This window comes from Balaenoptera musculus, chromosome 2, assembly GCF_009873245.2.
Source record: "Balaenoptera musculus isolate JJ_BM4_2016_0621 chromosome 2, mBalMus1.pri.v3, whole genome shotgun sequence".
Lineage (NCBI taxonomy): Eukaryota > Metazoa > Chordata > Mammalia > Artiodactyla > Balaenopteridae > Balaenoptera > Balaenoptera musculus.
This window is the reverse complement of record NC_045786.1, coordinates 128,750,470-128,822,558: the sequence shown is the minus strand read 5'-3', so window position 1 is coordinate 128,822,558 and position 72,089 is coordinate 128,750,470.

Sequence of the window (72,089 nt, the reverse complement as noted above, 5' to 3'; positions counted from 1 at the left end):
AACAAACTTCGTGCCTCAGAGCAAAAGTTTATACTTCTCATGTGTGAGGAAGCCATTTGTCCTTGGCCCCAACTCAGCGCTCCCTTTAAGCACCCATATTCAGCCTTACCCAACCATTTAGATTCACTAGGGAACTATGGTCGCTTTCCTTCCAAGGCACAGCTATTGGTGACCTCTGGAGGTAAATACCAAATATGACAGAGCAGTGATCTGACCCAGCATGTTCTGCTTGAGCGGTTGGGCAAAAGTTGTAACTGCAGTGGTCTCAGCCATCCTGCACCACCTTAATTAACACACCGGCTCTGGAGATCCTGAGGAAATGATGCTCTCATCACTCCATTATTAATGTACATCTTGCCAAAAGGAATTTGCCAAGCTATTAAAGGGACGTGATTCGTAGCTCCTTGTCACTATGCAATTCCTTTGGGACTAACAATTGAGTGAATCAGAGGATTATCACACCTGGCATTACTAAGATATGTCAGGGTATAAAAATTCAACTCCCCACTGACTTCTGTCACGGAGAAAACGAAAAATCAATGTTGAAGTGTTTGTTTTCTAGCCCATAACCCCATCGTCTTTCCTACAGTTCAGTTCACTTAGCTAGTTTCAGCAACACCATTGCAGTGGATGACGTCACTGTACACTTACACTTAGAGTATTTCCCAATTGCTTTTATTTTTTCTTAATGCTCAGATTCCTAGGGTACTGTTTATCCCAGTGAGCCATGCTACCTTGTCCTATAACTTTCAAGAACTATCTTCAAAAAAAAAGAAAACAACTAAATTTATTTTAGTAACATTCTGATGATAATCTTCAGAGCATTATAATGAGTGAGGACTTCTCATTTATTTTTTTTCCACTGCGAGTGCTGACTAGCTTCCTAAACCACCCCCAGATTGATAAATATCATGTCCTTTTTAGTTAGAAAAGGAAAGCAGTGAGAATACAGCCTCCCACAAATCATTCATCTTTTAACCAATGATTCTCCAGTTCTTTGAAGGGTAAATGACCTTTGTTTCCTTCTGAATGGCATTTGTAAAATGAGGGAAACATCCAATTGCCTAATCACTCTTTACAGCTTTTTCAGCTTCTATGAGCCTTTTTAATGGGTCTCCATCCATTTCCTCTTTGCCCCGGGCTGTAAGGACTCTTTTCTGTAGATTCCTTCCTTCCTCTCTCACCATTTCTTTCCCGAACCTCCTGCGAGTCCCTTTCCCCCTCTTTTCCTTCTTTCCTTCAGCGAGGCTCAGGTTGGGGCCGTGGGCTTTCTTCCTGCCCAGCACACTCCTCTTGGAAGTTCCCGTCAGATGGCTTTAATTACCACCTGAATGCAGATGACTCCCAAATCTCCAGCCCCAGCCTTGACCTCTCACCCTTTCTTCAGTGCCATATTTCTTTCTGTCTGCAGAATATCTCTACTTGGGTGTCCCACCACCTCCTAAAACTAAACATGTCAGAAACGGAACTCATTATCTCTCCACAGCCCACTTCGTTCTCTCCCTGCTCCTCCAGGGCTGTCAATAGCACCCTCCCCTCAGGCTCCAACCCCTGGGGATCCCAGATGGGCACAGGGCAGTCCGTCACCCCCATGCTTCAGAAAGGCAGATCTCAGCCCCTACATTCCAGCACAGCTAAACACCGTGCTCTCCAGCTTGGCTTAGAATCTCAGGAAGGGACTTTGAAAGAACACTGTGATCTCAATTGATTTTGCTTCAGTTTTTCTTTTTTAAATTCTACTTTCTTATTAACCCAACTGTTGACAAATATTTAAGATCCCTGCCGCATTCCATTCCTTAATACATCTTGAAATCCTGGGACCCTCTGAAATGAGCAGCAACTCAGGTACCTCCTTCTGATTCATGACTCTAAATTATAGAATATATGAGACTGCATATTTTAAAACCTTTTTATTTCCTAACATACTTAACAGCTGTAGTCACCAATTAAATAGTAAACTAATTAGTAATTAGCCTGGGAGATTGACGAAATGGACGTTTTAAGTGATTGTTTCTATTCTAAATTCCTATTCTCTGTACCAAAAAATCACCACCACACTGTCCCTGGGGCTTGGTTACATATCATTATCTGTAGCACTCCCACCTCCCCCCAACCATGAGACAATAATTGTACTGCCATAATAGATGCTGCCTTAGAAATCACCAGGCACTCGGACTTCACTGGTGACGCAGTGGTTAAGAATCCGCCTGCCAATGCAGGGGACATGGGTTCGAGCCCTGGTCCGGAAAGATCCCACATGCCATGGAGCAACTAAGCCCATGCACCACAACTACTGAGCCTGCACTCTAGAGAGCCCGCGAGCCACAATTACTGAGACCGTGAGCCACAACTACTGAAGCCCACGTGCCACAACTACTGAAGCCCCCGCACCTAGAGCCCATGCTCCACCACAAGAGAAGCCACCACAATGAGAAGCCCATGCACCTCAACGGAGAGTAGCTTGCCACTACTAGAGAAAGCCTACACGCAGCAACGAAGACCCAACGCAGCCAAAAATAATAAATAAATAAAATAAAATAAATTTTAAAAAAAAGAAATCACAAGGCACTCTGCTAAGATATTTATTCACATGCAACCACTCTAGAAGTAAGCATATAAATTGGTTTATGTGGGAAATAACTCAACTCAAACTGGCTTAACAAATAAGGAAGACTTATTGCTCATATAACTGAAAATTCCAGTGGTAGTATGGTCTTCAGGCAATTCCAGTGGTAGTATGGGCTTCAGGCATGGCTTGATCAGTGCTCTGGATCCATTTCTCTGCAGTTCCCTCATCTCTGTCCTCCTCCACATGTTGGATCTGTCATCAGGTTCATTCCCTTCACAATCACAAAAAATTGTCAGCAATAATCAGGCCTCCATGCTTTCTCATTCACATTCAAGGGGGTGGGCATTATCCCAGAACCAATGAACAAAAGCAGCTCTTTATACAGAGCTTCATACTGAGGCCTGACTTACTTGTACTACATCCCTGACACCATCATTGGGACAAGGAGTAGGAATACAATAATAGTCTAATATTAAGGTCCACTCCTGAAGTAGGGAGAGGGAGGGTCAGTTTCACTAAAAGCACACCTTACACAAAGGAGGAACAACTAAAAAGTCATGGTCTCTATTGTTTACATGAGAAAACTGACCATCACAAAGCCAAGGAGTGATAAAACCTGGGTTAAAATTTGGGTCTCTCTGACTTCCGAGTTTGCTTTTAACCCCTAAGCAGTAGTTCCTCCCTATAAACGGCTAGGTTCTTCAAAAATAGGAGGTGAGAATTCAGAATGTATATCTCTTAGTTCTTTGCAGCTAACACGAGAAGGTCATCATTTGCTCCCATTCATTCATTTTTTTACACCTAACATTTGCACCACACTCAGTTTATCTTGTTCTTTTACAAGGACTTGTCTTTCAAGGGGAAAATGGTGTCACTAATATTTCAACCAAACATTTTCTATTTGGAGTAATTATGCTTAACCACATGAGATTATAAAGTCCTCAAGACTTGACCAATGGCTGATATATATTCCAGGTCACTATACCCTTGACAAGTCACTGGTACATAATGTCAGTGACAATGTCTTTCTCCTGTGGCACTAAATGGTATCTGCCTTATGTAGGACAATCATTATTGCTCACTGACAAGTTTCCATTACAGAGCCATTCGGAACATAAAGACTTCTGGACACAAGTGATAGCAATTTTGAGAGGTGGAAAAGCTTGCCTTTCATGCCTCCCATTTCCATGCCCTTTTCTCCTTTGAATATTGCTATCCAGCACCCAATATGGCGTAAAAGAAAGAACTTGGACTTTGGAGAGAAGTGGGGTGAATACTGGCTCTTTCTCTTCCCCAAGCAAGTTATTTAACTTCTAGGAGCACTGCTTTCCTCTTGGCAGTGTAGTGGTGGTGGTGGGGGGGGCTACTTCATAGAACTTAATTTGTATTTTTAACAAACGCTTATATAGAGAGCTTGCCTTTTGCCAGCCACCATTCTTAGCACTTTTCAAACATTAACTCCTCCTCCCAACCCTCTGAGGTAGATACTATCACTATCTTCATTTCATGGCTGAGGAAACTGAGACACAGAGGAATTAAGGAATTGCCCAAGGTCACAGAAGTGCTAAATGGGAGAACCAGGATTCAAACCCAGCCAGTCTGGCTCCAGAGTCCATGTTTTTAACTACTCAAGTGTCTTGAGTTATTATGAGGGTTGAACCAAACAGCTTACATGGAAGCATATTGGTATATTACAGACACCCAGAATGCATGACAGCATCTCCCTTTCTTGTCCTTTAATGGTCCTTCCAAGCTATCAAAACACAAATGACCAGATTTGTAATTTGATGAAAACAGGGTTTATGAGTTTAGTGGATTTTTTAAGACTTTCTTAGTTGCACACAATTTTATGTGCCATTGAAGGAATTTCAAGTGTCCTTGAATAGGTAAAACAGAGATTTCAGTGAACCTGGATCATCACACTATTCCTACCAGTACAGATGCTACTTAAGAATCACCAGTAGGGGGTGACACACCCACAGCCAACATTGTTCTCAATGGTGAAAAACTGAAACCATTTCCACTAAGATCAGGAACAAGACAATGTTGCCCACTCTCACCACTATTATTCAACATTGTTTTGGAAGTTTTAGCCACAGCAATCAGAGAAGAAAAAGAAATAAAAGGAATCCAAATCGAAAAAGAAGAAGTAAAGCTGTCACTGTTTGCAGATGACATGATACTATACATAGAGAATCCCAAAGATGCTACCAGAAAACTACTAGAGCTAATCAATGAATTTGATAAAGTAGCAGGATACAAAATTAATGCAGAGAAATCTCTTGCATTCCTATACACTAATGATGAAAAATCTGAAAGAGGAATTAAGGAAACACTCCCATTTACCACTGCAACAAAAAGAATAAAATACCTAGGAATAAACCTACCTAAGGAGACAAAAGACCTGTATGCAGAAAACTATAAGACACTGATGAAAGAAATTAAAGATGATACAAACAGATGGAGAGATATATCATGTTCTTGGATTGGAAGAATCAACATTGTGAAAATGACTATACTACCCAAAGCAATCTACAGATTCATTGCAATCCCTATCAAGCTAACACTGGCATTTTTCACAGAACCAGAACAAAAAATTTCACAATTTGTATGGAAACACAAAAGACCCCGAATAGCCAAAGCAATCTTGAGAAAGAAAAATGGAGCTGGAGGAATCAGGCTCCCTGACTTCAGACTATACTACAAAGCTACAGTAATCAAGACAGTCTTGTACTGGCACAAAAACAGAAATATAGATCAATGGAACAGGATAGAAAGCCCAGAGATAAACCCATGCACATATGGTCACCTTATTTTTGATAAAGGAGGCAAGAATACACAATGGAGAAAAGACAGCCTCTTGAATAAGTGGTTCTGGGAAAACTGGACAGCTACATGTAAAAGAATGAAATTAGAACACTCCCTAACACCATACACAAAAATAAACTCCAAATGGATTAAAGACCTAAATGTAAGGCCAGACACTATCAAACTCTTAGAGGAAAACATAGGCAGAACACTCTATGACATAAATCACAGCAAGATCCTTTTTGACCCACCTCCTAGAGAACTGGAAATAAAAACAAAAATAAACAAATGGGACCTAATGAAACTTAAAAGCTTTTGCACAGCAAAGGAAACCATAAACAAGATGAAAAGACAATCTTCACAATGGGAGAAAATATTTACAAATGAAGCAACTGACAAAGGATTAATCTCCAAAATTTACAAGTAGCTCATGCAGCTCAGTATCAAAAAAACAAATAACACGATCCAAGAATGGGCAGAAGACCTAAATAGAAATTTCTCCAAAGAAGATATACAGATTGCCAACAAACACATGAAAGAATGCCCAACATCATTAATCATTAGAGAAATGCAAATCAAAACTACAATGAGGTATCACCTCACACCAGTCAGAATGGCCATCATCAAAAAATCTGCAAACAATAAATGCTGGAGAGGGTGTGGAGAAGAGGGAATCCTCTTGCACTGTTGGTGGGAATGTAAATTGATAAAACCACAATGGAGAACAGTATGGAGGTTCCTTAAAAAACTAAAAATAGAACCACCATACGACCCAGGAATCCCACTATGGGCATATACCCTGAGAAAACCATAATTCAAAAAGAGTCATGTACCACAATGTTCATTGCAGCTCTATTTACAATAGCCAGGACATGGAAGCAACCTAAGTGTCCATTGACAGATGAATGGATAAAGAAGATGTGGCACATATATACAATGGAATATTACTCAGCCATAAAAGAAATGAAATTGAGTTATTTGTAGTGAGGTAGATGGACCTAGAGTCTGTCATACAGAGTGAAGTAAATCAGAAAGAGAAAAACAAATACTGTATGCTAACACATATACATGGAATCTAAAAAAAAAAAAAAAAACAGGTCATGAAGAACCTAGGGGCAGGACGGGAATAAAGACGCAGACCTACTAGAGAATGGACTTGAGGACATGGGGAGGGGGAAGGGTAAGCTGGGATGAAGTGAGAGAGTGGCATGGACATATATACACTACCAAATGTAAAATAGATAGCTAGTGGGAAGCAGCCGCATAGCACAGGGAGATCAGCTCGGTGCTTTGTGACCACCTGGAGGGGTGGGATGGGGAGGGTAGGAGGGAGGGAGACGCAAGAGGGAAGAGATATGGGGGTATATGTATATGTATAGCTGATTCACTTTGTTATAAAGCAGAAACTAACACACCACTGTAAAACAATTATACTCCAATAAAGACGTTAAAAAAAACAAAAAAGAATCACCAGTAACCCATTACGCAGCACCTCGGTGTTGTAGGCAGGGTGTTTCTAGTTCTCCTCTTTCTGGTTTTTCTACCACCTGGAAGAAAGGCAAGGTGTGTCATTACTTTGGCCACTGGCATGTGAATGAAGTGACTTCTGTGATTTCTGGGCAGAACCAGTGTGCTCTACCTTTCCCTTCCCTTCTTCTTTGCTTAGAAATCATGGATGCCCCCTGATAGTAGAGGGTCTTTCAGCTTGCACGCCAAGTGAAGATGACACAGGGGAAAGTGCCCAGCCAGCCCACGAGGGACATGCAGAATAGGACAGAAATAAATCTCTGCAGTGTTACACCACTGAGACACCTAAAGGTTGCTTTTTACAGCAACAGCTCTTAATCTGTCCTAAATGATTCACTAGGGGTCAAAATAAGGGGGCAGCATTCTTCAGTCTCTCTCCTAAATATGTTTTCTGTCTTACTCAAGAGAACAGGTGAGGGACTACACCAGCTTCTGTTACTTGAGGCCCATTCCCTAGAGTTGCTGGATGAGGAATCTCTCTCTGACTGGAAACCATCCCAGTCAAGCCTGCCCCCTTCCCTAGCAAGATCCTTCCTCCTCTTTTCCCAACCAGAACCTAGGTTCTCCTCCTGACTTTACCTCCCCTTTCCTAAGAGTTCCAGTTTCTATAGAGAAAAAGCCCTCCCCACTCTGTGTTTCTGCTCCCTGGGCCATCCCTTCCACCATGTGTCTATTATTCCCAGGAGCAAGGTAGCCTCAGGACCATGAACCAGAGTCCCCTGGTGTCCAGACCTTTACCATCCCCAAACTTAGAATTGGAAATGCTGGTGGAAAACCCCTCAGTGGCCAACAGAGGGCAGGAAAAAAGGCAGGCACCAGGGGAGTGAGGCTGTCCATTGGAGAAGGAAAGGTTCTTTGAGGAAGTTATATTTTTAAGCAGCGAGACCACAGAGTATGGGATGCAGGACCGTTAGGCAGGAACATGTATCCGTCACTCTATAGCATCTGTATGATTCAGAGTAAATTGTACACAAACTTCTCAACTTTAAGGCCAAGACTGTTCATACTTCTACCCCCAGGAGGCCATCACAATACCTGGAACATAATAAAAACTCAATAAATGTTGATAAATGGATTTTAATTGATGGTACATTATATCGATGAAAACTGCTGGCAGATCCATTTTAGATAAAGAAGTAAGAAAGCAAAAAGAGAAAAACATTGATTTGACTTCCATACGAATTACAGTATTTTACAAGAACTGCTTACCACCTGTGCCTAATTACAATGTAGCACAATAATGACTGTGAATGTTATTAACTATGTGTCAGATTACCTTTGCTGTGTGCTTTACTTGATGACAACGGGCTTCATGGTTTGCTGCTCATGTAAAGTGGCTGTTTCTGTAGCTTGCTCATCTGCTTCTACCTTAAAAAATTAAAGACAACATTTTTCACTGATGTTCTACTGGATTGACTTACTCAACCAGAGCTGAAGTTTGCTTATTTGAACAATAACAGAATCTCAAATCATCACTAATACCTTCTTCTGGTTACAGTAGTGGACCTATAGTTTTTAGCCTGCACAGGGTATTAAAAAAGAGGCCATCCCTATCTGTTAGTGTCCATGCCATGCTAGACTTTGCCTTAAGCCTCTTTTTACCAGTTACCTGGCAACTCCTGTTCCTCCATCCTGCCCTACATTCTCAGGGAATTCAGCCACAGTCTCACTCTAGTTCTCCCTTGAATTTTAGCTCCATTTTATCAGATGCCTTTAAGATATCTCTAATTTCATGTCCCCACACCTGCACTCATTCTTTTCCCAACTTTCTCAGTTTTCCATGGCATCACCATTCTCTCCACCACCGGGGTAGAAACCTTGTCTATTCTACTCTCTCTGTCCTCACTCTCTGTTTCCAATCATCAATCCTGTTGCTTCCTTCCCACTTACAGTTTGTCAAATGTACCTCTTCCCCTCTATTCTCTCCATCCCCACATAATGCAGGCTAACACTGGTCCTGAATGATACAGGAACTCATGAGCTTTCCTATTTACTCCACCTGGGGAAAGCCTGTGTCAGTCAGGGTCCAGTAAAGAGACAGAAATAATATAGTATAAAGAACTGATAACTAGATACTGAAGAACAGGGCAGCAACTTTAACGTGTCACAGACGTTAACAATTACAGGTAGCAGTGACCACTCCTAGGGCTGTAAGAACAAACAGAAGAGGCTGGAATTCTTAAAACTTAGAAAGAGGGCCTGCACAGAGCTGAAAAACTCAGACCTCTGAGGAGGGGTGCTGTTCGGCTGGGGCTGGCGTCCCTGAGCTGAAGAAGGGCCCTGCGAGATTGACACCCCAGACCTCCGATCAGACGGTGCTTCTTAGCTGCAGCTGGTGTTGTAGCGGGTGGGGTGTGAGAGAGGTTCTGTGAATGTTGGGAAAACTGCTCTTTAGTTTCAACGGCTACTCCTGGAACAACTGCGGCAGCCAGGTTTCGTAAAGAACTGAGGCTGGCGTGATGTTCCCAGGGACAGAAAGCAAACAAGAAGCCCACAGGAAAGAGGAAGGAGCAAGTCTCTCATTCTTCATCAGCATCCCCGAATGGCCAGCCTCACAGGGAGGCAACTGGCAAAGCCGAGTCCTTCGTGGAGTTCCTGCCCGGGCATCACTGAAGGAAGATAGGAGGGTAGGCTTGAAGCCGAAAGACAAGAAATGGCACACGTAACGAGTGAGGGTCACTTCATTTCATCACGACTCTCATCTTCTTAATTTCTTCTGGCTCAGGTCCAAGTGCCAAACCCTAGAACTAACTGTATTTTCTGTTCCTTCTTCATGTTTCCAACCTTATACTCAACACCACACATATTCTGCTTGAATCAATTTTCTTGACTTTCTATCTGACCCACCAGCCCTCAACTTTTCACCAGTGCCATTTTCAGCTGCTTCTATTATCTTGCCAACTAGCCTACAGTCAAGTTCCCCCAGCAGTCAAAACTCTATCAAAGTGTGTATTTCTGAGTAGCTATTTTCATATCCATTCATAAAGTTCAAGCGTGGGCCTACTCTGGGATTTCCTCTGCCATACTGAGGGAAATCCATCTCTTCCCTTAGGAAGGAGCTCCTTTAGAGGAAGAGCCGTACTCACTGGAGCAGGGTGTAGAAGCACACTGAAGGGGAATCCATCAATATATAGAACTGAATACAGTCCTACTGAGAGCCCAGTGGAGAAACATCCATCAAGTCAGCCAGAAAGATGGCCGGAGCTTTCCTCTATCACAGCCACAAATGAGTTGGACCAAGAAACCAGGGACGCCAGTTTCTATGACTTTGCTCAAATTCCAGAAACTCCCCTACTTGGAATTTCCATTTTTTTCCCTTCTATCCACAAAAGTAAGCCCTAAATTTCCTTCAAAGTTAACTTTCAGACTTACTTCTTCATGGTACCATGTTTACCAAGAAAGCAAGCCTCTCAACTTTTGGTAGTGTGAACAAGGAAGGATTAAATTTGAAGAAAATGGTTTAAATGCACCTGGTCCTCACCCAGAGCAAATCCTATACCCAGAGATACCAACATTCACTCCTTAGTCTGGCAAAATTTTTAAAAATTGGTAAAACATTATGCTACTTTAAGGAAAAGATAGTGGCATAAAAATGTTTATGTTATAACATTTATATTTATGCACAAAGTCATGTATTTTACAAAAGATCTGGAAGGATATACATCAAACTCTTAAAGGGGTTTCTCTGGGGAGGGGAGTTTGGGGGAAAGAGAGTATAGGAGGACTTGCACTTTTCATTCTATACCTTTCTGTACTGTGTGCATTTTTTATAATGCTGATGTACATATTCATAATTTAAAAAAATTTTAATGACAGGCCCCAAGTTAAAAGTAATCCACTTGTGGGGGTCAGGATAGACATCAGAAACAGTCTAGTGAAAATACCGGAAACTTGATAAGCTCTGTTCAGAAGTATACTGTATTTAACTACTTGTTTACAAAAAAGCGAAAAATTAAGTTCAATAGATCAGTTTGTACAAGCAGCCAGCTGCCCTTTATCTACTGACATATATCAAAGTGTGTATTTCTGAGTAAATTTCCAAGGAGAACTGCCATCCTTAAAATGTTATTTTTGAGCTTTTCTGCAGCTAAAAATCGTGGGAGTCTGTACAAGGCAGTCTGCAGTGTACACTCTGGCACACACGGTTGAACATTTGAACAGAGCAAAGATCAATGTGAAGCCCGTTATCCTTGGGTTTGGCAAAGTGTTTAAACCTGTTTGGGTTTAAGTATTCGGAATGATGAAATGTTAGGCCATCTGAGACTACTTCAGCCTTTTTTCAGGTGCAATCTCGACAGCTGTGTAAAGGATTTATGCAACTTTGGATGAATTCAAACACAGGTGTAAAAGATAAAAGGCAGTGGAACAAATGCTCTACCTATGATCATTTTTCCATGTTTGGCCGTCTTATTTGTGCCTGTTGATTCCAGTACCCTTTCATGCAACATCTATCTTATGAGTCATCAAAAAACACCATCTTATTTTAATTTATTGCTAATAAAGAATGAAATTTTGAACAAAATTATGCCCAGTTCTTCTCTCTAAACTCAACTCTCTTATTCCCTGTGTTTCTTGCATCTTTTCTCCACAGCCTTCAAACCGATCACTCTGCCCCCCCTCAATCTCTCTGACCTATAGATGGACTTAGCAGATCTTAAAGCATGTCTTGAAATGATACAGCAAAATATTTCATTTAATCACTGAGCTATATTCTAATTGAAAGGCTTAATATTTTGTGTCCCCAGTAGAACGTAAGGTCTGGGGAGTGGCACAGAGTCTTAAGTTCTTTGTTGCTTATCACACCAAACTTAGTGCTTACCGACTGATGTCAGGCCAAAGATAATCATACCCTTAAAATCAGATTTTTAAAATGTTATACTCCATGAAAAATATGTTGTTAAAAGAATTTTTGTCTCAGGGATATGTTAAAATGAATTCAGAATGAGATGTACCATTCTTGCCCAGAGTTTGTCTGAAATAAGGGGAACCCTACCAACACAACTAAGATCTCACCATAGCAATAGATAAGAGTGGCCCAACGAAAGGGACAGCCATGCCTGACAGAGAAGCGGGACATAAAGGAGCAGGGTCAGAGCAGCAGAATAAAACTGGTAGATTCACTTTAGCTCCCAGACTTGTTTGTAAGCTCCTGTGCTACACAACAGTTTCAAAGTCTTCTAGAAATTCTTGGAAGCACTCTGGGGTCCTGCATTAAGCAAACAAACAAACACCAGAGAAACACAGAAGAGAAACTCAGGTTATATGTTGCACCCATTTTGGGGTGCTCGAAGCACTAGACAGGATGCAGGATCCTGGATTCTAACTTAAATTACTAGCTATGTAACTCCAGGAAAATCCTAACTCCTGCACCTCTTTTTCTTCATATGAAGTGGGAATAATAAATTCCAAATAAATAATAAATTCCGAAGCAGTTATGAGGCTCAGATGGAATAAGAAACATGAAACTGTTTTTGCAAAGTATTGAGCACAATAGAAGGTAATACTGTTAGTGTCATTTTATTAGCTTATAGACAAAAAATAATAATAATAATGCATAATTTCATTTGCTCATAAAATTGTGTTTAGGATATTATTGTTGAAGAAAATTCTTAATACCTTAATAATTAAGGAAGAGTTTGGGCTATTACAGCATAAATTATTCCTTCCGAATTTATTTACTCAACTTACTTTTAACAGTCTAATTTTTGTTGCAAGTGGAATTCTTAGCTGCAAGACTTGGACCTTTCACATCTACTCATTTCTGGCAATTTGTGAAAGCAGGGAAAACTCAGACGTAACAAAACCACAAATATTATAGTAGTAATTTTTATTTACTTTCCTAATATTTTGAAAACTCTCTACTGCAGATTTTTTTTAACTCCCATATTCTAAAAAAAAAAAAAAGCAAAAAGGAATTATAAAGACTCATTATAAAAATACTCATTGTATGCAACTTTTGCACCCAGCTATCTGCATGATTATCTCAAATTTTTGAGCTACTGATATGCAAACTTTTCAAATTTGTTGCTGGTTTCTTTTATCATCTTTGTAGATTTCCAAACAACAAGGGTTTACAATAATTGAATCCTGCTTCTATATTGTTCCTAGAGTGGAGCTGAAAAGGACCTCACCAATACCTCCTTTTTTTTTATGGGAAGGAAAGAGGTGCAGAGACTGTATGGCTAAACTGGTAAGGTACTGGAAGAACCAGGACCAACCAGGTCTCCTGACATGGTCCTGGATCTTTCCAGAACACCAGCCAGCTATTCTAATTTGATGGTTCCAAACAAAATCCACTTTCCTTTATGTGCAGTAAATGATGGAGACTCTAAATTAGAGAAGTTACAATTGGTACCACATTGTAGGGAAATGCTGGGGTGCCAAGTTGCATCCCAACCCTAAGTCTTATACTTTGCTCCCAACAAGGGCCTGACCTGCTTAAAGCCACCTCCTGGAGAGGGCTTGCTAGCCATCTAAACTAAATCACCACCAATGCTCTATCGCCATCCCCTCATCTTTGTTCCCTGTGTTCACAATTGCTTTTCTGCGTATGCCTGTCGTCCCCCACCAAAATGTAACCTCGACGCGAGCAGGGACCTTGTCTGTGTTGCTCGTCAACCGTTTCCTGACACATAAAATACACTCAGTAAATATTTGCTGAATGAATGAATAAATTAATGAATATGCTTCTTACTTTGTATCATCACTTGCATTTCTGCCTTAGGAATTTTGTTCTAGCAGATTTTCAGCAGCATGAGTTCACCAAAAATAAGAATCTTCCTATTTGCTTTCCTATTGCCTGGGTCGGTAATATAAATAAAATATTTCATTTGGCTTTCTTCTGTATTTATATGAGAAAATACACTTCTGCTCATGGGGAAGGACAGATTATCTTTGCCCTTTAATTGGACAAGTGTACTAATTGAATCAGTATTTCCAATTTGGGGAAAACTAAAATTTGTCTAGTTCTCAAGGAGAGATTTTTTTCCCCTTCCTTCCCAGCCTTAATGTATCCAGACACTCTGTTGTTCTTTGCCCAGAAGTCCCTTCTCAAAATGTTCCTCTTTAAAAGCTTTCAAGAACATACCAGTGCACTTTAGTGTAAAGGCTATTTTTAAAAGAGTTGGGGGGGGGGCGGTGGTGAGGAGGAGGAAGTTAAACAAAACAAAAGGAAAAGATGGAAACTTCTTGCCTATTTGACTTGTCCATTTGGTGCTGTTAAAACACAATGGCTTTGTCTACCCCACTTATCATGGGATAGACACATTAAATGGCCCCTACTCTTCAGTTTCCTGCAACAATACCCTCACCTACTTAATCGAGGGTATTAAGTACCCTTTGAAATCTATGAAAATCTGTGCAGAGCAGAGACCGCTGAAACAAATCGGCTAGATGTTACTTGTTGAATAAATTAATATATGGTGCTAGGATGCTGATTCCTAACTTTGCATGATAGTAAAACCTGAGCCAACTAAGGCAAGGAGGACAGGATGAAGTTCCACCGGCACCTTTTCTTTTGAAGCGACCCCAAACCTTCAAGCCTGCATTTCATTTGGGAAAAGCTTTTGCTAAAACCACTTCCCATATGTAACCCATCTGGAGGACTATAATCTAGTCTTGCCTGCAGCAAACCCACAATAATGATGCTTGCCTTTCATCACAGATTCCCAAGCACTAGACAAACATTAATTAATGCCCCCCATGCACCTGTGAGGTAGGAAAGTATTATTATCCCTGGCTCACAGTTGAGGAAATCCAGACACCAAGAGGTTAAATGGCTTGCCTGAGGCCACAGAGTGAGCTAAGAACAACGGCAAAACTTTCCACTAACCGTCCTCCACCCTACTTACAAAACTTTGCCATCAGCCCCCTCAGCAAAACCATTTCTAGAGGAGGTAGGCTAGAGCCGACGTTATTTATCTTTTTCCCAGTAAGTTTAGACCCCATTCCAGATCATAAACGAACTCTGTACCCAAGAGTCTTACAACGTAGAAACAGTAAGAGAATCTGGATTGTTTATATCTTTCAGTGCCCTTCTTAAATATCTTCTAATCATCGTGTCTGACAGAAAACAATCAATTTGCTGCAACCAAACTGCAGGTAGCATCTATTGAGTGCCTACTATGTGCCAGGCACTGTGACTTCAGTGCTGGCTCCCAGCTCCTTTCCAGAGAATGCAAGTGTGACTCTAGGAAAATATTTTGGGTCAAGTGGAAATTAGAAACTAAGGTTGACTTCTCTCCCACCCAGAGTTTGGCAAGAGGGATATGAAAATCACCAAGAGAATCCCAAAAGTGAATGACATGATTGTTATACACCAGGACAGCCCTCCTGCAGCCCACCCAACTTTTAAACAGCCTATGAAAATTTCTCCCAACATGTACCATCCTAATTCTATGAATAACAAAAAATGACTATTCGTCACTAATTGAATTTTGCTATGTTCCAGGCTTTACATAAAATATCACATTTAATTTTTGCCATAACTTTCAAAGAGGTTAGTATTCGTCTCTCATTTTACGAGTAAGGAAATACTAAGGCTCAGCGTGTTAGACAACTTACTAGTAAGTGCTAGAAGCAGCATTTAAAACCAGGTCTGGCCACCAAGTCCATACTCTCAACCATAGTATTTTACTACTTCTTTACTGAGGATAAATGAAGGATTCTCTTAATTGACCATCTCTTCTTTTACTCTTTCTTTATTCTCTTACACCTTCTATTGGGTTGGCCAAAAGGTTCGTTCGGTTTTTTCCGTAAGATGGCTCTAGTAGCAGTTAGTTGTCTTTAACTTCATTCAAAACAATTTTGTTAGATTGTATCTGACAGCTGTCATATCAGCGTGCATTTTAAAAAAAGACTTATCAAAATGGGTGAATTTTTGTGTAGCCATTTTAATATTGAAGATGGAAGAAAAAAAAGCAACATTTTTGGCATCTTATGCTTTATTATTTCAAGAAAGGTAAAAACGCAACCGAAATGCAAAAAAAAAGATTTGTGCAGTATATGGAGAAGGTGCTGTGATTGATGGAACGTGTCAAAAGTGGTTTGTGAAGTTTCGTGATGGAGATCTCTCGCTGGACGATGTTCCACGGTCGGCTACCCCAATCAAATCGAGACATTAATTGAGAACAATCAACGTTACACCATGTGGAAGATAGCTGACATACTCAAAATATCCAAATCAAGCACTGAAAATCATTTGCACCAGCTTGGTTATGTTAATCACTTTGATGTTTGGGTTCCACATAAGTTAAGCAAAAAAACCTTCTTGACCATATTTCCGCCTGCTATTCTCTACTTAAACGTAATGAAAACGTTCCATTTTTAAAACAAATTGCGACGGGTGATGAAAAGTGGATACTGTTCAATAATGTGAAATGGGAAGAGATCGTGGGGCAAGTGAAATGAACCACCACCAACCACACCAAAGGCAGGTCTTCATCCAAAGAAGGTGATGTTGTGTATATGGTGGGATTGGAAGGGAGTCCTCTACTATGAGCTCCTTCCGGAAAACCAAAAGATTAATTCCAACAAGTACTGCTCCCAATTAGACGAAGTGAAAGCAGCACTCGACAAAAAGTGTCCGGAATTAGTCAACAGAAAACGCATAATCTTCCATCAAGATAACACAAGACTGCACGTTTCTTTGATGACCAGGCAAAACTGTTACAGCCTGGCTGGGAAGTTCTGATTCATCCACCGTATTCATCAGACATTGCACCTTCGGATTTCCACTTATTTCAGTCTTTACAAAATTCTCTTAATGGAAAAAATTCCAATTCCCTGGAAGACTGTAAAAGGCACCAGGAACAGTTCTTTGCTCAAAAAGATAAAAAGTTTTGGGAAGATGGAATTATGAAGTTGCCTGAAAAATGGCAGAAGGTAGTGGAACAAAAGGGTGAATACGTTGTTCAATAAAGTTCTTGGTGAAAATGACTTTTATTTTTACTTAAAAGCCAAAGACACTTTTTGGCCAACCCAGTATGAAGGCTTTCGAGTAGCAGCCAGGTATCCACAGCATGAGAATGAACCTAAATGCCAGACTTTCCTGTGAAAATCTCTGCTCTTCACTGGCCCACTGTTAGTTTGCTACACAGCCACACTTTGAGCTTTCAGACTTTTGCTAACCAAACCCTGGGAAGACTATCTTTTGATTCTGCTACATAAAAGATTCCTGTTTGAAGTAGAGCTTCTTATTCAAGGAGCACTGGAACCATTTTCATACTCTGGACCTCATATCTGGTTTGAGTCCCTGATATCAACCTCAAGCTTCTGCGTAATAACTGGTTCATTTCTTCAGCCATTCATGTATCAGTTTAGGCTGCAAGTATCAGATTAACCAAGCCAAACTGCCAAACAATAAAAAGAATGGATTGGTTGACTAAGTGAAAGGCCAGCCGTAATGTGGGCTTCAGGTACGGTATGATCAGGACTCTGCTCTAAGATTTTTTTCTCCTCTGTTGTCAGATTGTAGATTCCTTTATCTTCAGTTCCTTTTACTCATTCTACATCAGACTGACATTCAACCTTCTCTAACACTTTGTGCAGATTCTTTTCCACTGTTCTCTGGGTCCCAGTTAAGAGTTCTGCCTCCACTGTCCCCCACTCTCCAGGGCCCAGTGTGACAGGAACTCCTCTTCTGGGCAGGTTTTTCTCTCACCCAACTTAGGTGGATGAATTCAGATTTTTGCATGTCCTTATTTAGTTAAGCTCGATTTTCTTTAATAATCCAGGAGAGAGTGAATTATTGTGTATCCCTAGTACTTAACAATGCGTATGACCTGGTTTGTCTTCCTTCAAAACAGCAAATTCCCCTTTGCCCCTTCAGCCTCGACTTTCTTCTGTGAAATGATTTTCTAACTGAGCACCCTCCATTTCCTACTTCAGTCAAAATCTGATTTGAATTATAACACAACATAGCTCATATATTTTTTAAATACCTTTATGGGTCTATGTCAGTAACTACGTAGGCTTGGAACAAAAATGTGTGCAAGTGGGCACTTCAATGCTTTTTAATAAAAAGCATGATGATGTATTTATTTGCTAATTTGAAACAGTACAATAAGGATACCTATGCCATTTATTGAACACTTACTATGCTGCAGGAACCATACTAAGCACATTGAATTCTATCATCACACTTAAATCACATAATGACCCTATGAAGCAGGAGCTATCATTACTCTCATTTTCTAGATGAATAAACCAAGAACTTAAGTGATTGTCAAAGATCACACAGCTAGTAAGTGGTGGAGTCAGGATTTGACCCTAAGTCTGGATGGTACCAAAACTCTGAGCACACATAAGGAACAGAAATTTTTCTAGGTGGTGGTACCTTACCTGTCGTCACAAAGGTAAGCTACCCGGAGCTAAACAGTCAATCTCGGATTGGATGGGAAAAGATATTCGTTAAAAGGAAAAAACAGTCAATGCAGAACTTCATTTTTTCACCTTTGGGAAATAATCAGAGCCACTCATACACTTCCCTATTACCTGTCAAGTATTAATCTCTAGAACCCAAGCAGAGAGTCAGGGAGACCCTTTCACTAAAAAACTCATGAACCAGAAATTCCACTTGCTCAGAAAATTACAGCTTCCAGTGTAACACAGTATGTGTGTGTGTATATATATATGGAATAGGTGTGGTCTCTTAACAAAGATCTTGGGCTTTTTTGGAATTCTAGCATTCTTTTCTAAACCTGAAAGCAGTCTTTAAAGGCAGGTTCCCTGATACACATATAAAAAGCCAAGATACCTGGTTTCCCCTCACCAGTAGTTGCCCCTGCTTGTAGTGCAGAGTTAGAAAATAAGCTAATAGCCCCAGCTCTGAGGGCTGTTGATAAAGCACGTGACAGCGAAGCCACCAGCAAAGGGTGTTTGTTTTAGTCACTTACAGTTGTACAGTCGAATGCAAGGAGACTGGGAGAGGACTCCAGAATCCACAGTCATGCTCACACTGCGCCACCTGTAGGCAGAACCCGGTAATCTCCGGGAACACCTGAGATACAGGAAAGAGCGCTCGTTATTCACCAGAAACGAGGGAATAAGCCTGGAAATGAGGGGGGCCACTGAGACAATAGCACAAGGTCAAGGGTCACCCTTGTGGGGGATGGAGGAGGAATAAATCTACCGCACACCACCTATGGCTTCTGAGCGCTGCTGCCAAAAGAAACAAACCTGCATCTCCACCTTCTATGCTTTAAGATCCTAAAATATTCTAGTGTGATACATTTAGGGTAAATATATTGGGGCATATTATTATTGCGGGGACGAGGGGGGATGTTTTAACCTTCCTTCAGTTCTCACTCTACATGGGAGGTAGCTTCAGTTAGCTATAACTGGCTTCACCATCCCAGTGATCATTTTCAGCATTCGATTTCTTTGCTTAAAATGTAGCTCAGATCCAGAAATATTGTAGATTCATTATCTGAGTATGTGTCAAACTCTGAGTCAGAGCTGTCCAATTCAGTAGCCACAAGCCACGTGTAGCTACTCAAGTTTAAATTAAATAGAAACAAGTATAATTGAAAATTAAGCTTTGCAGTCACAGAAGTCCCATTTCAAGTGCTCAATAGCCATGTGTGACTAGTGGCTTCCGCAGAGATAACCCAGATATGGAACATTCCATCATCACGGAAAGTGATGTTGAGCAGTGCCGGTCTCTAGTCTAGATCACCAGGGTAAGAGATTCCCCGGCTAAGAGGTTAAGGCTGTGAATTACAGCTATTAACTGCAAAATATACCACCTAATTGTCTGAGTTACTTTGAGTTGTACTTTCACAGATTCACAATGATCCATGAGCTGGTCCTTTAGTTCAAGTATAACTTTCTACAAGCTACATGTCGCCAGAATTAAGTTCAGCCGCGTGTGACAAAAACACAAAGCAACAGTAGCTTAAACACATAAAGTTCTCTATTATGTCAAAGTTCCAGAAATCAGCAGTCCAAAGCTGATACGGTAATTCAATTAATTGACCAGGGACCCCCAACTCCTTCCCACTTCCTGTTGTATCTCCCGTAGGGAATGGACTTCAATGGCCTGATCTAAGTGGCATCTAGAGCTTTAGTCTTTATATCTGCCTTCCAGCCAACTGGAAGGAGAAAAGGGAAGGAGATGGGTAGGTCCTCTCTTTTAAGGATATCTCCTCAAGTCAAAAACAACATTTTTGCTTGCATCCTATTGTCCAAAGTGTAAACACATGGCCATGCCTGGCTGCAGGTGAAGCTGGGGGATGTGGTCTTTATTCTGGTGGCCATAAAATTAGGGATGTTATTATTATGGAAGGAAAAGAGAATGACTATTGGAAAGTAACCGGGAGCTTCTGTCACACTAATAGTGTTGAAAAATGGTAAAATGGAGAAATAAAAAGAGATTCAAGAGAATTAATTTTCCTAATTGCAAGCAGTATTGGTAAAATGTGGAAAAAATGTTTTAAAGTATTGAATAAATAAAAATCTCTGAGTTTTTGGTGATTTTTCAAAGATCTATTTTCTATCTATTTTCTTGGTGGCCACCTAAGTGCTGTGATTTAAGGAAGACCTCTCCTCTCCTCAGCTCTCCTCCACATTGCTCAGAATTCTTCATTTAACTTTCTCACATGGTTCAAGATGCCATCAACTACAGATTTATTACTGTTAACAAGGTCTTTACAAAATGGAAACGTTCCTGGGAAGGTAGAATATCGACTCATTCTCAATTTATTATGAATTTGTCAAATCCAACTTTTGATTTCCAAAGATAGAGGAATTTGGAATTGGAACTTGGAATTCTGTGGGGAGTGGGGAGAACGAGGAAGAAGAAATGTTGTGACTTTTGGCTTGGGAAAACGTGAGGAAAAAAGTGTTCTGGGTGTTTCATAGAGTGGTTGAGGGTAGCTAAAGAGCAGAATCAGATCATTGGAAACTTGGAAGGAAGAAGCAAAAGGTCGTGAGTTAAGAGCCAGGGCGAAGAGAGAATGAAGGGCACCAATATGAAGTGAGAGCTAAGGGGGCACCAAAGATGAATTTAGTTATCTTGAAATTTTGCCTCTAGTTGAACATGAATATTACAATATTTCCGTGGTTCCTTAGCAAAATATGCAAGAATATAACTTTTTTTCTATTTAAAAGTTAAAAGGTATATAGGAGTTTCGAGTGCAGAGCTCATTTAAGCTTACATTTTCTTTACACTCAACAGAAGCAAAAGAAATTCTATTATCTACTATCTATTTTATCTATTATAAAACACCCCTTTCTTACTGTTTTGGAGCTGTATTAACTCATTCACTTTTGATTTTAATGTAGCTGTCAGAGTCTACCTAAAAACAATAATAGCAACAACAATAACATTTAACAAGAACTTTGAGGAAGGCACTATTCTAAGTGCTTAACCTCTATTATTTGATTTAATCTTCACAACACCTCTTTGAGGTAGATATTAAACTACTCATTTGACAGAGATGGAGACTTTCAGAGCATCAGAAAGGTTAAGTGACTTGCCTGATATAACACAGCTAATAGAGGCAGAGTCAGGCTCCAGACCTATAAAGCCAAGGTTCAGATTCTTTGCTCTTAATCCCAATACTTAACACTATCTCCCTACTTGGGATTTGTCAAAAAATATCAATGATTCACATTTAGATCAAAAGTGTCACGTGAACAGGCCGTATGCTGTACTCCTTCCTCAAAAAGGCATGTGATGGACATGACTTCTGCTGGCCTCGCACGTTCGTTATGGAAATGGGTTGCCACTTCCTCCTACGACAGCCCTCAGTGTCCTTCTCCCCCTCTCGCCATGCCCCCCTCACCACCTCCTGACAGCAACCTAGGTGTTTTCCGTCAATAGTGTCACCTAGTGGTCAGAAAAAGGAACTCATTTATTTAAGCTCCGTTTTCTATGCCCTATTCTATCTTCCTCTTCTAGGATCTTTTTGGCAGAACATATTCACCTCTTTTAAGTCATCACTCACAGGCCATTAAATTCTACCTTAAATAATATTTTTCATTCCCATACATCCACCCCCCTTTAACCACCTTTCCTCTCTTCCTCTGTCTCTCTGAAGGAAGATCTCTCCCTAAATCATCATTTATTGTACCAGCTGAAAAGTCAACCTAATCATCAGTGGATAGTGGGCTCTGGAGTCAGACAGAACTGGGCCTAACATTCAAATCCATCACTTATTAATGGTGAGATCCTGAACAAATTACATAACCTCTCTAAATCTTAGTTTTCAAACCTATTAAATGGAGAGGAATTGCCTACTTCAAAGAGGTGTTATAGGAAAGAGATTAATTAAAATAAACTTAAGAAAAGCACTAATACATATCTGCACACAGTGGGTACTTAATAAATATCACTCATTCCTATGCTATCATCAGTAATGCATAAAAATAATCATGCTATTGTATGAAAAAAAAAAAAAGGTAAGTCATACTACTTAGGCTAAATTAGTTCTACGAAAGAACCACTGTTGGACTTCCCTGGTGGTGCAGTTAAGAATCTGCCTGCTAATGCAGGCGACAAGAGTTCGAGCCCTGGTCTGGGAAGATCCCACATGCTGCAGAGCAACTAAGCCCGTGAGCCACAACTACTGAGCCTGCGCTCTAGAGCCTGCGAGCCACAACTACTGAAGCCCCCCCCCTCCACCCCGTGCTCTAGGACCTGCATGCTGCAACTACTGAGCCTGCATGCTGCAACTACTGAAGTCTGCGCGCCTAGAGCCCGTGCTCTGCAGCAAGAGAAGCCACTGCAATGAGAAGCCCGTGCACTGCAACAAAGAGTAGCCCCCGCTCGCTGCAACGAGAGAAAGCCCACGCGCAGCAACAAAGACCCAATGCAGCCAAAAATAAATAAATAAATTTATAAAAAACAAACAAAAAAAGAACCAGTGTCTGTAATACCTAAATTCTTTTAAGTGAAGTCCCTTCCAGAGTTCTGTACAAACTGACTTCATAGTGAAATATGAGCTTGTGAAGTTTCTCATCTTGTACTATTCTGACATTTCTTGCAGTGTGATTAAAAGAAAATAAGCTCAAATAGAAAATACCACTTTTTGAGATATAATTGACATATAACATACCAAAATCCTGTAAGTAAGTTCCCATCAAAATCTGCACAAGCCTCCACCTACTTGCTGGTTCTTCTCCTTGTTATAAATGTATTTCTTCTGTGTGTTGGATAAATCAAATATTTATGGGAGAGCCTGAGTATGTAACCATCATTTACAAACACTATTTCTATGCAAAAAATGCATTATAAATGTTAAAGAACTATAAATGAGAAATTTCTTCAAGTTTTGGTTTTAAAATTATGAAAAATCTTTAAAGTAAATGAAAAGAGTACATTCCATTTTTTTTTCTAATGGAGGCCAGGACTCCTAAGTGGGTCTGCTCATAAAATAGAATGAAATCTGTTTGCTGATACACTGCAGGAAAATGTTAAAATTCTACTTGCTCTAAGAAACACTGATCATCTTTAAGCGTAATTTTGTCATCTCAGTTACACACGTGACACATAAAACAGATCCAGCCACAGGAGCCTGTGAAACAGCATTTGGCAATATATGGAAATTACTGGCTTGTATTATTTAACAAAATGTAATGTTTCAAAGGAAATCTAATGGAGAAAGAATAACCATTTCAACAAATGGTTGGTACTGGATTAATTGGACATCCAAATGCAAAAGAATGGAACTTGATCCCATACTTCATGCCAAATATAAAAACTAACCTAAGAGGGACTATGAACTAAATGTAAAAACTAAAACTATAAACTTCTGGAAGTAAATGTAGGAGAAAATCCTGTGACCTTGGATTAGGTAATGACTTCTTAGACATGACATAAAGAGCATGATGCACAAAAGAAACAGCTGATAAATTGAACTTTATCAAAACTGAAAACTTTTGCTCGTCAAAAGACACCGTAAAGAAAATGAAAAACCAAGCTACAGACCGGTAAAAATATTTCCGAGCCACATATCTGATAAAGCACATGAATCCAAAATATATGAAGAACTCTCAAAAGGCAATAATAAGAAAACAAGCAAACCAATTTAAAAAATGGGCAAAAGATTTAAACACGTCCCCAAAGAAGATATACAAATGCTAAATGCACACAATCAAAGATGCTCAATACCAGTCGTCAATGGCTGAAGGCAAATTAAAGCCATAAGATACCACACACAGCTATTAAATTGGCTAAAACCACCAGAACTAAACAAAAAACCTGACAATGCCAAGTGCTAACATAGATGCAGAGCAATTAGCACTTTCTTACGTTGTTGCTAGAAATGAAAAAGGATACACCGACTCTGGAAAACACTTTGGCAGTTTCTTAGAAAGTTGTACATATGCTTACTATATGACCCAGGAACACTCTCCTAGACACAAAAGAAATGAAAACATGTTCAAACCAAAATCTGAATGCAAATGTTTATAATATCCTTATTCATAATCACCAAAAACTGGGAACAAAACCTATCACTTAACTGGTACTTTTTAAACTTTTATTTTACTGAAGTACAGTTGATTTACAATGTTGTGTTAATTTCTACTGTGCAGCAAAGTGATTCAGCTACATACGTGTATGTGTGTATACACACACACACACACACACACACACACACACTCTTTTTCATGTTCTTTTTCATTATGATTTATCACAATATATTGAATATAGTTCCCCGTGCTATAGAGTAGGACCTTGTTGTTTATCCTTCCTCTATATACTAGTTTGCATCTGCTAACCCCAAACTCCCACTCCTACCCTCCACCACTCCTCATCTCCCTTGGCAACCACAAGTCTGTTTTCTATGTCTGTGAGACTTTTCTGTTTCATAGATAAGTTCATTTGTGTCATATTTTAGGTTCCACATATAAGTGATATCATATGGTATTTGTCTTTCTGACTTACTTCACTTAGTATGATAATCTCTAGGTTGCTGCAAATGGCATTCTTTCTTTTTTATGGCTGAGTAGTATTCCATTGTGTATATACACCACATCATCTTTATCCCTTCATCTGTCAATGGACATTTAGGTTATTTAACTGGTAAATTGATGACCATATTGCATTGCATCCAAACAATGGAACAACACTCAGCAATGAAAAGAGCAAATTACTGGTACCCACAGCCACATACATGAGTCTTGAATGCATTGTGCTGAGTGAAAGAAGCCAGACTCAAAAGACAACATACTCCATGACATTCTGGAAAAGGGAAACTGTAGGAGAGAAAAAAGACCAGTGGTTGCCAGGATCTGGAGGTCAGGTCAGGGATGAGTTGATGAAAAAGAAGCATGATGGAACTTTTGGAACTGGTAGAAATGCTCTATATCTTGATTTTTGTTGTTGTTACAGTGCTGTATGCTTTTTTCAAAACTCATAGAACTCTGCACTAAAAAGGGTGAATTTTACTGCCTATAAATTATAGCTCAATTTAAAAAATGTAATAATGTAAGTGAGAGTGTTCAGTTTCACGTTTCCTTTCAGGAGATAGATAAAATAAAAATTAAAATTTTCTCCATTTTACAGTTCAGATGTACAGAATAATGTGACGTGTCATCACTATAGCTACTTTTGATATGTTACTAAGTAAGGAGCGGGTCATAAAACAGCAGGGATAGTATGTTATGAGTTGCATTGGGGAAAAATGCATAGAAAAATATTATACCCAAAACATTATCATTATCATTGGGTTATGATTGAGTGATAAGATTATAAATACGTTTTCTTCTTTTTCTTATTTCTATTTCTCTAATTCTCTTACACACAGATGAAGTAAGAAAATAAAAATCAAACAGATATAACTGTCCAAAAAACCCAGATATAACTGTCTGGATGACAGGATTTACATTGGTAATTAAAGGAAATTCACTGACTCACCGAGTATTAGAGTTGTTAGGAAATCTTAAAAAATCACTCATCAACCACCTATATGTTGCTTCATGAATGAATAAATAAATAAATAACATTAGCCCAGAGAAATTAAGTGCTCTGTCCCAGGTCTCAGACACGTTAGGACCTCTAGACTAAAGGTCTCCTGGCTCCCACCTAGGGCGGCTAGCACACCAGGGGAGAGGGATAAAGCCTCAAGGTAGAATGGAAAACAATTCTACCACTAGGTAGAATTATGTCATAGAGAACCTAAGAGCACCCTCTGCTTTTCTATGTGCCAGTTGAAAGACAAGGTTATTTTTTATTAATGTTGGCTTTAACTGACTCATGTTTTTTAAACTGGAAAGGGAGAAACCTTGGCTTGTAAAAAGTCACAGCAGATAATGTTTCTTTTTTGTGGGGTAGGTTTGGTAGATTATTTTTTATTATCGAATAAGCACCATGTTACTTCTGGTGCATTCCAGAAGTACTAGCATTGATAAATGATACTGCTGTGCTTGTAGCCACTCTCTAGCAATATTTGCAGTCAACAAGTTGGCTCACATAACAAGAGAAATGGGAGTGGGGAAGAAAAGGAGTTATACTACTAATCCTAAACCCTAAATGTGTCAAGAATCTTCTGGGATTTATTAGGGTCAAGAGTTGCCTTAAGGATCCATTTAAGATAATTTCAAAGATAAATGGAGTATAGATAGCCATGCCTCAGAGATTGTTCTTAAGTTGGATCAGCGTAATATTGTGCTGGTCTCAAGACATTCAGCATAATTTTTTTAATGAAAATAATGTTTTGGTGCAGAAGTAACATATGCCAAATGCTTTTTAAACAAGAAAATGATTCAGAAAAGTATTTAAAAAGCAGAAAATAAAAATAACTCATAGTCCCATCACACCAAGATAACTAGTTTAATTTTGGTATACTTCCTTCCAGACTTTTTTCTGTTGATGTTTGTGTGTGTGTGTGTGTGTGTGTGTGAATTTACAAAAATCTACTTAAATACAAAATTAATACATAATTCTATTTTGTAATTACACTTTTTCACTTAACAAAAGAATGATAGAAATTCATTTTCATGTCAGTAAACATAGATTCACATTATTTTTAATGTTGGATAAGCCTCTGTGGATGGCTATTTAGGTTGGTAACAGATTTTTACAAATCAAGAATATTATCTGATGAATAACTGACTTATATCATTTGTTGCTTGATAATTATTTCCTCTGTAAAAATATCTGGAAGAGAAAGAGCTAGATAAAAGAATATGTACCTTTTAAAGATTTTTTGTTCATATGAAAAAATGCCCTTTAGAAAGATTGTGCTAACTTATACTACCATTAGCAGTCATATGAGACTGTCAGTTTCCTTACTTCCTTGTCAAGAGTAGATATTATTATTTTTTTCAATAATGTTTTTCCTTCTGAGAATGAAGAAATGATATTGTTTTTATTTGTGTTTTTAATTATTACTGAGATTGAATATTTTTCATGTATTTATTGCCCATGGGAATTTTTTCTCTTTTAACTTGACTTTGTTCAGTCTTCTATATGGATGTTACTGTTATATGTATGAGAGCTTTTTTCTACAGTAAGACACGCACAGGAATTCTGATTGACATTAGGATATCAGCAGCTACCTCAACCTCTGCACACGTCCTCCCAAAATCATAAGATCAGAAAGGAGAACAAATAAACCACATATGATGCAGGAGACAGAATATTTCAAGTTACTTGTAAAAAGATAAATAAATTTTAAATTACAACAAAGACACTACTAGATTTCCTCCCGCCACTATTAGCCTATTGGTGCAGAAAGTAGTGGGAAGGCAGTCTTAAGATATTCCATGGGAAAGAGATGGGTGGAGGACATACATAAAACAAAGACAAATTTACTCCCAGAAAAAGTCCAGCACCTAGCTCTAACATGGTAAACACAAATCTGGAACTTGGTGAATCACAGTACCCGTTACATGGAATTCAGCAAAACTGGAGGTAGTAGTCTTGAAGAAGCACTACTTCTGAAAGAAAAAAAGATAAATAGAGAGGAAGTACCCTTCTGATATGTGGAAGTGAAGGAAAAGGAGGATGTAAGAGGAGGAAAATAATGATTCTGTACAAATAAAAGAGGATCATAAGACATGCAAACAGCTTCACTTCCCAACCACCATCACAATGAAGTACCTACTCCTTATGAAGTACCTAAAAGTTGGAGAAATCAGAGCAAATCTATCCAAAGCCACTGTAATAAGAAAACAGAATATGCAAAGCCAAACATTTCACCTAATAAAAATTCTCCTTAAACCACTACAAAGCAGAAGAAAATCATAACACAATACTCTAAATGGAACTAAATATCAAACATTTATTCGTAATATTAGAAACCTAGTAACAGAAATCTGAAAACTGAATAGAAATGTACCCCCAAAAGGGAAGAAATGGAATGAGTTAATTGAATGTGAGGAAAAAAGTTGGGGAAAAAAAAAAACACCTCAGAAATGGAGAATAAATTACAAGGTACCCAAAGGAGAATATTTTCAAATGAAGAAAGACAAGAAAATACAAAAGAATAAAAATGAGATAAAGAAAGAGAAAAGTAAAAATGATCAGGGAGAAAGTTGTTGAAATAGAAGACTAACAAATAAAATCTAATGTGTGTATAACTCAAGCCCCTGAAAAGGAAAAAAACAATACTTTCTTCAAATAAGAGAAAATATAAATAGACATATTGAAAGGGCCCACCAAGTACCTGGGAAAATTGATTCAAAGTGGTTAATTCTGAGAAATATTGCCCTTATTTTGAAGGAGGGTAAAGACAATTAACTTTATAATTATTAGGTATGGAGGGAGTAAAAAGGAGATGGGGGGAAAAGTCTTAATGCAAAAGAGGTGAAGGAGAGTGGTAGGGGGAGGGTGGGGAGCGGGGGAAAAGAACAGAAAAGGTAATACAAATACAAAACATAATAAGATTAGAAAGAAATCCAAATATATCTGTAATCACAATACATGTAAATAGACTAAACACTCCAATTTAAAAAACAAAGATGGTCAAACATCAAAAAGATTTAATGCTATGCTATTTCCACAATGTTTTTAAACTATAAATTAAGTTATTAGAAATGTTTAAAAAAGTTGGGCAAGATAACTGAACTTTTTAAAACCAATACAAAAAAATCAATTGCCTTTTCATACACCAGCAACAATCAATTAGAAAATGTAAATTTAAGAGTTTAAAAAGTTACCATGCACAAGAGCTACAAATAACAAAATATTAAATATCAGGGACACGTCTAACAAAAGATCTTCCTTTATAGATAAAACTCATTGACAGACATTAAACGATTGGACAGATAATAGAGATGTCAGTGTTTGCCAAATCTATTCATATTTTCAATGATATCCCAATCAAGTTCTCAACAGAGTTTTTCGTGAAACTTGAAAAGCTGATTTTACAACATATATGGAAGAACAAAAGACAAAAGAAACATTAAGACATTCCTTAATAAAAACAAAGTGGATAGTTTTATACTATCGGCTATTGACTTAATATAGAGCTATACTAATTAAGACAGAATGATGTTGGTGCAAAGGATAGCCAAGTAGACCAATGAAACATTACTAAGATAATGGAAAGTCTATTTAAGCCTGGTAGATCAGTGACTAAAAGATGGACTATTATTGGCCATTCATATAGGAAAAAATAAACTTGATTATTTACCCCTCATAACCCAATAATTTATTCCAGGTGAATTAAAGTCTTACATATGATTAGCAAATTGCAAAACTTTTTATGATAATAAGGAGAAATTCTTTATGACCTCAGATTAGAGAAAGATTTCTTAAACAAAATACAAAGTGTACAAAAATGCAGAAGAAAAAATAAATTTGACTATTATGAAATTTAAAAATGTAATTCATCCAGGGGACCATAAAAAAAGATGAAAAGATAAGCCACATACTGAAAGAAGATATGTGTAGCACATATAACTGACAAAAGGCTAGTGTCTTGACTATATAAGGAAGTCCTTCAAAGACAACTCACTGGAAAAATGTCAACTACATGAACAGGAAGAGGAAATATACATGCCCTATAACTTTAACAACGAAGAAAGGAAAATGGTAGAGAGAGAAAAAATTGTCAGCCTCATTAGGAATTAGGCAAAGGCAAATTAAAACAACAATGAAATACCATTCCACACACACCAGACTGGCAAACATTTTTAAGTTGGCTAATACCAAACAACCCCATGGAAAAAGTTTGGCATTACCTAGTAATGAGAACATATATATCTCCATGACTCAACAACTCTAAGAGAAATGCTTGAACATATAACCAGGGGACAAGAATGTTCACAGTTGCATTGTCTCAAATGACAAAATGTCCAACAATAGAACAGATAAATATATTGTTGTATATACAGACAATTGGTTACTATACAGTAGTGGAAAATGAAGGAACAACAGCCACTGACATCAACATAGATAATCCAAATCAATGTTGAGCAAAATAAGCAAATCTCAAAATAATATATTCAGTTTTATGTCAACTTATTTAAAGCTCATAAATGGCAAGATTAAATGATATAGTTTTTAGGGATGCCTACATAGGTGATACAACAATGAAGAAAAGCAAAGGACAGTGGTTACCTCTCGGTGGAAAAAGTGGGAGATGTTCTTGGCAAGAGGCACATAATATGTTTCTAAGTTATTAGTAACATTCTATGTCTTTATCTAGGGGTTAGGTACACTACTGTTTGTTTTAAATTGTACATACACACTTTAAACACTGTGTATATGATATATGCTGAAATTAAAAATCAGAAGGAAAATGTTGTAATGGAAGCTTCATTTGGGGCTGCTTTTTCCTGGAATGTTAGCCAGATGAAATTTTTAACATTTTAAACTTGTATCTCTTGGAAATCAAAACCAAAACAGGCAGGCTCTAAGCCTCACATTTCTGACCAACTGGATGAGTGATTTTGCATGTGCTAACTGCTTTGGTTATTTAAGTGACAGATTTTCTTTATCTGCCATGAGAAACTCATTTATGAGACCAGAAGGCACAAAGCTGCATTTGACTAATAAAGTGCTCTGCATGTCTCATCTTCTCCTTTCTTGGTTATTTGCTACAGTTGCACAACTCCCGGGAGGACAACTTTCCACTAGCATCTGTGTGCACCAGCGTTAAGTATATATTACATTTTAGTGGGGGCTAATTTATATCAGACTGTAAACCAGCTGGGCCAGCTGTGTAATTCACAGATCTGTGATCAGGCTTCTGAGTAACTCCACCAAGAAGAGAGAGAGAGAGTGAGAGAGAGTTATCTATTCATACGCAATAGACGAAATGTCGGTATATAGTGGAGAAATAGGAAGATACATACATAAACAAATGGGAGAAAGGGAGAATATTTTGATGGGATTTTTAATGTATATTCTCACGTCAACACTAAGTATATAACAGACTAACTCCAAATCAATGTAATTTGAGTTCTCGGATCCAGCCATACCTGAAGCAGGGCTCTACCCCAGGACCATTCAGTTACAGGAGTCAAAAAAAGAGTTCCTTATTTTTCTAAAGTAATTTAAACTTGGGGAATTTGTTTCTTAAATTTAAAAAGTCCTTACTGTAGTACAGTGTCACCAAAGACCACTGGATGCAGTGTGACATGATGAAAGGTTTGCGGATTACAGCATACTAGCTTCAGAGACTCTGTGAGAGTCACGGAAACAGCTGCATTTTGTTGCAGAGAAAATTGAAACTGGGGTGATCTGGGCCCTGAGAAATTGGTGAGGGTGTGCAGCACACACATATATTTAATGAGGAAAGGACAGCCAGATTTAAAATCACACCTCTCAGCCCCTCAATTAGAAAATTCATTCAATATTTGCACACATAATATCTTCACAGCCAAATCAATAAAATGTGGTTTTGATATGGAACCTGTGTGGAGAATTTTCTGTTTCTCATGTATCCTCCTTTGAACCAGCCAGTGGCTCCACCCTGGAAATGAGAAACCCAAATAGAGAACGTGGGCCCTCCTCCTTCCCTCCATGTTTTCTGAAGAGAATAGAAAACAGCTCCACCTAAGGAATGAAAACTTAAAAGGCCTTGGAAACAAGAGCTCACTGAGATTGAGGAAGAGACAGAAGGGAGAGGGATTAGGTTTGGCCAAGACGTTTAATTAATGTAATCCAGATGCTGGTCTATAATCTAGATAAGATTGTCTAGAAACCCCCATTCCATCATTTGTGGAAGGATCAATGCTGTCCCCTAAATTTCTGTGAGTTCCTGGGTTCCTCATGTTCTCAATGACACCTGCAGACTTCCTTCTGGTTTTGTACAGTTTTCTTATCTTCCAATTCAGATACGTAGGGATATCAGACACTTTTCATGACTTCCACACCAAACAAACACACAAAAGCAAAAACACTTGCAAAAGCCTTTTGTGAGTGTGGCAATCTGTAAACACAAAATGCACATAGTTGTTCTTTAAAGTCTTTAGTCACTCCACTGCTGGCTCCCTGATGTCTGCACCCCTCGGCCCATCTCCCCATTCAGTTCGGGTACAAAGCTGGCCATCTGACTCTTTTGTTGCCTTGTCTACAGCTAACCCACACTTCTCAGTATTTACCCCCAAGAGTTATCAAATGTTTTCCTACACAAAACAACCAAGAGAAATTTTGGTTTCAAGGTGTTAGGATAATAAAGTTTGTTTATTATCAAAGAACCAAAGAGAATGGAGCTGTCCCCAGTGGAAGGCATTTTCTCTGTGTCCCCAGTCAATGGCACGTTTGCAGGAAAGGCAGAGGCTCCAAGGATGTGCAAGGTCCTCTGCTCTGGGGACTCAAGTCTATGGAGAGTGCACCAGGGGACGGTTCTCTGGCCAGGAGGGCTGGAGCAGAGGCCACACTAGACACTAAGGATACCCAAAGACAGAAAGAGCCCCGACCCCTGCTTAAAGACTAAGAGTGATTATCAAGTCTCCAAGACTTTGGGGATCTGTCTTCCTATGCAATCTGCAGGTTTAGGCTTGTTGATCCTAACTTCTATTCATTAAATCTTTTCTTAAAGAATCATTTGGGGCTGATGGTGGTAGGGAAAGAGGAGGGATAGCTTAAGTTTACCCCATACCTACATATACTTTAAAAATGCATTATCTTCATTATCTCTAATGGATCTCATCTCGCCTTCAAATTCATGTGCTCAGTGATGGCCAAAAAAAAAAAAACAACTATATATTTGTTGATTAAAGTTATCTCAGCCTCTTTTGGCCTCATTCGGTGTTTAATGGATTAGATATTCATTTCAAAGTTCAACCTCTCTAGCAGGGCTGATTATTTCTTCTCAGAATGTCTTCCTTCGTTCTCCTTCTCTCAAGGTTGTGTCTCTGCAGGAGAAGTTACATAACTATTGGGGGGAGGGGTGCTGGGAGGAAGGACCTCAGGGCTGTGGGTCCTCTCCATGAAGTGGAGTGGCTCATCTTGTACCTGGAGGTGCAGCTGGTTCTTTGAGCACCAGCCTGGCACCTTTTGCTAAAGTCCCTGGTCCTGGTCTCAGACTCCAGCTAGAAGTCTCTGCTATTTGTGATCGCCTAATCCTAGCTCTTCTGTTCTCAAGACTTTTGCATCTCACCAAAGCAGGCAAGAACATGAGCCCCCTTTCATGTCCTTTCTAGCTGCAGTGGCTGTACTAACCTGACAGCCTCAGCAAGACAATCTTCTCACTGAGTTCCAGACAGGAAGTAAGAAACCAGCTCCTTCTGATTCAGTTCAGTCCTCAAACCTGTCTGGAGTTTTGGTCTCTTTTTGCCTCTCCTCCCTTCCCCCCCATCCCAACCCTGGGCTGAGGCACAGAGGAGCAAGGTAGTGGGTGCAAGACCATTAGCTCAGGGGAACTGAGGGTCTGTTATTCAACATGTTTGTATTGAAAACCTACTATATGCCAAATACTCTTCTAGGATCTGGGGTACAGCAGCAAACAAAACAGTGTGAGCCCCTGTTCTCTTAGAGTTTACATTCTAGTTGTAGTGGAGAGTTAAGAAACCTATCTACACACAATATATACCATGGTCAGTTTGGCATGAGAACCAAGAAGAAAAAGCAAAGCAGAAAAGGGTATAGAGAGTGATTGAGGTATATTTTAGTCAGGGTGACCACATATAATTAAAGTGCAGATTCCCCAGCCATTCCCCAGAGAATAGTTATAATGTAGAGAGAACCGTGGATTCCTCAGATGCCCCCTGGTGAGTGTGAGTGTGTGTGTGTGTGTGTGTGTGCGCGCGCGCGTGCGTGTGCCCGCCTGTGTGTTGGGGGAGAGGTAGTATTGAGGGGCAAGAGGGTCCAGAGACTGGAGACTTAAGAAACACTTCCCGGGGACACACAGTTTCATGGGGCACAAGCCTGCTGTGTCCCCCTTTGCATGGCAAAGCAATAAAGCTATTATTTTAAAAAAGAAAGAAAGAAAAGAAACACTTCCCTCTAGAGAAGAAAAATGATGAAGGGGTGGCTCGCAGATTTTGCAGCAGATATAGTTATACCGATCTCATGAAAAGAAAGGGGAAGAAAGAGAAGAATGGCTCTGAAGTGACCAACCCAACTGGTCATCTGTTTATAGAAAGGCAAAGAAGGAGCACAGCCGGCGAGAGAGACAGTGACACGGGTCCTCCCACACCAGCTGTAGAGCCACTTCAACAGGCAGGGATCTGGATGTGCCGGACCCAGCATCCTCAAGAAACCCATCCCCAGTGGATGTGCCCTGGAAGAAAAATTTCTCCCAATCCTGACTGAAACCAGTACCAGACTGACCACCAGCTGGAGGGCTTGGTCGCCAGGAGCAGGCAGTGCTAGGCCAACCAAGGAGAGACATGAGTTGTTCCATGTCTCCACCCGAAAACCCAGTATGGGTACCAAGTCAAGTATCCCAAAATGCTTAAAAGAGTCAAAAGGACTAGGAAATGTTAAATATCAGAAGCGATCTCAGAAACCATTCAGCCCAAACGCCATATTTCAAATATAGCTTTCTGGGAGCAGAAAGGAGAGAGAAAGGAGAAAAGTGGTCTTGGGAGGATTCAGAGAAGGGAAGGCATTAGTACTCAGTCTTGAAGGATGAATAGGAGTTTGCCAGATGAACAAGGAGGAGATACGTAGGTGAAAACATTATCACAATAACAGCATCAAAATGGTATCTCCCCGGATTTGCCGCACCCCAGCCTACCGAACCCAGAGTCCAGCAACCTATTCTGGACATGTCAAGGGAGGTCTCGTGGTAGCCCCACTCCAGTCTTTTGGCTCTGCAGTGGCCATCCCTGCTGTGCTACATAAACAGGACAACACACATAAAAAAGGAAATCACAACATTTATCAACATTGTCAAGTTACAGAACAAGGTTGGTCATTCCGCGACTAAACTCCAAGTGAACGGTGGGAGGTTCAGAGAAAGGAGAAGTCACCTGGCTTTGAGCTCAGTAAAGAGACGCCCCATTCCATGCCAGCTCCATATGTCAGCTCACCACAGAGGTCATGGATACAAGTTTCTTCACCACCTCTTACCTCTTCTCGCCAGCCCAGCACTGAGTACCTCCAACACAGGTCCAATTTTCCAATGACTAAAGAATTTTCCAGTGTGAAGCTTTTAAAGAGAGGAAAAGCACCAAAAATAGGCAAATAGGTAAATACCTAAAGACATAGAACTATAAGTCTACAGACATGGATTCTAGTAACAACTCTGTGTTAACTAACTGCGTGACTTCAAACAACTCCCACACCACTCTGCTGTTAGGTTTGTACATCTGTGCAATGAGGAAGTTGGTCAGTCATCTCTGAGGCCTCTCCACGTCTAAAACTGGGTGATTTCACATTTCTGCATCAAAAATGCTAAAGGTACTAAAATCTTTGTCACCATCTGCTGAACTTTGGATTTAATTATCATTTAATTATTACTATTTTGTGCGATACCAGGCCACTGGAATATCATAATATCAAATAAGCATCTGAAATGATTGGCCCCTCTAACTCCTTTTACCAACTCTTATGACAAACAAAATCTATAACAACATGGGCATTCAAAATAGTTTTGACCTTTTGTCAGAAAATATCCTAATTATAACCACACAGTGGAAGTATCGTGCTTTTCCCATGTTGTTCTTACTTGAAGCACCTCCCGTAATTCAAGCTAGCAAGATACTTTGAAAATATACATATGTTGGAATTTGACTCAAAATTACTATCTTTCGTGGTTTACATTGACTCCAAAGGGAGTTAACTGGTAAGATGTACATGTTTTGGGGTGCCCTCTATGTGCATTTACAAGTGTTTTTTCTCTATGATGATCTAAACCATATGTTGAGGTATTTAGAAGATTATTTTATCAGAAATTCCCCAGTTTGAAAGAAATACCAGGGCACAGCCCACAAGTTTATGCAAGACGTGTATGCACACATGCATGTACACACACACACATATATAAATCATGTAAATCATCCTTTGTCTTCCAGCCGTTGGACTGCCATATTGATAAATAGGACCTGTCACATTAATTTAACCCTGAATTGCTCTGAAACATAGTTTTGGTGCAAAAATTAATTCCGTAGGGTAATGGAATGTGTTGAGGCTTTAACAAACGAATGTTTAATGACTATGAAAAAAACATAAATAGTGAGAAACAAAAATTACAGATTTAGTAAACTTATCCTCTAAGTTTGTAAAGCTCGTAAAATATTTAGAGGAGGCAATGTCATATCATCCTTCACATAATGCCCTTGAAAAGCATTTCTGTGACAGACTCTGCCAAGATCCTGATGGAGATTTGCTGCAGAGTAAATTCGAAATACTCTGTGACTTTAAGACCTGCAAAATATATTCACCCAATGATGCCTCACTAGCAACCGTTACATACTTTTTAACATAAGCCTCTGAGAAGGCAATAGTTTTCATCTCTTTTGCCAATTCTAATCAACAAATAGTAAGTTCAAGAATTCTGTCTTGAGAAGGATCTGAGGCTGCATCTGGGATCAGAATCTTGCTTGATTATTGATGTCTGCAGTGGGAGAGGGATGCAAGAGTAGCTACATCTGGTGCTGCACATCTTCACACATGTCCACAGACATCCACTGAACCACCCTGCGTGGTGCTGGAAGCACAGCCTTCCTCTCACACAGTTCCATCATGTCCCTGTCCCCTTCCAGATTGTACTTCAGATAAACTATAAGCATTATCTAAATTCTTATTTCAATTGATTGCCTTTTCTAGCTGCCCCACCACCTCCCTTTCTCACCTTCCCAATAGTTTCCAGTTCTTTTCTGTTGCTCCCTATAACAGAGCCCCCCATGTGGGTCACTACATCTCCTCTCTGTTTCTCCCTCATCCTTAACTATTCCCACCTCCTTGCCTTTACTCATTGCATCCCCTGTCTTTGGCCTGCCTGCCTACCAGTCTGGGCCAGCCACCTCCTCAAACACTTGGGTTTAACATCCAAAATGTTTTTGTAACAGGCAAATTTCTGGTGCTTAATTTTAGCCCCATTTCCTCAGTCTTATACTATATTTTTTATACTGAATTATCAAACTCTAATTTTATGTTGATTTACAAACATTCTCTGATTGAGGGTTGTTTTCTCTTTTCAGTTAAAGTGGATGCACCATAAAGATAGGTACCACATCTTCTAATTTTCCACATCCCCAACAAGTCATCTTATTGCTGTTATGATATACCAATGAGAATTACATATTATTTTTAAATATTCTATTTTTTACCCTTCATTACATGCATAAGAAGAAAAGAATGAAGGACAATAACTTTTTTCTGTGTTTACTGTGCCCAGAAACAGGGCTTTACTTGCATTTTCTCAGTCAGTGCTTATAACAACCCTATGAGGAAGATATTATTACTATTAAGCTACATGTTCTAGATGAGAAAATTAAGGCTCAAAGGGAATAAGAGACATGTGCAAGGTTACACAGCTAATAAAACAGTCTTTCTGTTGTCCTTCACCATCTCCCCTTTGACAACGTTCAAAGAACACAAACGTTTTTTATTACAGAGAAAAGAAATTAGCACAGCTAGAGAGGTCCAGGATGTTGAAAGATCCATATTTTGGAATCCTCAGTTTACTAAGAACACTCTTTTCTGTACATACAAGAAAAGGAAATATGTCATCACGTTAAGTTTTGGAACCTCAATAGAGAAAATGCTATTGGGTGGACATTGCAAAAATTGGGCATCTACTTTTTTCCACGGGTAGAAGCAGACGGAATGGATTTGTTCTGTCCATTCACTTTTCATATTAATACCACTCTTCTCAGCTCCCATATAATCAATCCTTTTTGTTTTTAATGTCCTTTTCATCACCTTTCTAATGCTATTCTGGCACCCAAAACAAAAACAGTGAAGAAATGAATATGACCAGAACACAGGCAGACGAAGAAGCAGGGACTTACATTTTTATATTTTATTTTTATTAAAAACTTATATTTTAGTTTTCACTGATAAAAACTAAAGAGCCTCCCATGCTGCATGATTTTATTTACATAAGGTTTACTTTAGAAAAGGAAAACCTGTAGGCAGAGAGACCAAATCTGTGGTGGCCAGGGGCCAGGGGTAGGAGGAAGAGATTGACTACAGAGCAGCATGGAGGGAACTTCATGGGGTGATAAAAATCTTCTGTATCTTCATTGGGGTCATGGTTACAGAACTGTATTCATTTGCTAAAATTCATTGAACCGTACACCTAAAAAAGGATGAATTATACTCTACGTAATTATACCTCACTAAAGTCGGTTTAAAAATAAAATAAAAAGCCTTGACTAATTTGAAACATAAAATCTGACAATAGTAAGAGAATATAGGTCTTGCCTGAATTTGGATATACATAACTTGCCTATTATAATGTGTATTTAAGTTCAGTTGGTAATCTAGCATATGGTTTTTTTTTCTCAAAGAATTTAAGAGTGGCAAGAGCATTTACATTAGGCTGACGTGAGCTTTTGTGGGATTGAGAGAGTTCCCCTCAAAGAAGTCAAGATCACACAGCCTGGACCTTTTCCCCGGCAGTAAAACCACTAGTTGGCATGTCAATAAAACGTCGGTATGATAGATCCTTCTTCAAGGAGTTGGGCTCAGCCAACACCTCTTCCAGCTGCAGGACATTTGTAATTAATAGGACAAATGAATTCTCTTCACCTAGATTTCCAATTCCCAGGAGATAATGTATGCAGGCATTCTTCAACTCCTGCCCTCCCCTCGAAAAAATTACAAATGAAATAACCCATTTACGATCATTAAACTTCTGATCTGTCAAAATAAGGAAATGAAGGTCCAAATATTACAAACTATCATTAGTACTCTTCATATCAGAAACAAATTATTTTGTTAACTCAGTTTATGAACATTATAATAGTACAACATTACAGTTTCTAGTGATTATATTACCCAGGATGTTCAGGAAGAGAAAAGTTAGATCAAACCCTTTATTTTCTTCATTTCCAGTGAGATTTAGAAATTGCCTATGTGTTAAAAATGTGCATATTGTTAACAATAATAAAAACTCACTATACCTACTAATAAATTTTATGAAAGTATACCTAATTTCTCAGTATATTTTAACTTTCATCATCCTGTTTTGTAATCTCAATAATAATTACTTATGTACTTAGTCACCATAAAACTATGAAAGTTATATTAACCTATCTAAATTTTACGCTAAGAAATGTTAAATGTTTCAGGCTATAATTTGAGTCTGAAAAACAGAAAGAAAATATGATCATTGTCTAATTAAAATAGCTCCTGCCAAATGCAGAATGGTCTGACCTTTTAAATGTGTTTTTAATTCTGCCTTTTCAACAGAAAGTAAAATATAAACAAAAAGTGCAACTACTTAATGGCCTTATGATTCCACTTCTAAACTAGGCTGTTTGGTTGTTTTTTTGTTTTTGTTTTTGTTTTTTATTTTAAGTACCAAAAGAAGCAGATAAGAGCACTGACTCATAGGTTTAAATGTCATTTGTGTATAATAATGAGCATAAAAACCTCAAATCATTTTCAAATTGTAACACCAGTCTACAGTCACCCTATTTGCTTCATGTCAAAATTCTAACAAATTCTTTAACAACAACTAGCTTCAGATGCTGTTAGGTTTTACGAAGGCAAATAGTGTACTTCCTAGAATGGGACAGTTCACCAAAGGAATATAGCAATTGAGGTTGAAACATATCCACAAATGTTAAAATATTACCCTTCCTAAAGGGCATGTACTGAAAATTGATGCACTAAGCAAAGGGAAAGAATGAGAATCTTCTTGAATTTCCAAGTCTTGTTAATAAGTACCATTTTCTAAAATGTTTCATTACACTGCGTTTAATGCAGACCTTTGGAAACAGTATGTTTAGTGGTTTCGATGCTATACTTCACCATGGGGCAAATAACTATGGGAAAAGATAGTTTAAACTCTTTGTGCTTTATCTATAAAATGGAGTCAATAAAGCTGTTGTGAGGATTATGTAACATATATAAAGCTCTTAGAATAGTACCAATTGATAGAATATATGTACTCCTATAGAATATAGGCCCTCCTTAAGTGTTAGCTATTATTGTTATTTGGTGCCGTTGTAATAGTAGCTACAGTTCTTGGAACATCTACTTTTTTCCAAATACTGACATACTTTAATTTTCTTTATTTCTGCAAAGTAGTATGTTATCCCCATTTTACAGATAGGAAAACTGAGCTCAGAGAGTTTAAGTAACTTGTCCAAGGACATGTCAACTTAGGCAAAGCCAGGACATACCAAGACCTGTCTAACATCAGCTCCGTCTACTATGCCTCTCCAGCAGCATGACCCTTCATCCTTCATTTTTACACATTTTAGAGAAGATTTGAGATGTTCTTTACTCAGAATAGTACAATGAAGCCTTTTGGAAAAGGCAACAAAGTCTTAGTACACAGTCCTTAATTCCCACTAAGAATGTTTGTATTTATTCTCTCATGAGTCAGATAATTAATCTTGACACATCCCAAATAAAAGCATGTGCTAGCCTCAGTGGATTCTTAGGTGACTTTTTAAAGTTTTTTAAATGAAATAAATGTAAAAACATACTTACAAGTGTGCTCTAGTTAAGTAGCAGAAGAAGCATTGTAGCTTAGTAGCTTCATAAGCAACTGGTCAGAGGCAAAGTGTTTTATTCTGAAGAGGAGACTAAGCTTCCCCTAATTCATTCCCCATCTGTGCAGTGACAGTTTACCATCAACCTTTCTGTAAGGCTCTCTGAAGAATACAAATCTACTGCTTATAACCTACCCTTGCTATTCTCACAGCATTTATTTACTATAGCACACATAGAGTATTGTTTATATTTTTCTCGAGTTACTTTTTGTTTATATATCTTATTTTTTCAATGAGTGACACAATAGGCAGACTATCACATTCTTTTTTCTGTTTTCCTTAAATTAGATCTCAGAGCACATTTTTCAAGTGTGATTGAAATTAACCAAATTCCAAGTAGAAGATGGTCATTATCAGCACATCACTCTGTTCGTGACTGTTAATCCACATAGACAGTCCTATTAAAGGAACAGAAACTATTTAAACCAATGGGAATTGACAAATAAAGTACAAAATAGGACAGAGAAGCAGATGTTTAATGTGCTATGATGGACTCATTGAATAACTCTCAAAAGACACAAAGACATGGGGTCAAATTGTTCAGTACTGACCAAAAGGATTGGAATTTTTTCTTGCTGGCCAATATACCCAAAAAATTTTTGAATAAAAGAAGAAAACATCACTGTGTATAGTAAAAACAGTTTGTCTCCAGGATATTTCTCATTCTCAATTGTCTGAGTTTTCCAAGTCAAACCAGCTGAAATAGAAAGTCCTTAAATGGCTATAATTCATGAGACATAACCTGGGTAATTTATGGTTTGTAGTCCAAGAGTTCAAAATGGGAAGGATAAGCAACTATACTTCCCATCTAAAATGTGTGTGGGGTGGGAGAGTGGGGTGAGCTGACATCCACACTATCAGTGCTATGGCCAAGCATCATCATGGTTTGAAATGTGCACGTTGCCCGTTAGTGTACAATGTTGCAAGGTGCAAATTCCCAAATGTAGCCAATGTGGGAATCTGGGCTTCAATCTGACATGTTAGCATGTAGTTGGAGTATCTCCAATCTCCATAACTTCTTACCCTGACATCTTTCATCACACTCATTAAGGAAGAGGAGGAGAGTACATGTGGTCACCAGATTCATTTTTATTTCTGAAAGAAAGCCGCATCCTTTAATTACCCCTTACCATCTTATTGCTCCAATTTTTACTGCAACTTTGAAATAATTCTTATTTGACATAGGCTTTTTAATCAAGAATAAACAAGACCACACACCCTCCTGATGGATACATTAAAAACATATGTCTATTGTGATAAATACCCTCATGGAAAAACAAGTTTTAGTTAAAAATGAAGAACCAAACTTAGTGATGGAACCAGGCTCAACTGTAGCCCATTTATCACCTTTTCTAAAGTTGCCCCTCTTTGGGAATTGAACCCCTAATGTGCTGAATAAGACGTGTGCGTGTGCTTTCTGTCAGAATATCACAGTTTGGCCTAGAGGGTTCAGAGTATGATTCTGATCTCTAATTTACCATACTCTAAGAGTGAGAACCATAGAAGGAGAGAAGAGAAGAGAAACTGAGTTGTGACATAAAACTTGTAAAATTTAGGACATGACATGCAAGTCTGAAGCTAGGTATCAGTGACCATTTTAATCATTCATTTGAAAATTTTCAAGCTTCATCAGATGGTATTGAAGAGCAGTTGGATAAAAAAAAAATTCTAGATACTGAGTGGAGAATTTCAATGCCTGACATTAAATTATCAACATGTGAAATATGTCTAAAACAATAGGAAGATTGATATCTATTGGGCATAGTCCACACATATATTTGTACAAAAGCATATAAGGGAGAGGTATGTGAGATCCAACAGCACAGATTAAGGACACAGAAGAACCTAAAATACAAGAAGTAAAAAGGAAGAAAAGAAGAGGGAAAAAACAAGAAAAAAGAAAAATAATGGAAGACAGAAAAATAGCAGGACTAAAAGGGGAATCACTACAGTTACAAGAGAGAATAAAGATCAATCGATGAGTTTGAAAACAATGTTTTGTGACTCTAACAAGGTTGCAGAGTTTTCATCAGAGTTCTGGTTGAGAATTTGTGTTTTGTTTTGTTTGTCTCTTCAGACGTTATCAAAGATTGACGAGATCCCAGACTTCTAGGCCAAGTAACTGAAAATTAATGAGGCCATGGATCGGCATGGAGAGCTCAAATTGTAAGAAAGCCAGTTAGAAGGGGAAGAAGAGCGTGACATCGCAAAGTGACATGGTTGGCAGCCATGGGAACTGTGAGCTGGAAGAATAACTTGAAGGCATAAATCTTCACAAAGAGAGAATTTTTGCAGTTATGAGAATTAATAAGTGCACCAGAGTCCACACTCAGTAAATATTTGCTAGAATAAACTGAATGAAAAGAAATGGGTAAAAAATAAACAAGGGCAGGGAGCTAAGAACAGGGCCTTCGAAGATGCCCTCAGCTATGAAATGAATCAACTGAAGAGACCTAGAAACAATCACAAAAGAGGAAGGAGGCAAAAAGGGAAGGAAGCCAAAATTAAGGAGTATTTTTTAAAAGACATGGTCACTAGTGTCAAATGAAAAGAAGCGATGAAACTGGGTTAGATCTATTGGGAGGAAATATGTTTCAAAATGTCTCTGGAAGGGATATGATCCTTAAATTTTTCTGAAAATTTTAAGGGCTGAGGCTTACAAGTTGAGGTAATTTATGGTAACAAAAATCAACAACTATGCAAATTAAGCTAAAGCCAATTTCAGCTAAGAAAAAAAATTTTAAGCTATTGAGAAAGGGACAATGGAAAAAAAGGAAAGAAAAAGCTCCCTCTAATGGAAAAAAAAATCATCTGGGCTTTGATAAACTTAATGACATCATGCTACTGCATAACATTTATTCTTGTTCAGCTTTCTCAGAAGAAAATAAAGCAGCATTTCCCCCAAAGTACAGGGAGATTAAGACCTTCCCTGTGAATATTTAGAAGTAGTTTATTATTTAAAAGTAGTTTTACAAAATGCCAGGAGTCTTACCCTGGGATTCTTGGATGATGGGCTTCAGGAAGTCTATGACCCTCCCCCCGGATACTGCATTCCATTCCTGCTACTTGTGTAGAAGAGGGTCTAAAGCTTCCATCAGATTCTTAAAGAACTTGTTACCCTGTAAAAGTTAAGAACCACTGTTCTAGAGAAAGTAATACTTTGGGCCACTGGGGGAAAAGGTTTAAAGGCATTTTGATGGCAAGTTGGGCTGACATCTGCGCATTCTTATTCATCCTCACCACTTTCCCTTCCGTCTCCATGGAAGTATTGCTCTCCTCTTGGGCTTTCTCTTTGCTTTAAATCTCACCTCCTCTCTGTTTCTTCTCAGTCTCCTTTGCCCCATAAATATTGTAGTTCCCAGGACTCCGTGTTCCGTCCCTTTCTCTTCTTACTTTATATATCCTATCTGGTTGATCTGTATTCTATCTGGCTCTAACAAATTTCTACAGGATGGTCATAAAGTCTGGAAACATAGGTGGATACAGAAGAAATGATTTATTGATACTATATTATAAAACATGACAAAATATTATTATCTCTGTTTTCAGAATTTATGGTCACCCTGTATATATTTATGGTTTCTAAATCAATCTCAAGCCAAGTAGTCTTTCTTGAGCTGGATGTGATTTTCAGACTGTGGACCGTCTATGGAGCATCTCCACTTGGCATCCCCCAGACCCTTCTCACATAACATGTTCAACATCACCTCCCCTTGCATTCCCCATTTGAGGGGATGGTATCCTCCCTCCTTACTCAACTCCCAAAGCAGGAACCTGGGAGTTACCCTCTGTCACTCCCAGGTTTCTGAGAGTTATACTCAGCAGCACCTTCTTCTTTACTACTTCTCTTTCCAACTGATCACCAATCCTGTCTATTCTATTCACAGACACTTTTCAAATCTTCCACCACCCCAGTCTATCTCTACCGATACTGTCTTAGTTTAAGCACTTATCATTTCTTGCCTCAACTATTATAGTAGAGCCTCTTCGTGGTCTTCTTACTCCTAATCTCACCTCCTTCCAACAAATTCCTCCTCCAAAGAAACTTTCTAAAATGCAAATATGATTGTGATAATCCACTACTTCAAACTCTCCCATAGCTCTAATTGCTGAACAGTATCACTCAAACTCCTTGGCCTGGAATACACAGCCTTCATCTTCTACCTTTTCCCCCTCATTTCTTTGGCGCTAGAGCCATGCCCACTAACTTGACCTTCCCCAAACATGTCTTCATCCTTCTCCTTGATTCCCACCAGTGATGAGCTTCTATTTCTCCTTCAAGGCTCAGCTCAAGATTCCCTAGAACTATCCCTTCCCCCACCACTATCACCACCTCTCAGAATTTCAACTTCTTTTTTCTGTTCTCTGGGAGCAACTTACATCATTATCATAATATATTACAATTGTTTGTTTAAAATCTCTTCCCTACCAAACTAGGAGCTCCCAGGGACCATTTCTTTATTAATCTTTGTATCCCTAGCACCTAGCATTCCATAATTATGTGTTCAGTGGAAGAGGGAAATATACTGCTTAGAACCGGAAAAGAATTTGTATTTTGTGATGGGCAAAGGGCCTCATGTAACAAATACTAGCTCCTGACCCAGATTAGGCATGTAAGGTTTAACTGGTCTAGAACCATAGAGACCATAATGAGACAGGACTTAGAACCGAGCACAGGTAATGAAGAAAAAGACCACCTTTGGGGAGTGAGAGGAAGTCCAGACTGGTCAGCTTTTCAGGGTATCCAAAAGGGTAACAAACACCTGATTTCTTTAAGAAAGAAGTCCATGAGGGGATGAGTTGTCATCAAGATCTAACAGAGTGGCTGGCAGTGGGAGAGTCCACAGCAATGCCTGAATCAGGCCATATTTTGAGATTCTGATTGAGGGTAACCAGCTGTAAGAGGTCATTGAGCAGGAAGTAGTGCCCAGCCGGAGGGAAGAACTGGCAAGGCGGGTCTGGGCCGGGCTGGGACTCTCAGCAGGTTATCAGGACTGGGAACCAGGCACAGGGAAACAAGGTAAATTTTGCTTCAGTATCAAGGTTAAGGGGAGTTTGGTGTCAGGGACACAGCTAAACTAGGAGCAAAGCCAAAAGCAGAGTTCCAGCAAGTGACTGAGGCTGTCATGGGAGTATTGAGTTAGAGCCCCTGAAAGTCCCACCAAGGACAGGATTGATAGAGGGTTGGAGAAAGAGCGGAGTGAGGCTAAGATGTTGTCTCAGCCTGAGGAGAAGCACAGTGGCAGGGAATCAGGCAGGCCCTGACGATGTCTGAGGGACACTGCACCCAGGAAACTTGAACATCCTCTTAGAAATGCACTCCCAATTTTATTTCTTCTGATAAGATACTTTTCTGTTGGCACTTTTCCCATTAAAACCTTAGCTATTCCAAGGACACATGGGTTTTTCTCCTTCAGAGTAAGATACGTAAAGATAAGTAAAATCAGGCTAAAAAAGTTTGCTTTTCACATCTTAGTTTCAAAACTGAGAAACAAAATTCTGATAAAACAGGATCACTGGATTCTTTCAAAAAGCATAAAATCAAACTCTGTTAGAGCAGAACCGAGCACCCTTTATTCAGTTATTTTACACTCCAGGGTTGGGCAGTGGCGATTCAGGCCACTATAGACAACAAGGGGAGGTCATCTGGAGGTCAAGGAGGTGAGCCTAGAGTCCCCCACTTTATATGTTGAGGTTCAAATCAGATTATACTTGAAAAACCAAAAAGAGTTTTGAGGCTGGATTAAAGTTTTTAAGTGACCCATCAGATATAACTTTCTTCTTTTATAGATGAAGAAATTGAGGCCTAGAGAAATTCAACAAAATTCTAAAACCATGCTCTGAGGACTTCCCTGGTGGCACAGTGGTTAAGAATCTGCCTGCCAATGCAGGGAACATGGGTTCGAGCCCTGATCAGGGAAGATCCCACATGCCGCGGAGCAACTAAGCCCATGCGCCACAACTACTGAGCCTGCGCTCTAGAGCCCGCGAGCCACAACTACTGAAGCCCGCGTACCTAGAGCCCGTGCTCCGCAACAAGAGAAGCCACCGCAATGAGAAGCCCACGCACCGCAACAAAGACCCAACGCAGCCACAAATAAATAAATAAATAAATAAATTTTTAAAAATAAATAAATAAATAAAGCCATGCTCTGGTTGTGGTGGACATCTGATGACACAGTGGAGACTAGTAAAAAGCTCTTCACACATTTTCCAGTAGCTTCCAGTCTACAACAGAGAGTCAATGTCACACTGCACATGTTCAGGAAACCGACAATGTGGTATAAATTTTAAACAAAGACATGACTGGAAAGGTATATACATCTATACTGATCAAAGTCAATATTTTCAGCTTACACAATAAAAAAAAAATCTCAAATACAAAATGACAGTGGTCCTATCTTTATAAAATTTAAAGAACGGTTTGAGCTGAGCAGACCAGTGAGGGTGCAGTCAAGAAAACAAAAGCAATTCTGTATCTCTCAAACAAAAGGAAATTGCTATAGAGATTAGTTACTAGGATAATGGAAAAGCTGAGAATCCAAACAAAGGAGAGCGAGACTTCACCAAGACAAACAAACCAGGAAGATACCACCACTCCTTGGGCTGCAGGGTCAACAGTGGGAGGGGGTGTTCCCAGAGTCCATCCAATGGGAGCTGGGCCAGGAAGGGGGTTTCCAGGAAGGGATGGGCCCACAGAGGGAGAAGCTTCCCACGGGGCCTAAAATCCTAGAGCAGATTTGGTTGCTACTCCTTCCACAAAAGCACAAAAGACTTTCTTTCAGGATAAGGGAAAGTCAAGTTCAATTGCAAAGTGACTCTTCCCAACCTCACCTCATCTCTCTTTTTCTGGTTTTTGCTTGCAATCTGATTCATCTTCCTCACCCCCAGAGACACCTGTGAGAGGAGAGTTTTCCAGCCCACTCTCCAAAGGAAGGAAGCAATCCAACAATGCTGATCTGAGCCAATGGCCCGTATCCTTTGGGGTTAGGAATAATGGCATGAGGAGTGAGCCATCACAAGACAAAGTGACCCAGAGAAACGTGCTTCCTGAACATAATGAAAACACAAAGGTTAAAGATGATGACTAACTGCATTTGAATCGCCTTCCAAGTTCTACTTAGCTTAATTAACCCTTTTCTTCACTCTCTGACATAAAGTGGACTCTTAAAGGAACACTTTAAACCTACACAGTCAATCGCCTCCTTCAAGCTGGCAAAAGCATGATCCAGAAAGACAGGAAACAGAGATGTCAACTCTGCTTTACCACTGACATGTTTCTGGAAACCCACCATTTTTCATATCTGTTTCTTGAGACCTGAGGGGAATACTAGAGAAGTTCTCTGGTCTAAGTTAGTTGACGGAATATGCAACAAGGGATTATGGATCCCCATTTTTGAGGTCACCCTGACCTGTGGAGGATTTTCAGCATTCTGGAACCTGATTCATTCCAGCGCATTGTTTTGTTATGGTGTCAGCTGTCAGTGGGCCAGGTGACAGGAGTCAAGCCACCTCTGAGCCAGCCAAGCCTGAGGTCACAGAAGCAGATGTTGGATTCTAAATTTGCCCCCTCTTCCTTCCAGTTCACACTCCCATCTGGACACCCAGCCCATCTCTAATCCATCCCACTTCCCTTATTCACTCATCAATTCATTTAGTAAACATTCACTGATCACCTAGTATTATCTGCTAGGCACTGGGAGCAGAGCAGAGAACAAAATAGGCAAAAATCCCCATCATCATGGAGCTTATATTCTAATCTGGGTTGATAAACAAATAAGTTAAAATATATAGTTTGTCCAACAATGATATGGGATTGTGAAAAATAAGAATAATAAAGTAGGGAAAGGTCATTTATCTTCCAGGGTGGGAGCATCAAAATTTATAGAAAGAGGTTCAAGGAAGACCTTTATGTAAGAATGACCTTTGAGCAAAGATCTGAAATGAGAGTGCGAGTGCTATAAATATTTTAGGAAAGAACATTTCAGTCAGAGGAAACAGCAAGTGCAAGGGTCCTGGAGCTGGACCATGCCTGCTGACATGCTCTAGGAACAGCAAGAAGCCCATTGGAGTCAGAGTGGAATGAGTATAGGGGAGAAATAGGAGTAGGAGACGAGCTCAGAAATGTGAGAGAAATGACATTTTGCAGGACTTTGTGGGCTTTTTGAAGAACTCTGACATTTACTCTAATTTAGATGGAAAGCCAGCGGAGCAAAAGAGTGACATGCTCTAACTTGCTTTTTCATAAGGATCGCTCTGTCTGTAGGACAGAGGGTAGAATGTAGGGGACACAATGGCAAAAGCAAGGAAACCAATTGCATTAATCCAGGGACAAAGGTGGAGGCAGTAATAGTTGGATTCTGAATATATTTAGACATTTTTAAGATCATACAAAGGATGGATTTGTGGCTATTCATCCTCTTTACTTGAGTCTTTGGGTTAAGTCTAAGATTTCCATTTATCTAGGATACTGGAACTGCAAAGTCTGGGTTAGTACCTGGCACTGAACATAAAGAGGGAAGTACAATGAGGAGGAAAGGAAATAAGAGGTTAATATTGGTTAGGACGAGAAACAACAACATCAATACATTGAGATCCTAATGTGGTTAAGTTTCTATATTAAGAGGTTTATAGATGTTATCTCATTTAATCCTTAAAATAACCATATGAAAATAGAACTTTTATCCTCTTAGGAAGAAGTGATAGCTCGGGAAGGCTTAATAACTTTGCCTAAGTCACACAACTAATACAAGGCCAAGCTAGAAACTGAGCCCAGCTCACTTTCTCTAAAGTCTGTGGTATTTCCTCTACACTACAGTTATTCATTCACTCAACAAATATGTATTGGGTGCAGCTGCATAAGACACAGAGATGAGCAAGATAAGGTACCTGGTCTCAATAAACTTCTAATTGGAAATATGACACTGTGCTTAGAAGATTATTGCTGGGAAATACAGCTCTCTTTCATTCGTTCATTCTACAAATATTTACTGAGGACCTATTCAGATCTGACATAAAAAAAGTCATTCTCTTTTTTTGTTGTTGTTCTTCTTCTTCTCTTTTACTTTTTTAAAAATTTTTATTGGAGTAGAGTTGATTTACAATGTTGTGTTACTTTCAGGTGTACAGCAAAGTGAATCAGTTATACATATACACATATATTCACTCTTCTTTAGATTCTTTTCCTATATAGGCCATTACAGAGTATTGAGTAGAGTTCCCTGTGCTATACAGTAGGTCCTTATTAGTTATCTATTTTATATATAGTAGTGTGTATGTGTCAATCCCAATCTTCCAATTTTTCCCTCCTCCCCCCCTTACCCCCTGGTAACCATAAGTTTGTTTTCTACATCTGTAATTCTATTTCTGTTTTCTAGATAAGTTCATTTGTACCCTAAAAAAAGTCATTCTCTTTTGAAGCTTATATTTTGATGGGAGGATCCAGACAATAAACAAATAAAAATGTACGTCCTCTCAGGTGAGGATGCATATTATGGAGAGAAATAAAGTCAGGCTACACAGCTGTCACTATCCTATGCGGGTTGCTCAGGGATACTGTCTCTGCTAAATCACATTTAAGCAAAGACCTGGCTGGGTTTGTTTGTTCATTGTTCCATCACACAAGTTGATCAAAAGAATCCTAGCTTGCTTCTGTGTGCCTATTAAGCAATGCAGCAGATGACAAAAAAAAAAAAAAAAAACATTAAGAGCTACTTTTATGCAGGTGAGAGTTATCCAGGAAAGTGCCAATAGCAGACACCCCAAAAAGGGACACTGATAGGTGGTACACATCACTGAGCTTGACAAAGTCATGAATCTGATGGTGAGATCAACAAAAGGGAACTCAAAATCTAAAGGCCAGCAAAAGCAAAATAGCCCCAAGAGAGTTACAGCAGCTGACTCTACATTTCTATACATGGATATACTGCTTGTCACAGCAATAGCTACACATATTAGGATTGAAATTCTAAGTGGATGAAAAAGAGCAACAGAAGATAAACTGATCGAGGGAAACAGAGCTAAGTTAAGGCGTCATAAATCTACAGTGTTTAGGACTGCTGAAAGATAAAATGATCAGAAACGTCCACCTGGGGATTCCGAGAGAAAAAAAAATAGCTAGATTTGCTGAAAGGCCCAGTAAATGTTTGGAGAATTGAATCCCTACAGAACTTCGTGTATAACTTGGGATGAAGTTATACTTGAGTTCTCGATTCAAATACCAGCAGCATGGGAATCGTCTGAAAGCTTGATAGAAATGCAGAATAGCACGTCAACCCCAGACCTCCTGAATCAGAATCAACAATTTAATAAAGACCCCAAGTGGTTTGTCTGCACATTAAAGTTGAAAAGCTCTAATGTGGGCTTCTGTTGCCCTTAAAACCGTCACTGATGAAGTCGGTAAAAGGAAAGGAAATGGTGGCCGGCTCACCACCAGGCTATGGTAGAGAGGGCACAGACACCTAAACTCTCTTCTTAGATTTCAACCAAAAAACCAGGAAGCCCCTTAGCTTGTTAGGCAAATGAAGATTGGTGAAGGAGGAATTTGGACGAACGGTATGAGCCCTTAATTAAGAGCAGTCCCAGACTCGCTACCAACTAAAGCAACGGAAATTATAGTCAAAGAGCGACGATTCAATTTTGGTAACTGGAATTTCCAGTTGCGTGGAAAATACGAACTTTTAGAGGATTTCACAAACATTAACCTTTCTGCAAAGTCTTCAGTGGCCACGAATCGCACTTGCTTGCAGAGCACTGAATTCTAACCATTTCCTATAGTGAACCTCAGCCCAACAGGCCTGACCAAGTCCACCAGGAGCAGAATCCAGGAATTCTGTATTCTAAGACAAACCAACACATGTGCTCTTGCTGTTCTGAAAGTGCTTTCTGGAGAGACCTCTTCCTTCTGCACCACAGTATTGAGCAAGGGGTGGGGAAAAGTCATATCATTATCCCATATATTCTTTTCATCCAACCACAATTACAGGGAGCCTTGCAGCATGTTACACAAACCTGTCATCAAGGTTGAAGCTGAAAAATTCAAGTCACACAACAGTAAGAATGGGCCTGTGCAGCCACTTAAGCAAGGAAGTTCAACCTCAAACCAACTTGCTTAAGGCTCTTGCACAAGCCATGCTAACTGCAGTGACACTGCAGAGTGTGAACTCACATCCACGCTGATGACCTGCAAAGAGACCAGGAAAAAAATATTCTTAAAGCACTGAATAGTGTTAACTTCATGCCAGGTGCTGTGTTAAGGACATTTTATGCATTTTTACATTTGATCTTCAAATGTAGTAATCTCAAAGATTATCTGTGTTATTTATATATCATTCTATTATCGTCTATATTATTACTGTATGCTATCATGATTATCTCTATTATTATTATATTATTATTATCTATAGTATTTCTAGTAAGTATAGAAATAGGATTCAAACTCTGACCACTTGGTTCCGAAGCCTTACACTTCTCTACTAAAGGGCTAGACTTCCTATTATTTTCTGCCCAGTCTCCCAACATAAAGTATAATGATGGTAGAAGTTATGAAACAGCTTTATTTACCATCTACTTAAAGGGGACCTTCTTGCCTGACTAAGTGCCTATCTGCAAAGGAACTTGCTAAGTATACCTCTTCTGAGTACCTACTAAGCACAGGGAGTCGCTGTAATTGAGGTGAAAAACTCAGACTGTTCATGCTGATTTGGACTTCACAGGGGCCAGTGTAGACCATTTAGCACAACCTGTACCAAAAATGAAGTAAAGCCATCTCCCTCCCCACAGCCACTTAGCTGGTGGACTCAAGCTCCAACTGTTCCCATCTCAAGGCAGAGACAGGGGAGCATTGGCTCTGATTTGGAGGACATTTCTGCATGAGAGGATGGGAAGGCACCAAGAGAAGAATCAAGGTTGTCCCAGTAGACAGAGCAGTCACCTGAAGGAGCAGGCATTCAGCCTCAGAAAGTCTCTCCAATCCTAGAAAATCCTACCGCACAGTTACTACGGCCCAGGGAAGGGTCGGGGTGGTCCACTCGCTTCCCTGGAGGTTAGCAGCCAGACCTAGTCCAGGCTTCCAGGAATGCTCCAAGGGACTGTGGCAGATTTATATGTCAGCAGGAAGCCAGCTTGCCACCCAGACACTGCTGTTGGAACCGGATAGAACTTGGCGTCTGACTGTTCGAGCCACCAAGCACACCTTGCCAGTGACTGCAGATGCTGGCTGCAGTGGGGAACAGGAGAGTGCAAGAAAATACTACGTGGGTGTATTTGCAGCTTAGGGCAGAGGGTATACCACTGTGCCAGGGTGTGTTGTCATCGTGTTGCTATATGGAAGAGCAGGGGTATGATATCGTGAGCCCATTTTAAGCACCGACGCATCATCAGGGTTGAGGGAGGCCTTTCTCATGATGGTTCTCAGTCAAGAGAACTTTATCACTGAGCACACACGTGCACAGCCCCCAAATTAATGTATTTTAGAATCAGCAGAAAAGTTACTCTATGACTTTAAGGAGGACGTCCATGCAGGATCGCGGGGGAAGGAGAAAGCATTAGGTTGTTATGGAAAGAAAAGATGGTGTCTTTTATCACCCAGCTGAAACAGCGCTTCCCTCCTGGCTGGGAATTTGCAGTTTTACACCAAGCAGAGCAGCATGTGGCAGAGGAAGAGGTAGCAGGGAGATACAGGAGTCTAAATAGAGCACAGTGTAGGTTTTTGGATTCTCCAGGATGAAGAAAACTTACTAGAAAACTATTATTAAAGAGAACAGGGAGTTCATAAGCAGAGGTTCATTCCCAAATAAAGCCAGTAAAAGGAAAGAAGACAGGGGAAAAAAGCTTTCAATTCAGTAAGTTGAAAAAGAGGATAAAAGGCCAAGTTTCATGTAAGAAAATGTCTGCTCCTTCAAAAGCTGGCTGTTTGTAATTGCATACAAGAAGTCATCTATTTGTCCAGGAAGGTTTCTGGCCTCCACTCTGCTACCAATGTACCATGGAACGTGGTCTCACAGCCTCTTAAGCCAGAGATTCTCCACCAACTCAGAGAAACTAACCATGCTTCTGGGCCCAGCATCATCCATGCCTGAAGACAACATGACTGCCAGGAGAAGGTACCTAAGCCTCTCCAGGGCATGATTAGCTGCCCTTCCCCAGAACAATAAATACTATGGAGATGTTAGGAGACAATATCATTACATTTAATTCACCAGTGTTCACTGAGCTGTGTACATGGCCAGCACTGCACACTAACCAGCTAACCAGCTAACCAGCTAACCAGCTAACCAGCACCAGAAATGTGCACAGGTTAATTCATCCATTCCGCAGATAATTATTAAGCACTTATACAATGTAAAACATTGTATTAGGTACCAACTATTAGGTATAAAATAAGTTACAAGGATGTCTTGTACAACACAGGGAATGTAGCCAATATTTTACAATAACTATAAATAGAGTATAACTTTTAAAAATTGTGAATCACTATATTGTAAACGTGTAGCTTAAATAATATTGTATAGCAACCATACTTCAATTTTTTTTAAGTTTTTAAGTAAATAAAAAATAAAACATCGTGTTAGGTGCTGAGAAGAATATCTGTCCCATATCCTCAAGATGCTAACTTCCTAGTAGGGAATCTTAAGAAATATACACAAATCACTATAACTCACAGGAAGTAGACTGTGAAAAGGACCAAATGGCATTAGCTGGATTTTTTGACTGCTTGCCTTATAAAGACATTATTCTTTTTAAAGTTGATTTCGCCGGTTAAAAAGCTAAAGAATTTCTGAGTGGTTGGCAGGGCAGGTTTAGTAGTTAGTTCTGTGGGAATCCTATCATTTAGAAACCAAGGACGAGGACTGAATGTAGGACAGGGGTAAAAGGAGCTCAAGCTCTAAAAAAAGGCTTTGCACTCACTTAGCTGGAAATTATCCTCTTTATTCTTGGGCTAGAAGAGTCACCATGGGTGCTGAAGAGTTTTCACAACAATTGCGTAACAATGGTCAGTTCCATAAACACTAGGAAGCTTCGCTGTTTTTCCTAGTTCTTCATCTTTTGCGTATACACTGACAAAACTATATTTCAGTTGCATCCACACACAAAAAAAGTTGAGGTAAGATAATATTACCAAAGATTTCCAGCTCCTTGTGCAAACGAGACCAAGTTTTTCCTGCAGCAGTATATCATTAACTTGCCAACATCCAAGCTGAGAGGTGTGTGATGTTTTGAATCAAACTTCAAAGGTCAAGGGTAAGCAGGGACCTAGAATTACTATTGCATCTAAAATTATTTTACAGCCTTCAAAAGAACATGGAAAAAATGACTGCAGTTCTCAAAATTATATACTGCCTTTGGGGAAAACATACATGTGAGTCTTGGGGAGTGCATAGGTAATGTAAGCAGGGCTGGGCCATTTTCCACATCGTAGTCAGTGCCAGACAGGAGGTTGGGCACCGTCTTAGAGTCCCCACCTGTTGTCTGAAATTAGTGTGTGAGTGTTCATCATTTTCTCCCACAAATAGACACCCCTTCCCATTTTTTCCATTACCTCCTTGTTCCCTAAGTTTGCAATCCTGAGTCATTTTTCACTCTTCCTGTTCTCACATCATTTATTCACTTACTTGACAATTCCCTAATGACTATCTGTACCATATCAGACCCTGTGCTGGGTGTCAGGACTGTAATGGTCTCTGCCCTCCTAGACCCACAGTCCAGTCACCCTAATGATACACAGTCCGGTATGCTAACAGGTAAACAAGCAATTACAATAGAGCAGTGTTTCTAAAAGTGTGGGCTCAACCAACTTCTACTAAACCAGAGCCTTCAGTCTGAGTTCTGGAAGTATGCATTTAAGAAATACTGGAGGTGATTTCTGTTCCTACCAAAATTTGGAGGGTCATTCAGTATGGAAGAGTTTGTGCTCACATAGGAAGCCATTGTGCTAGGCAGGGGGATGAAGAGATACAGAGTGGTAGATGGAAGAGAGGGTTGTCGGGAGAGATTTTCTGCAGAGAGTGATGTCTACAGTAAGGTCTCAAGTATGCAAAATAATTACCCCTATTTAGGCGGAAGAGGTGGAGGGTAGGTACAAAACGAAGGAATACCCCAGGGAGAGGCATTCTTTACAAACCCCAGAAGTGTTCAGGGTGACTGGAACAGTGAGTTCAAGGTCAGCAGGAAGGAGAGATGGATTGAAAAGGTAAGCAGGAAGCAGACTGTAAAGAAGCACGTAACATGATTGTGGAATTTGGACCTTATGTTGAAGGCATTGAGGAACTGTTGAAGGATTTTTAAGGAGAGAGGTCGGTGGGAGGAGAGAATTAAATGAGCAGAGTGATTCCTTTTCCCAATTACCATGGGTTCTTGCTACTCTTAGAGAGGAGCACCTTCAAGGTGGAGGTTCTTTTTCCACCATCTCTTCTAAATGTGTCCCTCTCTTTCCACTTATGCAGACACAACCCTATTCTAACATTTCAAATCCCCTCATGTCTGGATTATGGCCACATCTTTCAACGTGTTTACCTTGTCATTGTGCCCAATCTTGCCTGTTGAATACACTCTCAAAATGACCTCAGCCATTAATTTCATCATGTACTAAGCTGCTCAAGAATCTTCTTTTCTTATCTGTGACTAAACTTCTCATCCTAACACTCAAGGCCTGTCACCATCTACTCTTCCCACCTTTGCACCCCCCCAGCACTTAGGATCTTCATGCTTTCCCAATACTTCAGGCACAGCGAAGAAGGAATAGCTGTACCACCTGGTACCCGTTGTTGAACACATTTATTCTTGAAAATTAACTCCCAATTACATCACATATTCAAGTCTACTATCTTTAATCATGGAGTGAAAGACTCTTATTTCTTATCAAAGGACTGTCAGGCAACAGCAAACTAGGTAGGAAAGATTTTTGTGAGAACAAATCTTCTCTCTGATTTCCTGACCTCGTATGTGGTATAAAAAATTGCCTAGTGAAGCACAATCTAAGCCGTAGTGGTAGGAGATGACACATTGTATTTAGTGTCAGTTCTGCACCATGCCCCCCGTGTCATTTTGCATTTCATAATTTACAGAGGTTTTTTTTTTTTTTTTTTATGAACCATCAGGCTTTATGTTCTGTTGTATTTTAAGTAGTTACTAAAAGGCTTTCTCCCATTTCTGGAACACCAGGGCATCATTTGGAACATTTCATTGCAGTATTGGGGATTGACATGCCACAATACTAAATTCCCTCCTGACCCTCCCCCTGGCAGAAAGGAATTCAGAATCTATTCTTGATAGGGGTGCCAATGTCTCTTTCCCAATCTCTGGACCAGTGCCCCAGTGAGCCTCCCACCCCACTTCAATGTGATGAAGCCTGCTATTACCCCTCCTCCCCATCCCACCCACTGGAATAGGTGAGTGGTTTATCCAGCCCAGTTTCAAATGAATTCAGGTATCAAGACTTCTGCCACTTCGCTTGGCATATTTATGGAAGTTGTGTAAGAAATATTTTTCCTGACTTCTAGGTTGAGTTTTCCTTTCTCAGTTTCATCAAGTTAGTCATCTAAAAGTTAGTCACTTGTGAGTCATAAATTATGTCTTTCATAGAATAAGTCAAAGAATAGACAGAAAAAGAGAGAGAGAAATAGATTGAGAGAGACAGACAGAGGAAGAGAGGATGGAAGAAAAGGAGTGAAAAGTTCTTTCATTCTCAGATAAAAAGAACAACATTTTCATAATTAGCTTTATTGATGCCCGGTATCATGGAGTCCTTTTTTCTTTTAACAACTTTAATGAGATACAATTCACATTCCATGCAATTCACCATGTAAAGTGTACAACTCAACAGTTTGTTGTATATTCACAGGGTTGTGCAACCACAATCTAATTTTAGAACATTCTCATACCTCCAATCCCCCATCCACTGGCCACCACTAATGTACTTTTGTCTCTATAGTTTTGTCTATTTGGTGTATTTTACATAAATGGAATTATACAATAGGTGATATTTCACGAGTGATTTCTTTCACTTAACATAATGTTTTCAAGTTTCATCCATATTTAGCCTGCATCACTATCTCAATTATTTTTATTGCCAATAATGTTTCACTGTATCTATATACCACATTTTATTTATCTGTTCATCAACTGATGAACACTTGTGTTTTTTTCACTTTGAGCTATTATAAAATATGCTGCTATGAATATTTGTTTACAAGTTTTTTTGTGGATGTATGTTTTTAATTCTCGTAAGTATATACCTAGAAGTGGAATTGCTGAGTCATATGCTAACTCTATATTTAACATTTAAGGAAGTGCCAAACTGTTTCCACAGCAGCTGCACCATTTTACCTTTCTACTAACAATGTGTGAGAACTCCAATTTCTCCATATCCTCACCAACAGTTATTATCTTTTTTATTATAGCCATCTGAGTGAGTCAAAGAAGTAACTCATTATGATTTTTTTTTCATCCTAGAATTTATCCCTGCCTCATTTCTTTTTTTTTTTTTTTTTTAACTTTGGGTTTCTTTCTTTCTTTCTTTCTTTCTTTATGGCTGTGTTGGGTCTTCGTTTCTGTGCGAGGGCTTTCTCTAGTTGCGGCAAGTGGGGGCCGCTCCTCATCGCGGTGCGCCGGCCTCTCATTATCGCGGCCTCTCGTGTTGCAGAGCACAGGCTCCAGACGCGCAGGCTCAGTAGTTGTGGCTCACGGGCTTAGTTGCTCTGCGGCGTGTGGGATCTTCCCAGACCAGGGCTCGAACCCGTGTCCCCTGCATTGGCAGGCAGATTCTCAACCACTGCGCCACCAGGGAAGCCCCTCATTATGATTTTGATTTTAATTTTCTTGATAACTAATGATGTTGAGCATCTTTTCATGTGCTCACTGCCAAGTTGTATATCTTCTTTGGAGAAATATCTATTTGGATCCTTTGCTCATTTTTTAATAGAGTTATTTGTCTTTTTATAATTTAATTGTAAGAATGCTTTATATATCCTGGATGCCAGTCCATCATCAGATATATGACTTGCAAATATTTTCTCCCATTCTGTGGATTGTCTTTTAATTTTCTTGATAGCATTGTTTGGAACACAAAAGTTTTAATCTTAATGTAGTTCAATTTATCTATTTTTTTCTTTAGTTGCTTTTTGTGTCACATCTTAAAAACCATTGCCTAACTCAAGGTCATGAAGATTTACTTCTGTGTTTTCTTCTAAAAGTTTTACAGTTTTAGCTCTTAAATTCTGTCATTTTGAGTTAATTTTTGTATATGGTATGAGGTAGGCATCCAGCTTCATTCTTTTGCATGTGGATATCCAGATGTGTCGGTGTTATTTGCTGAAATGACTATTATTTCCCCATCAAATTGTCTTGGCACCTTATCAAAGATCATTTGACCATAAATGTAAGGGCATATTTCTGGACTCTTAATTCGATCCCATTGATCTATATGTCTATCCAGTACCACACTGTCTAGGTTATTATACTTTAGAGCAAGTTTTGAAATTGGAAAGTGTGAGTTCTCCAATTTTGCTCTCTTTTTTTCAAGATCGTTTTGGTTATTCAGGGTCTCTTGCATTTCCATATGAATTTTAGGATCAGCTTATCAATTTCTGCCTAAAACAAAAGCGAGCTACCATTTTGATACAAACTGCATTGAATCTCTAGACCAGTTGATAAGCTGATCCCTGTTCTTCTGTTTTTTGAAAGTGTTTGTGAAGGATTTGTGTTAATTATTCTTTAAATGTTTGGTAGAATTCACCAATAAAGCCATCTGGTTCTGGGCTTTTCTTTGCGGGAAGTTTTTTTTTTTGTTACTAATTCAATCTCCTTACTTATTATAAGTTTATTCAAATTTCTATTTCTTCTTGAGGCAGCTTCAGTAACTTGTGTCTTTCAGGAAGTCTGTCCATTTCATCTAAATGATCTAGTTTGTTGGCATTCGGTTGTTCATAGTATTCTCTTAGATCCTCTTCATTTCTGTAAAGTCAGTGCTTTCCCTCTTTTATTCCTGATTTCAGTAATTTGAGTCTTCTCTCTTTTTTTCCTTAGCCAATCAATCTAAATGTTTATCACTTTTGTGGATCTTTTTGAACATCCAACTTTTGCTTTCATTGATTTTTCTATTCTAACTTATTTCCACTCAATCTTTGTTATTTCCTTTCTTCTGCTTAATGTAGATTCAGTTTGCTCTTCTTTTTTAGGTTTCTTAAGGGAGCAGTTAGATTACCGACTTGAATTTTTTTTTTTTTAATATAGACATTTACAGGTATAAATCTTCCCTGAGCACTGTGTTAGCTGCATACTATAAGATTTGCTTTCATTCTGCTGTTTTCACTTTTATTTATCTCACGGTATTTTCTGATTTCTCTTGAGATTTCTTTTTTGTCCCATTGATTATCTAGGAGTAAGTTGTTTAGTTTCCACATATTGGTGAATTTTCCAAGTTCCCTTCTGTTATGGATTCCTGATTTAATTCCATGACAGTCCTTTTATTTTATTTATTTATTTTTTAACTCATTTGCGTTTTTTTTATTTATTTATTTATTTTTGGCTGTGTTGGGTCTTCGTTTCTGTGTGAGGGCTTTCTCTAGTTGCGGCAAGCAGGGGCCCCTCTTCATCGCGGTGCACGGGCCTCTCACTATCGTGGCCTCTCTTGTTGCGGAGCACAGGCTCCAGATGCACAGGCTCAGTAGTTGTGGCTCACGGGCCTAGTTGCTCCGCGGCATATGGGATCTTCCCAGACCAGGGCTCGAACCCATGTCCCCTGCATCAGCAGGCAGATTCTCAACCACTGCGCCACCAGGGAAGCCCCCAGTCCTTTTATTTTTAAGTACTTCAAGGTGTCCAGACAAAATTACTCTTGTTGCAATGCAATTCCATTCTAAATGTAAAAACAAACGAAAAAGCCTGTACTCAAATAAGCTTCAACAAAGCAGTTTAAGGAATGACCTCTGGAAGGAGGAAAAATGTAATAAGCATCCTGGTGTTTTTTTTTTTCAGTGAATCTAACTCTTATTATTTATTTTAAAATTAAAAAGAGATTTAAAAAAATACCTTCAAGAATTTCACAGGGAACATCTAATTTAGAGAACTTGCAAATATCAGTGAGAACAAAGAAATCATAGATTTTTAGATAGAGAAAAAGTGGAGTGGGGGACTAAAAAATATGAGTGGTTTCTTCAATCTAGTTTTAAGTGATTTCAAATAACAAGACGTCTACAACTTCCCTTGGCAAATTTGTAGAACTTGTATAAGAAATATTTTCTTGACATTCAGGCTGAGTTTTCCTTTTCTCAATTTCATCATGTCAGGCATAGCTGTGCCTCTGTACACCACCCCAAACAATTCCTCTCCTTATTTAGTTCGAGTTTCATCTCCTCAAGGACCTACAGAAGGCTATTATATCCCCTCTTTTCATTCTTATTCCAAGTCAAACATATTTAGGCCTCTTAATCTGTCTTCTTAAGCCAGCTATTCTACTTTTGAATTTATGTTCTTTGAATTTAGTCCAGTACATTCACTCTTTCTAATTCATAGGGACCCTGAACTGTGTATGAGTCATAAGGACTCACACTTGATGTCACATAAGCAACTGTCCACTTCTGTGCCCCTGGCATTTTATTTGAGGTATGAAGCCCAAAATAGTACTTAAAAATAAAAATTAAGACGTTTGCTTTCCATTACCAACCACAGGTGGTTTTCAGTCTCACTGCTTTCCAAGTACTGAACCACCATCCAGTTGGATGTCTGTCATTTGGATTATTTTTTCCCTCTTTCAGGAGGCAGAAATAAGCAAGTTCTTTCCCTGGCTCTCTCAACATTCTCAACAGTTCGTCTGCTCTGCTTCAACCATTCACAGCTAAGGCCTGCCAAGTTTACAAGTGCACAAGTTCTTTCAGAGTCCTGCTAGTGTACTCTGGCTATTTCTGAAACCCTGGGGCTAATCTATAACTTTATATGCCTCCCAGTGCCTTGGCAGATTCCCAAGCACAAACCTAAGTCTGATTATTTTGTATGCTTTTAAAAATCTAACTAAAAGTATAAGATCTTCTCTATCTAATTTTTAGAATTGCATTCTCTAAAAGGTTCAATGGCTCCTGGATTCCAATGGTATGTAAGTTCTAGTACAAGAAAGTACTAGTACACAGTACTTGCACAGGATATAAGATTCACACATGCACACTCTCAAGACTATTGATTACTGAGCGTTTTGTACTGGTTTCCACCTACTGATTTTTATGAGCAAAATGCACTGACTCCTTATTCATTTGAAGTCCACTAATTGAGGATGTAATGTTGCCAGGGCTGAAATTTATCTTTGCCCTAGGGATAAAGATTCCCTAAGCAAATACACACTATGTGGGCAGGGTTGGTATGTTTGGCACGTCTAAAGGAATAATGGTGCCTGAGAACTGTAACACACAAAGTATTGGGTATTTTCTCCATGAGTGTGTCTTATGTGTTCATTAAAGCAGGCTTGGTAGCGTCCCTACTTGAAAGAGTACGTTAAAAAATTAATCTGAGTTACATATGGAACAGAGATGACTGAATTTCTTTTCAAATGGGAATTCAGGTCTTTTTCACTTCCCACAGCACTGGAAAAATTATATGTGTGTCATTCATTTAGGCCCCAACCACAGATGCAAAGCCAGGATCCCAGAATGGAATCCATCTCCTGACATACTGGTTTACTTTCATCTGACATTGTGCCTTTAGTGGTCACTCCATTGCTCAAAAATTACTCTAGAGGTGTTATCATTGTGTGACTTCTTTCAGATAATGTATTTGTCAGATTGTAAGCTCCTAAGAGCAGCTATTGGGTCTATGCATCCTCACACAAAGCATTTTATATAATATGTCCCCCAGAAAGTAAATTAATGTACGGGCAAGATTTGAATGCCTCAAACCAAAGAAGTAAATAATAGAAATGTCAGACACATTCTGGGTGACCTTTTGAAATGAGTGGGACTTTTCATTTATTTTAAATTATACCATGAAGACTTTTTATTTGCTCTCCCAACAGGTAGGGTTTCACACAGCAGTGTCTAAGAAAATATGGAGCCAGACCTTGGCTCAGATGACTGGACCTAAAGAACAAACATTTCCTGACAAAAAGAGAAAGTAGAACCAGCAGCAAGACTATACTCTCAACCCAATAAGTCGTCAGATAAATGCCAAACCCAGATACACAACCAATATTCTAGAACTAGAAGGGACCTCATAGAGTACTTTGCTCAATCCCTTTATTTCCTAGATCCAGATATTGAGACCAAGAAAGATTAAGGGACTTGCCCAAGAGCACAAAAGTAGTGCTAATGCCAAAACTAAAAAACACTTTTCCTGTCCCCCAATCCTTTGCTTCTCCAGCTATGTCCGAGGTTCATTATTTATACTGCCAGTTGAGTGGATGATCTTCCATATAAACCTAAAGACTCATCAGTGACTCAGATTTTTTTAAGTTTGAATAGCAAAACCATTTGTTCATATCTAACTCACAGGAAGCCTAAATCTTATGCTTTACAAAACATCATTTGCTTCTTTCTCATGCCAGGTGTCACAGTTAATTGCTCTTCAAGATATCCTCTAAGATTTTTGCTTTAAAATGGTCATTATACTACCACAGAGCAAAAAATATGTAAAATAACTTAACTCCCCTGACTAGGATGGTGAGTAGGATAACAGGTTGTCTATGAAGGAATACCACTCAGTGAGCCAATTCAACTGTTTATATAAGTGGAGGAACACACAAAGCTTCCCGGGTACAGAACTGTCTGCTGTGTCTTGGGGAGCCCAGAGGACCTGCAAGAGAACAGCTACTATTGTTCCTGGCCACAATCTCATTTGGATGCTGTGTCTGTACAGCAGGCAAAACAAAAGGCCAAAAGTAGACTCCAGAAGAGAACAGCAGACCCTAACGATACAATTTCTCACATTGCTAATGAGCAATAGCAGGTTTTTCCTCTCTTTTCTTAAACCCCAAGGTTTCTTACATTTCCTAGAACTTTGCCAAGGTGTGGGTATGCATGTTGGTGTCAAGTATAAGGAACATACATTAGAAGCCAACATGGTAGGCCCTACAAAAAATTGTGAGATGCTTTCCCACACCTTACCAGCTCCTCAACACTTTCTTCTTTCTCTAGGCTTCTATTCCCTCCAAAAGTATCTTGTGTCTTGCGGATCCTGATAAAGGCTTATGGCAGGGATGGTAAATACATGATAATGTGTGCCGCTACTCCTTGCCTGCCGTGCCTCTGGCAGACATTGCTAATCATGATTCTTTCCCCAGTGCATGTGACCTCCTAGTTTATCTCAATACAGAATTCCCAACGATCATTCCTAATCAAACATAGCGCACAAGAGAAAAATTCTTGAACCCCAAAAGTCTCCAATGACTCAACAGACTTGGACAACAATATTCAAAATAACAAGCTGCAAGGTTGACATTTCTCCCCTTAAATCATCCTCAGTGGAGAGGCAGCCTTTGTTTGCCAAGATAAATAAGAAAGCCTTAGAAAATACTGTACCCTAGATCTAGAGACACTGCAACAATTAGACTTAACACTTGGAGGTTCTAGGGCTCAACAGTCTCACTATGAATTCCCATAACTCAGTAGTTCTCAAACTTCAGCAGCCATCAGAATCTCCTGGAGGACTTGATAAAACACAGAATGCTGGTCCCCACCCTCATAGCTCCTGATTCAATTGTCCTGGGGAAGAGCCCAAGAATTTGCAGAAATCAGTTCCCAGACGATACTGACACTGCTGGTCAAGGGACCACACTTTGAGAACCACTGTTGTAATCCTTTGTCCTGGAGATTCCATCCTTATCCTTATCCTTATCCTTAACCCCACTCACCTGAACCCACATTCCTAAAATCACAGAGGTCTAAAAAAAAGCAACTCCAATGATCTTCTCTCCATCTCTCTAATCCCTGACTTCTCAGCAGTATTCTGTTTTGATACCCACTCCTCTCTTATCTGCCTTAATGCTGAACCACCCAGAGTTTCCTCCTAAATATATTACTGAATAAATTTTCAGTATCTCCTTACACCCAGAGAAATCTAGACTTGGTCCTTAGTTCTTTTCTCTTTCTGAACATACTTTATCTCACATTAAATCCAGTTTAATCTGCATCTCCCAAATACATGCCTTCATTCCATCTTTGCATTCCCAGCACATGGTACAGTGACAAATCTTCCATTCAACATGATCCACAAGACAGAGGAATCTACCTTTACAGTCTTGCCTTATCCCATTCCCCCAAATGAATTATGTATTGATAGTTGTACTTACTACAAGTTTTCTTTCTTTGTTTCCAAACTTGTGGGTTCCATTCATCCTGTGCCTCTGCCTGAAAGGCCCTAGTATAGCTCCTTGTTCAAAACCTATTCAACCACCAAGACCCAATTATGTGCTGCCACCTTTATGAAGTCTTCCCTGATTACCCCAACTAGACAAGCCCTCTCCCTTTCCTGAACTCCTCTCATGAGCACCTATCACATGCAGCCTCTGTTACTTTCCTGTATGCAAACTCTCTCCCTTCTATTCTGAGGTAAGCCCTTTAACTGCAAGGCATATCTTGGTGATCACATGGTCTCCTATTTTCCAAAACAATCCTGATTGCAAGTATCTTATGCAATTATCTTCATCAGTATGCTCATATCTGTCACACTATGTATTCTAATTTTTGGTTCAGAGTGTATGTTTCCCAAAAAAAAATAACCCATGATTTATTCTGCGACATTATTATACTTCTCCTCGTGTAAGAGTCACCCAGAAATACCACAAATATTCCCTTAATAACAGTCTAATTCTTTCCACATTAAAACTACCTATTCTATGTCACAAAGACCTCTTATCACCTCCAAGGAGAGAGTACCCACCCCAGTTACCTCCAGCTAAAGGTGTTAAAGATTTAAACTGCACATTGAGCCCCAGCTAGATCCTCAGCCAGTTCTAACCCCCCAGTATGAAGGTCTATCAGCAGCCCCACTCCCACCAGTATGTAGGGCCTAGGATTAGATATGCTGTTGCCAGCATAATATCCTGTGTCCCTGAAGGGAGCCACTGGGTCCCACAAGTCTGCTGACTGCAGTCTCCTTACCAGGCACTGCTGAAACTCTACCCAATCCATGTGACTTTGTTTCTTCCCCAGTTCCCAGTTTGCATTCTAGTTCTTTATGCTTGAGCCTCGTCTTGACTGGGTGACTACAGCTGATCTAGCCTTTACCAGGCACCTCTCCACAGAGGCCCAGACCCTGTCACTCTTCCTCCAGGCCTCCATATAGGCCCTCCTTCATAAGGTGCTAGCTTCTAACTACAAGTATGCTGCTTCTCAGGGATCTCTGCCATTGATATTTACTCACCAAATTAGAGTCTACCTAGCATTTCTGAGGACTCAGATGAAGTGACTTGGGCAGCTTCAGGGCCACACTGTTGCGGCTAATGACAACGGTCCACATGACACTGCCCTTCCAAGAGCCCCAAGGCCTGGATGGCTGCCAGGGACTCATTTCCCATGTCATCATCTGGCCCTGGGTCACTGCTTCTCATGGGGCTCCCCCTTCATAAACGTGTGGGATTGAGAAAGGCCTCACTAATGCTACTCCTGGCTGCCATATGCTCTTCCCATGGGGTACATGAGTTTGGGCCTTAGCTCAAACCCTCTGAGCTAAACTTAACTCACTGACTCATCCCCTCCAGTTCTAGCCTACCATCTCGTGAGGAATGAGACATACCACAAGTAACAGAAGGCGAGCTCTCCTCGAGAGTTTCCTCCTGCCAGACTCATCCTCTTGTCAAGGTGATGTAGCTCTCCCCATGTCCCTACTCTCCTCCCAACTAGTTTTAGAAAACTGGAAGGATTGGGCTGACCAAGGGGAAAATCTTGGTCCTACCTTCTTGGGGGACCTCAAGGCCTGAGAATTCTTGCCCTGAAACTCTCACCAACCCTCCAGGTACCAGTTATTGAATCCCTACCAATGACCATCAACCCTGCCGAGGGTTGGACCAGATGACTGAACAGATATAGGGAGGATGGTTTTGGTCTTCAGTTCAGAATTCTGATGTTTATACACTAGATTTGCATGATTTTCAGATTCTCCCAGAGACAACTTCAACAGCTGCTCAAAATAATGGAACTCTTAATGCAAGTTTAGTGCACATAGAAAGCAAAGACATGCTCACTCTATAATCACCAGGAGTGACATTCAAATTCAACACCTGGCAGCCATTCATTAATCTGACTGCTTGCCAACAACACCCTTAAAAGAATAAAACCTCAGAATACATGAGGTTTTACCATGTTGCTAGAATACACTGCTCTTGTATCTAGCAAATCTTTTTCCATTCTGCTGCCAATGAAAATAAGCCATCTGCTGACCCAAAACTGTCAATAGGAAGTTCTAGATGGAGAACACTAGTTGTCAACCTTCTCAACCTTCTACTTATATTTATGACTTGTTATTGTCCAACTACTCTTTCATTTGATTTAATATAATTAGGCAAACACTGATTTGAAGGCTATTGCATTACAGAGGCTGCTTCCGATGCTGTAATAATTAATAATAGTAGAGATTTAAGAATTTACAAAGCACTTTTTCATTTAATTATATATACCTAATTACCACATAGATCAGATCAGTAAAAACTAGAAGTCTTGCTTCTCACCTCCTTCCACCCAGCAAGCTATTTTAGTTCCCTCTCAAGTCAGCTCTCTACCAAAAAATGGAAATGAGAAAACTCAGTGGCCCAGGGATTTCTGACCAGTTTTTATAACCAATTTATCTAACTGCTCCATTTGTCCCAATACAGGCCCCCAAGGCTTCTACTCCCAACCCACCACCTCTGAAAAAACAAATTAATTTATTAAAATTTCCCTCAAATAAAAATGCCTTGAATCATGACTCTCACTAAATTTGAGAGCTAGCTTTAATGTTGGCATTAAACAAAATAAATAGAGTAAAATTTTGTTTCTATACTCTCACTATTTGGACTATTAGTCATGAGCAACCCATACAAACAATTGGAAACAATTTCAAATTGACCTTTCCTACTCCTATCACCTCCATGTAAGTCATCCATGACTTCCGGTCATCCTACATACTTTGTACTGACAAACATTTGCAAATGGAGAATAGGATGACTTGGGTAATTTTTCATTTAAGTAGTAATATTTTTATTAAGTGCTGATTGTCTAAGTTAGCAACCAAAGTTAAATCCACAGGGTATAAAAAGTTTTGTTTACAAAAAAGAAAGAGAGAGAGAGAAAAATCTTTGTCCACGTCATTCTTCTACAATGCATCTGAATAATAGCTGAACTATAAATAGAAGATGCAAGAATGACTAATTCTGTTTTGATTCCATCTCTTCAATGACAAAGGAAATCCCTCTGTACAGACATTAAGCTAAATCAGAACAGCTGGATTTGTGGAATTTTATCTAGAACATCTACATCAAACAAGAGTGCCAACCTTGAAGATGGACAAATAATTCCCAAAGGAACCCAGTTTTATAACTATCAACTCGGGGGCTTGTGATTTAAAAGAAAGAAAAATACAGCATTCCTTTAAGAGAATACTCACTTAAAATCGTCACTGCTAATAAAATGCAAGAGAAATTTACCCCCAACTACTTTATCCTAGAAAAATCTTTCTGTCGTTTGTGACTGAGACCATATGCATCATTTATAGTTAGATCTTTCTTTTAGAAACTTAGTTATATCTTCAGAAATTTGTCAGCTAAATTAGGCCCCTAGCCACATAGAGAGAAGTATTCTGGCAATGCACTGGGAAGGGAATGAATGAAAGACTGGATTGAATTTTCCATGGAAGCCGACAATTAAAATTGTTTTCTTTGGTATATCCCTTTCTGTCAGTTGTTTTTGAGCCCTCTAAGAGAAGAAAAAAGTTAAGAAGCCTGATTCAGTCATTTCCAAATCTCACTTCCAGTTTCCATCTTATTAAAGACATGACAACTTTAATGTGTATAACATAAACAGAATCATAAAAGGGAAAGAATTAGAACAGTCTGGAAGAGTCAGTGTCCAAGGCAAGAAAATGCCACAGCTGATTTGCTCCTTTTATTTTTGTTGTCCTTTCTCCTTGTTTACTGCGAGGAGAAATTCTCCGTCCCTCTACTGCTGATTCCTCACCCTCCGTTACAATCGCTGAGAATTCCAATTTCACGAAGTTATTACAATACAGCCACAAATAATCCATCTTGTCAAGTCCATCTTCGGGACTGAAGATAAAGTTGGAGCTGAGTTGCTACACACATCTGGAGAAGGTTCGTTACTTGTAATCGTGAGCCGCTCTGTTAATGCACCCATGAGAAAGGGGCTGACAGGCTGCATATTTCTGCAGACTGTTCCCAGAAAGAACCAATTTCCTGACTTCCATGTGGTGTCAATAATGGAGGCATGAGATGGAGCAGTGCTTATGAAATATTGAATCTGCTTACAGGACCAGCAAGAAGCAAATTCAGACCACCTGTGAGAGGGAGCCTTGCCGTGGGTACCCCTTCTTTGGCACACACATGGCACATGTGAATGATATGCTCTAATGGATGTATTTGGGCTTATTTGACACAAAACTTCCTGACGGTAGTACCAGAGAGAGAGAGAGAGAAAGAGAGATTGAGAGAGCGAAAGAGAAAGAAAGAGAGGCAATAAAACACATTTCTGTACATTTAGAATTGAAACAGTTCAAATCACTGACATTATTAAATTTACTATCATAAGCAGCCAAAGTTCATCTTATTCATCAGGAAAAAAGTGACTGATGTTTCATGGCATTAGTATTAGATCATTTTGGTTCTTGCCAATAAAAACAAAGCATTAGTGTTTCAGTGTTTTAATATCATGATTTAATTCTCTCAATGATATTAGGACCAAGAAGCTCAACCAACGTGAAGACCCCATCAAAATTCTTGAGTCAAAACTATGGTTCTAAAATGAGTTCACCATCCTGACCTCCCATTTCACAGCATATATTTTATGCTTGTGACTTTCCAAATATGGATTCTTAACATTGCAAATGTAAAGTTTTATATCACTAACTTGTGTTTCAAGGGTCTGCCTAAGTAAATAGAAAAACATCTGGGCTCTTTTTGCTGGCAAAAGCAAGAGATATTTGACCTCAGATCAGATTCTGAGACTTGAACGTTAACTTGGTCTTTCCACAGAATGTCTCTAATTTTCCACAACTCTCTGCTGAAAGGGTTCAGCCCAGTACTTTGAGGGGAAGGACAGGACTAAGCACGTGTCCCAGTAAGACTTATGTCCCAGTTGGCTTCCCTTACCCCCAAGCTTTACCCACAGGTATAACCTGTTCTTGTCTAAACAAAGGGATACGATTCTAAGGCAAGAACAAACTTTCAAGGTCTCATCCAGCCAGAGGGAGTCTAGCTCACGACCTCCCCACACAGGACGATGTGCAGGATACTGCTTCAGCCGTGAATCTGTCAGAGCTTTCAGTCTGTCTTATCAGCAATTTCAGGGCACCATCTGCAATTCTAGTCTGAGATTTCCTTGCCTTCAAACAAACTGCCTGCCTAGGACTCCCTAGCGTCCGGAGCTACCCCTGTCTGCAGAGTGGCACCTGGGCCTCAGCTCCATTCCCGACTTGACACTGCCCTCCACAAACAGAACAGGCCCTGCATACAGGGGCAGAGTGGAGACTATCCACGCGCAAGAGAACAAGCAGTATGGCCACCTGTCCTGGCACAGCTCTGGGCAGCACCATTCTCACTGTTCCCCAGGTGAATGGCACACCTGGACCCCCAATGTCAATGAAAGGATGCCCCCTGCGGTCATGCAGCATGGCAGCCCTTGGACTCTAGTCTAATTCTTCTTGAAATTTTAATTGAAATGCAAGAATGACAAACCTAAATCCTGATCAGCTTTTGACTAAATATTTGATCAAAATTAACCTTTTTCTTTTATCTTTTTTAATTGGAAGGTTAAACTTTTATGTTGGACATAAACAATTGTGTATCTTAAAAATATTCTGGCAAAAATACAGTTATTGAACAAGTATAAGAACCAAGGCCTCTTTCAAAAGTCATCCTCTTCACAAGTTCAAGCTTTCTTAGAATTTTAGACTTTTAGACATGGAAGATTATATATTAATGTGTCCACCCAAAGACTTATACACGAATGTTCATAGCTGTGTTATTATTCACAATAGCCAAAAAAGTGGAAACAATCCAAATGTACACAGACTGATGAGTGAATAGATAAGATGTGGTATGCCCATATAATGGACTACTATTTCTACAACAAAAAAAACAAAGTAACAATCCATGCTACAACATGGATGAAACTCAGAGACATTGTACTCAATGAAGGAAGCCGAACATGAAAGACTGCATACTGTATGACTCTATTTATATAAAATGTTTAGAAAACACAAGTCTATAGAAACAGAAAGTAGATAAATGGTTGCCCAGGGTTGAGTGGGAACAGAGTTTACCTATAAATGGGCACATCTTTTTGAGGTGATGAAAATGTTCCAAATTTGGATTGTGGTGATACTTGCCCAACTCTGTAAATTTACTTTAAAAATCACTGAACTGGGACTTCCCTCGTGGCGCAGTGGTTGAGAATCCACCTGTCAAAACAGGGGACACGGGTTCAAGCCCTGGTCTGGGAAGATACCACATGCCGTGGAGCAACTAAGCCCATGCGCTACAACTACTGAGCCTGCACTCTAGAGCCCACGAGCCATAGCTACTGAGCCCACATGCCACAACTACTGAAGCCCACGTGCCTAGAGCCCATGCTCTGCAACAAAGAGAAGCCACTGCAATGAGAAGCCCGTGCACTACAATGAAGAGTAGCCCCCGCTGGCCACAACTAGAGAAAGCCCGCGTGCAGCAGTGAAGACCCAACGCAGCCAAAAATAAAATAAATAAATTTATTTTTTAAAAAATCACAGAACTGTTCACTTTAAAGAAAAAGTTGTATAAAAACAATAATGGCTGACTTACTCTGTGTTCAAGAGCTCTAATAAGTTCTTATATACAATCTCTTATTTAATCTTCACAACAACGTGTTGAATAGGTACTAGTATTAGTCCCATTTTACAGATGAGAACACTGAGGCTTAGAATCATTAAATCGTTCTCTGAGTCACACAGCTAGTAAATGGTGGAATGAGGACTCCAGTCCAGACTACCTGACTCAAGAGTT